This window comes from Haliotis asinina, chromosome 5, assembly GCF_037392515.1.
Source record: "Haliotis asinina isolate JCU_RB_2024 chromosome 5, JCU_Hal_asi_v2, whole genome shotgun sequence".
In the NCBI taxonomy this organism is placed as follows: domain Eukaryota; kingdom Metazoa; phylum Mollusca; class Gastropoda; order Lepetellida; family Haliotidae; genus Haliotis; species Haliotis asinina.
The window spans coordinates 64,184,055-64,256,143 of record NC_090284.1 but is presented as its reverse complement, the minus strand read 5'-3'; the positions used below and the strand labels follow the sequence as shown (position 1 = coordinate 64,256,143).

Below are 72,089 nucleotides of genomic sequence, written 5' to 3'. Positions count from 1 at the left end.
CTGAACTATTTAATGGTGTTCCTGATCCTATCAAATGCTTTTCCGACGCACTAACCACTATAGCCGATGAGTGTATTCCGAAGTCCTCTGTGGTTCCCCACATCCGTACACCATGGTTCAACAACGACTGCAAACAAGCTAGGAAGGCAGGAAAAGGGCGGAGAATTATTCCCGTCGCCATCCTATGGTCCATAATTTCAACAAATTTAAAATCTTAAATGCTAAAGCGCGACGTACCTTTAAACAACATACACGCCAGTCTTGGCAAAATTATGTATCTAGAATCAATTCACGTACGCCAATGAATAAGGTATGGAACATGATCCAGAAAATCAAAGGTAAGGGTTCTAAATCTAGCATTCACCATCTTAAAGACGATAAATCAGATATTGCTAACAAACTTGGTGAAACTTTGGCTAAACATTCTTCCTCTTCAAATTATGTACCCCAATTTCAAAAATATGAAAGACAACAGGAAAACAAAACCATTAATTTCAATTCGGATAATGGAGAATATTACAACGAATTATTTTCTGTTCATGAGCTCCATGCTGCCTTTGGGCAAGCTCATGATACTGCCACAGGTTCTGAAAACATCCATTATCAGCTCCTGAAACACTTACTACAGCCATGTTTGGAAACTCTTCTATTCATATTTGATGAAATCTGGACATCTGGACACTTTCCACCATCATGGCGTGAAGCAATTGTTGTTCCCATACCACAACCGGGTCGGGATAATACTAACCCTCCGAATTACAGACCTATATCCTTAACAAGCTGCGTTTGCAAAACCATGGAACGCATGGTCAATAACAGGCTGACATGGTACTTGGAATCTAATAATTTAATATCTAACATTCAATGTGGATTTTGGAAAAATCGCAGTACCATTGACCATTTAGAGTCATTTGTGAAAAATGTGATTATCAATAATCAATATGCAGTGTCTATCTTTTTTTACCTTGAAAAGGCATACGACACTACATGGAAATATGGCATCTTAAAAGATTTGCATGATTTTGGATTACGAGGCCATTTGCCTAAGTACATATCCGTGTTTTTAACTGACAGGCAATTTCAAGTCCGAGTGGGATCTACCCTGTCTTATCATTATTATCAGGATCAGGGTGTCCCGCAAGGCAGTATTTTATCTGTCACATTGTTCAGCATTAAAATTAATAGTCTCTCTAAGGATTTAAATGATTCCATTGATGGATCTCTTTTTGTGGATGATTTTAACATTTCATGTCGTGGTAAAAATATGAATAATATTGAAAGGCAGTTACAATTCTGTCTAAATAGAATTCATAAATGGTCGTTAGAAAATGGACTTAAATTTTCAAAGTTGAAAACAAACTGTATCCACTTCTGTAGGAAATACAAACATCACAGAGACCTAGACTTATTTTTATATGGCACACCTTTACAGGTTGTAAAGGAAGCTAAATTCCTAGGTGTAATTTTTTATCACCACTTGACCTTTTTACCGCACATAAAGTGTTTGAAAAATAAATGCCTGAAGGCCCTAGACTTGTTGAAAGTTGTTGCGAATACTAAGTGAGGAGGGGATCAGAAAACCCTCCTTCAATTATACAGGGCACTAATCCGTTCCAAACTTGATTATGGCTCCATCGTATATGGTGGAACCTGCAAAAGCAACCTGAAAATACTTGACACAATTCACCATCAAGGTCTGAGACTGTGTCTTGGATCTTTCCCTACTTCTCCTGTTGCCAGTCTTTATGTAAAGGCTGATGAACCATCTTTAAACCAGCACCGCATAAAATTATCGTTACAATATGTCACAAAACTCTATTCTAGTCAGTCTAACGCTGCATATAACTGTGTTGGGTTTTTTTGGTCTTCTTTATGAGGATTTGTACAACAAGATATCTTCTCTTGTCCTGCCCGTAGGGCACAGAATTAAACCATTTAATTCTTCTGCCGGCATCGAGCTGGAAAGTATATCTCCTTCCCGTCTTCTTTCTTCTCCCCCTTGGCAGTTGGTTAGGCCACAAGTTGACCTAACATTAACATCGTTCAAAAAATCAGAAACTAATGAATTAAAATATAAACAAGAATACAATCACTTAAAACATAAATATGACAATTATAAATCCTTATTTACAGATGGGTCCAAGGACGGTGGCGCTGTGGCTTGTGCCACTGTCATTGAATCCAAAACAATATCTTCTAGATTACCGGATAACAGTTCTATTTTCACAGCTGCAGCTAACGCCATATTAACAGCTCTTAAATATATTCAAAGACATCCCAAACGGAAACATAATCTTTTCAGACTCTCTTTCTTGTCTTCAGGCTATTAAAAACTTATCCCGTAAACATCCACTTTTAACAGAAATTATTCAATTGTATAATGATCTTGCTACTGGCCAATGCGATATCGTCTTTTGTTGGTTGCCCGGTCATGTAGGCATTTCTGGTAAGACAATGGCCGATCTTGCTGCCAAGGCAGCACTCAACAAATCTGTGACACCACTTCTTATTCCATATTCAGATTATAAAGCTACCATTAGATCTTGTATCCGTGATCTGATGCAAAAGAAGTGGGACACCCAAGTGAGTATAAATAAACTACATGAAATAAAACTCTACATTGGTTATACCTACTTGTGTTGTCAGTTCAGATTTGAGGAGGTAATCATGCGACGATGTCGTATTGGCCATACACGATATACACATGCATACCTGTTGACAGGTGAGGATCCTCCGTGTTGTATCCCTTGTGATGAGAGAGTCACTGTCAAACACATCTTGCTTGACTGTGTTGAATTCTCGATCACAAGGGATAAATACTTCAATGTCAAAACCGTTAAGGATCTTTTACCACTGTTAGTGTCCATTTAATTATTGGCTTTTTAAAAGAAATTGATTTCTTGATTGAATTTTGATTACTGTGATTATCGGTAGTATAAATTAGCAACTGGTATTGTTAGTGGCTGTATCCTCAAAGGGGGTTAAAGTATCGTAAAATTTTTGTCCTCCTGAGAGGGTACGTAAGTCCCAAAACTTTCCTCAGTGTAATTTTTGCTTACCCGATTTTAAACGTAGTATATTTGTTCTTTTAAAATTTGGCTAAACTTTTGCACAATCGCCAACGGCTGAAAGGATGGTGTAAATCCAGCTAGGGTCCATGCAGGTAACAAAGGCACGGTAAGTCCCCATGGACCCTGGTATGGTGATCTTCCTTCAGTTGTTGGCGGTCTATAGCCTGTTGTTATTATGCATCGTCCTCTAGAGTTAACTTTTTTAGATTTAATTACTAGTTTTACATGCCTGTCTGTGATAGTCTAGTTGTTTTACTGTCCTTCGTTGACAGGATTTTTACCATTCTCTATTATGTATATTATTATTGGTTCTCGTCACGATATGGCTGCAATATTGCCGATGTGACGTTAAACATTTACTCACTCACTCACTCACTCAAATGTCATAAAGGGTTTTCGATTATTTGCGTACAAGTGATACGCGTTGTTCATATACAGGTGTCAGTTGCCAGTATAACCGCGAAGAGGTCCGTAAATCTGTTACAGAATTCAGAGATGAAACCAAACAACCGCCGCCCATTTCCGTTGTTCAAAAGGAGTACACAGAACCAGACAAGAGGTGAGGGACATCCTGGACCGGGCCAAGGCAGATCAACTTCCATCTGAGGACGATCAGCGCCTGGTGATGCGGTACTTGTCTTGTGGGATAATTCAACTTGGACCTGCCCAAAGACCTTCAGTGGCGTCGTGTATGAAGTTGGCTGATTTCAATAAGGCACGGTGTGCTACCGGGAGGTACCAAATGTCTTTCATGAACCACAAGACGTCCATGAGCTTCCTGGTCACCCTAAGCTTGTACAAAGAGGATTACGACATGATGATTACCGCCAATGTGTATGTGGTGACATGCCTGAAGATGCTCTACCGGACAAATCGCCTTTCTTGAGGAGAGTTGACGGCACTGAAGTGGAAAACATGTGTCTCGAGTTGGCCCGCTATCAGAGGACAAGAGGTTTCCTTAAAACCAACTTGGAAAACGAACGTAGGACATTTACGGCCAAGGATGTTCGGAAAGCTTTGGAGACTGAAGTCGCAAGGCAGCATCCCAATGATGGCCAGTGACTGTCTTGCACATGGCCAAAAGACTGTCAATAGGTACTACGCTAAACAGACTCTCTTACAGGCTGCTAGTGAGTGTGCTTTTGTGCAAGGTGTTATCCAACAAGCAGCGGGTACATCAAACCGTGAGGAATCTGCATCGGTGTCAGTTCCAACAGATTCCTCCACCCAACCCCAGCTCCAGCCCCAACCCCAACACCCTGAAGGTAGGGGGAAGGGAAAAGCAAAGGCAAAGGCAAGCTCATAAAGCCCAAAAGGTGAGAAACAAGTAGATCATGGAAAGTAGGGGGAAGGGTGAAAGTGGAACGGAAAGTAGATAAAGCCAAAACCGTAGGATAGTAGGTTATAGCCTGTAATTCCATAACCTAATGTCAGTTTCGACCCATTAGGTTTATACAGCAGTAGTAAAGGGGTTCGCTGTTCGAACTTGCTGTTCTGGGAATGGTCAGGAAAAGAAAAATCGCACTCTTAAAAGAGCAACCTCCACGTGGTGAGTGCTGGTTAACACAAATAGTTCTTAAAAGTTTCGTTGGGGTGGTTCCCTATTTCATTAATATATTTGGTTCAGTTATACAATTCTTCATATATCTAATGTGTTATGTCTTTTTCAGCTATATTTTTCTATATCCGTTCTGCGCTATATAAGTCATTTCAAATGCAATGCATTTGAAACGATGTTTCGTTTATGTGGTTCCACAAAAGCCTAATTCATAATATACTTGTTCAAACACACAATTTTTTATATATCTAATATTGTATATCTTTTTCAGCTATATTTTTCTATATCTATTCTCTATTTTCTAAGCTTTCAAATGCAAAACACGGACATGTCAAGCTGCAAACGTCTGCGTATCATACCGCGTGTCCTGTGCGTCGCCAACACCATCAGCGCGTGATTCGTTGGTTAATCATGTGTACATGCCTGATGCGACTTTTAATATCTTATATTCATTAGAAAGAGCATTTCAGTTCGCTTCTGGCGGTGCTAGGCATGTCCATATGTAACGCCGCATGTTAGTTCCGTCGCAACGGCGCCGGTAGCGGAAGTAGATTTTCGTTCTAATTTCGTTATCCCTCTTTGGATTTTTAATATCTATGATTCATTTGAAAGGTCTTTCCATGGGGTTTCTGGCGAAGCATAACATGCATATCTGCAATGCTGTGGATAGCTGAAAACGTCTGCATATAGTGCCGCTTTTCTATCGAGCTTGACTTCCGCCGACGACTTATGTCGACCCCGCCAATACCTCCTTACAATTTCTCTTTCCTTTTGAAGATTCTTAACATCTACAGTGCATATGAAAGCCCATTGAAATGGGCTTCAAGACGATGTATCACATGAACATGTGCAGTGGCATGTCAAACTGCATACGTCTACGTGTCATGCCGCGTGCCCTGTGCGTCGCCAACACCATCAGCGCATGATTCGTTGGTTAATAGTTTACATGTCTGATGCGACTTCCAATATCTTATATTCATTAGAAAGACGCTACACACGTCCGTATATACCGCCGCTTTTTTGCGTCGGCGGCCTTTCAATGGCGCATTTGCTCACGTGTTGCCTTATTGCGTCTTTTTTTTTTGCTTCTAACTGCAGCACTCTGGTCTGAAGCATACATTTTTTGGTATCATTAGAAAGCTCTTCTGGTGGCGGCAACAATGCTGTAAACAGATTTCATCTATTCTGAAAATTGTAAAGTATATTGCACAATTTGTTCGAAAAAATAGTCGTTTTTTGCTGTACTTTTTTAAAAAAAATACTATGTAACTTCTTTTCTAAAAGTCAGATGTCAAATTAGATGATATTGCCAGAAAGCCCATTTAATGGCGGAGGTACATACGTTGCATTTCGTTGCTCTATCTTTTCACATATAGTAAATCTAAACTTTTTAAAATGTGTACTACCGTCATCCAACGTATTGACGTAGTTTTCTACACAAGGGGAACCGAGCCAGCTTGGCCCCTGCTCGGAAAATGCCTACGTTCCCCGGACACGAACGTAGACGGGACGGGAACGGCGATGCGGAAATTACGACGCTGCCCTCTACGTCTGCCCACGGAGGTTGAAAAGATGGAAGTCCCAAGGTTGTGCATAGGGTGATAGTTCCGAACTCCGCCATGATCAAGCACTTGGTTGACATGGTGGTTAGCGTGGGTAACGTTGCTCATACTATTCATCATTCGTTCTACCGAAGACGTTCGATCTACAAGCGGCCATGGTGTAGCAGAACTGAAACCTATCGAGTCTTGACAGGGGGCTCAATGGCGAGTTTGCGAGAAGCAGAACGAAATGCTGGTGTTGCATAGGAGGCAAGGGGACGATCCCGAGAGGAGAGGCGATGATGGTGAAAGGGTAGCTTGCGCAGGCAAACCCGTTCGAGTCTTGATTCGCCCGTGAGCAAGTGTGGACTCTGCTGACCTTTGCCTAGAGATGAGTGATAGTGCCGGAAGCAGAACGAAATGCTGGTGTTGCATAGCAGGGGAGGGGACGATCCCGAGAGGAGAGGCGATGATGGTGAAAGGGTAGCTGGCGCAGGCAAACCCGTTCGAGTCTTGATTCGCCCGTGAGCAAGTGCATACGCCGGTGATTTTACCTAGAAGCAGGCGATGTCTCAGCCACGAAGCAGGCAAAACGCTGGTGTTGCACAGAGGTTGAGGGGGCGACCCCGCGAGGAGAGGAGATGATGGTCAAACGGTAGCTGACGCAGGCAAACCCGTTCGAGTCTTGATTTGCCCGTGAGCAAGTGTGGACTCTGCTGACCTTTGCCTAGAGATGAGTGATAGTGCCGGAAGCAGAACGAAATGCTGGTGTTGCATAGCAGGGGAGGGGACGATCCCGAGAGGAGAGACGATGGTGGTGAAAGGGTAGCTGGTGCAGACAAACCCGTTCGAGTCTTGACAGGAGGCTCAAAGACTACTTGGTGGTAATTGTTCATGATTTGTCGTGTCAAATCTTTGCGATTCCCTAAGCTGTGGCATATGGGAAATGAACGGTCTATTGCTGTAGTATCTACAGCTACTTACGTGAGGCATCTCCTTGATGGGTGGATGCGACGGCATGACATGCCAGACATGACCTTTTGTTATGCATGTTGATGTAAAGTGTAGTATGTGTTGTTCATCACGTATAGCAGCTCAACAGTACTTGAAGAACCACGACCTCCTTCCTACGTCGACTCTAGTGTGCCTTCACAGCAATCAGACTTTGGAATGAAAGTTGTATCCTTCAAGGTTTCATGATTTGTATTAGATATTTGTGTTAACATATTTGAGGTATCTGTCCATTATGTACGGCAATTGTATGGATATTGAATTCGTGAGCTATCATGGTTATCATGGTGCATGCTAAATTAAAAGAACAAGCTAACACCGTTCCCCTCTAATCCAAACCATTAACCTCAAATCAAAATAACATAAAATTAAAACGTGAAGTCTACGTCCTTCCATCTACACTAAATTACCCAAACCGAATTAACCTAAATGACATAACCTTAAAGCTAAAGGCATCAATACCGAGAATGTTAAAACTACCGGGAATGTTAAAACTAAACCGCTAACCCAAACCTAAATGACATAAATTTAAAGTTAAAACCATTAATACCGCGCTGCGTATAACTGAATAATAAACACTGACAATGAAAGAACGTAAAACTGGAGATAAATGTCAAACTAAAAGTACAAAAGTAACGCCGCCTAAAACACTAACTCCAAACCAAAAACATCAAATTAACGTGAAAAATATACCAACTGAGAGAAGGTGAGACATTCCAGTAGGTTACCTGCCCCTGAGAAGGTAGACACGGCGACGACATCGCGGGAGAGGAAAATACGCTCTTTCTTCTTAGTCAAGTCTTTGTAGTGCCTTTTTCTTGGGCACAACACGTTAAATGAAGAATGGGGATCGACGTGGACAGTTGGAGGTGCAGAATTGGGTGTTTTAAGATGCCCATGGGTCACAGACAAATTGAACATGTTAGCAAGTACATGGCGGAGACAACATGGACCCCAGGTATGGACGTCGCCTACAGGCTGTACGCAGTTGGTGTCACTTTAACTGTCATCATGTTGATGAGTCACAGTATAATGATACATAGTGTGAACCTCAGACATATTTTTTCTCATTTGCTCAGCACAAACAGTTTTAATTATTGTCAAGAAATTTCAAACGTGCGCACGTGTGACAGGAGTTGCACGGATTCTACAATGTTTACATTTGACGCAAGATGGCAGCTTCTGTTGTCGGGTGACATCGAGCCCAACCCGGGACCCGGACCCAGCACAAGGTGGAGGGGATCCCAGCCGGACACCGAGGCGGAGACCAGTATGAGTGAGTCTATGAAAACACTGACTGGTCAATTTGATGCATTGAATAAGACAATAGCGTCCATGAGTGAAATGCTAACGACCCTGAAAAATACAGTGGACCAAAACAGTGCAAAACTTAATAATCAGTTGGAACAAATTCAAAACGAAAATAAAGATCTTAGGAAGATTGTAATGTCTCAGACAAACACTATCACTGCTTTAGAGGCTAAACTTGATAAAAGTGAAAACTACTCCAGAAGAAATAATTTGATTTTGTTTGGAATGGAAATGGAAGGACGGTATGAAGAATCGAGTGAATCTAAAAGAAAAGTTTATTCATTTTTGAAGGATACATTGTGTCTACAAAACGGAGATGATATTCTTTTCGACACTGTTCACAGGTTGGGCCCAAAGCGTGAACAGGGGGAAATCCGCCTATCATGATGAAGTTCGTCTCCAGAGACGACAAACTCAGTGTCCTTACCAAAGCTAAGGCAGAACTGAAAGGTAACACCACTTTCAGAGTATCTGAAGACTTCTCTCCAAAAACGAGACTCAGAAGAAAACAACTCATACCCCACCTTAAACAAGCCAGGGACCAGGGCAAAACAGCCTATATCAAAGGCGAATTTCTAGTTATAGATGATGTTAAGTTCATGCCAGATAGTTCCGGGGCTCTAGTCCGATTTGCCGGAGATATACACGGATTACATTCACCAGGTCATGCTGACCTAAATCACAGTGCTCTATAGCAGAGTGGCCTTGACCCTGTGACTGATATCGACATTGATATTGACATCCGATCAGAAAGCTCGCGCTCCACGTGCACCCCAGATGCATCACATTCTCTGCAACTAATAAGCCTATTGTGTTGGAACGTAAACGGCTTGTATAGTAAAGTCATTCATCCAGACTTTTGTAAATTTATCTCTAAATATGACATCATATGTTCGACCGAAACCTGGGCTAAATGTTCTAATGACTTTAGTAACTTAATCGCCTGTCATTGTGCATTTCAATCAGTTCGCCCCAAGGTAAACAACATCGGTCGGTTCAGCGGTGGTGTCGCTATATTTATACGTGAAAATATTTCATCCTTTTTCCATCGTGTACACGAGGAGTGGGTAGACGCCGTGTTTCTTGTATCTACTCGGTGTATACGGTCAGGCAAAAAGCTTATAATGGGGTGTGTCTACATAACTCCGGAAAAACCCAACAGTAGCGATGGGATTGAGAGATTGGAAAGTTATGTTGCGGTAATAAAAAACGAATTCCCAGACACTGACCTCATTATTTGTGGCGACTTTAATAGCAGAACTGACACTGAACTAGACTATATTGTTGATGATAGTGTGGACTTTTTACCCTTGGACGAAGACACATACGAGGAATTTGATGCTCCACCTGTGTACCCAAATCGTAAAAACAAAGATCTGGTTGTAAATAACTATGGTAGAGAATTACTAGGCTTATGCAAAACGTTTGGATGGTACCTGTTGAATGGCAGATTCTCAGACGAGGGGGACTATACGTATATTGGCCCCACTGGTTGTAGCACACCAGACTACATTGCAGTGTCAGCATCGTTGTACCGTTATGTGGAGGACTTCAAGAGTGTCTCCCGCACGGAGTCAGATCATCTCCCACTCACAACTATAATCTCATCCCTGTTCGATGTTGGCAGGCCAGCCGATGATAAGTATTTTCTTTGTATTAACAGATGTAAATTTAAATGGAATAATGAAAAATCACAATCATATCTTGATAACCTGCAAAATGCTGATACAAGTAATTTGTTCCAGGACTTTATGAACAGTCTACATGTCAACACTGATAAAGCAGTAAACATACTGCAGTGCATTCTGCAAAGCTGTGGGCGAGATATGGAATGTAAACATGCCAAAACCATCGACTCTAATCAACAGCCAGAATGGTTTGATCAACAGTGTCAGACTCTTAAACGTGAAAAGTACAAATTACTTAATATGTTTAGAAAAACAACAACATTTGACCATTTGAATAGATACAAAGACATTAAATCCAAGTTCAAACAGACCTGTCAAACACTACCAACTCAAAACATAAACACCTAACACTACTAATAAAAAGTAAAACAGCGAAATAAACAAAATAGGTGCAAATGGGTAGGTGATGTAACCCTTGACACAAGTGAAATGCTATACTTGCATCAAGGTCTACAAAGTCAGTCGGTCGGCCGAGGCATTGACACTATGTTACCAGGTGAAGGTGACATATTTTCAATGCCAACAAACTGGCCCGAAAAAATTGTTCAGCTGGTGTGATCCGTACTCCGTGTTTGTTTGCCGAGAGTTTGTTGTATTGAAGTTTTTTTATGCTGTATGGAAATGTAGCCTTGGTATTGTCTTTAATTCCAGCTAGATAAAGGATAATATTTGATCTTTGGATTGGAACCAAAGCTTTTTCCTTATTTTATTGTAATGACAGTATATCATTTTCAAATATGTTTGTATCGAACAAAGATATGGATGGTTATCTCCAAAATCATGTCAGTTCCATTCAGTATCTGGATATCCATGTAAACAAGGTGTCTCCATAACGATATTCCTTCTACGTTAAACCTTCAAAATATCTTCATTCTGTGTGGGCGATTGTTAGTGATGCATAATGTCCACTCCAGTCCAAAAATTGCCTGAAACATTAACAATGAAAGCATAACGTAACACACGATGACTATGTTTTGGTCAAAACTATACCTTCAGGTCAGTTGAAATATACTTGTCGAGTGTTATACATGAGTTAGAATGACGTGAAGATTTACGCCACATCGATGGTATTTCGGCCTCAGCAAGTTTTTACATTCAGGATCCATAAGGTTAGATTATGAGTGCAGACAAAGGAGAGTATGCACAAATTACAGATGGCTATTTCAGACTAGCATGTAGCCATCAAACTATTACAATATGAGAACGGGTTGTATGTATTTCACCAGCAACTGAAAGTAGATCACCATACTAGGGACATTGGCCCTGGCCGACCTTAAATCCATTCTTTCATATCTTGCACCGTCCCTTTGGCACATTTAGCTGTGAAATGCAATAACACATGTGTTACGGTTAAGACCGTCTTTGAAATATGTATTTGTACATAGCCCCATTAGAAGGACAAATAGCTTTAAACACCTAAACCCCCTTTAAGTTGCTAAAAGTAGGATACATATTCATGGGTTCATTTGAAATGACCAATGACCATCGTTCAAAATGACCTCAATTCAATTCTTACATGTAGGCATAACAGATAATTGATTTAATGCACATTATATACCGTCATGGCTGCCCAACGTCCTTTGCATTACGTCTCTTATGGAAGCGCTAATCTCGGGCTCATGAAGTGGGAAGTGGGAGTATTGTCTGTTATTTCAGTAAAACATGGGACAAATATTTTTACATACAAGGACACGAGTGAGATTTCTTTTACAATTCAATATCACTATGCATAATTTCGAATCGCCACATCTTTATAAAGGACTTTATTGCCAAAACGCCCGTCAAATCTTCGTGATAGAAATGCTACATATTGCGACGAAGCCTGGAGAACTGGAGTTATTAGCTGTACTAAAAAGGGACCTACTCAGACCCCCCTCATTCAAACAGTTTAACAGTTATGATTGTATAAATCTGTTAAGAGTAAACCAGAAGGAACCGAGATATTGGATAGTTTGATACAGAATGATCACAGAAGTTGTGGACCGTTACAAAGGCCCTTTCACACTTATTTCGAATTGACAGGAGCCAAGGAGAATCAGCCAGAAAACAATATTTGCAAAATTCGAACCGCATTGGGAAGGGAATGTCAAAATAGACATTTTTTCATGTTTTATAAGAATTTGACCGAATGCCGAATCAGTCGTTCAGTGACAGGTGACACGTTTTGTGCGATTCGGCGGTGTTCTGACTGAATTCCAGATGTATTCGAGAGACATTCCACCTGTATTCCATCTTCAGTCGAAATATTCAGATACATTTGAAGCATGTTCCACCTGAAGACTCATTCGAGGCGCATTTGACAGGATTTGAAGGAGGCTTGTCTTTTCTAATCTTCCTCGAATATCTTCAGAATGCTTAGAATGCCGTTCGAATGAAGTTGTTCAAAACATTCGGGCATGTTACAAGAACTGACCCAAATAGTTGAAATACATTCGAGTGCAGTGCAGTTAGAAGTTTTTGAACTCAGTTCGAATTTCTAGGCCACGGTCCCTAGTGTGGTGATCTACCTTCAGGTGTTGGCAATCTATAGCCTGATTTTATGTTGTATTGTCCGAATAGTGATATTAGTTTTAACTTTCCACGCTAGTTTTAATTAAAATTGTGATATCCTAGTTGTTTTACTGTCCTTCGCCGACAGATTTTATAATGTACGTATAGTCCTTTTCTTTGTTAAATGTTCTCGTCACAATATGGCTGAGATATTGCCGATGTGACGTTAAATATTAACTCACTCACTCACTCACTCGAGTGCAGTGCAGTTCGAATTTCTAGGCCACGGTCCCTAGTATGGTGATCTACATTCCGTTAGATCTATAGCCTGTTTTTTATATTGTATTGTCTAAATACTGATATTAGTTTTAACTTTCCACACTAGTTTAAAGTCAAATTGTGATATTCTAGTTGTTTTACTGTCACTCACTCACTCGAATTTCCAGGAATCTCCATATACTTCATGTGCATGACCCCGTGTAAAATTTACTGTTGTGTCACCCTGTATGAGTGAGTGAGCGAGAGAGATAAAATGTTACTTCTCGCCGGCAATGTTACAGCGATATAGCGATGAAAACAAGGTAATTATTCTAAAACTGTCGACAAGGGACAGTAATTTGGTGGGTATATCACAAGTTGGAAATAAAACCAACCTGTCCATAATTAAAATAAGAAGACCGTATATTTAATAGATTCATTCTTGCCAATTAAAACAAGGCTTTAAACCACTAACAACCAAAGTTTGACACCTTATTTTCTGCATGACTTTTACCTTGTATGAATCACAATCACTGACACGTGAACTATGTTGTCTCAAGACGCAAAGACCATGATTAAAAACGTTCATGCGTTTTACAGGAAGATGAAAGGGGTGTTCCCTTGTTATCAATGAAAGAATGTAGGAACAGAACGCTGAAGGCCTTGAACATACCACATACGCCATTGTACAGGGCTGTATCCCCTGAGCTTATATATCGTGGATTAATGTTAATCACACCATCTGAACTTTTATATAACACTGGGGTAACACCATAACTTTCAATATAATACCTTGCAACAGTCGTTCACACCAAGTACCAACATCTGCATCCATGGGTGCCATTCACAAAGACTAAATCTTAATGATAACTTGAGTAGTACCCCTGGTAGTGTAAAAGATGTCATTTCCAAAAATGGAAATATTTAACTGCTGAACCTTTGTTTTTGATTGAATCCTGTAATGGTTGAATTACCTGTAACTTAGTTAATGCAATAATTCCAGCGAAGAAATTGATCCATGTTGCACTTGTAAATACTCAGAATAAACCTTGAATTTCTGAAATATTGGCTATTTTGATACAGTTAATACACTAAGTTGATCAAATAATTATGTTTTCTGGAACCATGTGCAATATAGTATTCTAAAGAACATTGTAAAACTCACACTGAAAAGTCTGTACTGGGTGTCGCATCCTGTACTCAACAGTCTCCTTCCACCATTGTGATAACATGTAACAGCGTTTCCGTCACCAGTGATGCTGATGGACTTACACCTGTCATCCTTTTCAGATATGATCCCAGTGATGGTGTGATATGTTTCGGGTGTTTGTGTCGGGTCATAACAAGATTCAGTATGGGTGAATTTTATGTGTGAACGACAGAGGGTAATACTTACAAATTGAAAGAACAATCCAGATGTATAATATTCCTAATGATCTGTACAGACGGTACCATGTTTGTTATACTTTCTTTAGCACGCCTTCAGATGAGAATCGAAATAACTCATTGGCAGTGAGAGTCTTTCGGCTGGCACTGATACCCCTTCAAGTCATCTAACAACGTGGCATCTGTACAACAGACGGGACCAAAGTGCGGAGTTTGTACTTTTGATTGTGTCCTTAGTTTCCACGGCGATTATACTATTGTATATCAGCTTACGACTATGAAAGTTGCATTATTGATGCTGTGAGCGAATTGTACATGTACCTTGCTTGATTTTATGAACGTAATCAGTTTAGCAAGTGAAAATCAATCAACATTTTGCATCAAGAGTGTTTTGTTTGTTTTGGGTTTTTTTAAAATAAAGACCAATTGTAACTGGAAGTATGTTGATTGTTGTACATTCAGACAACATTTTTTCTAAATACCTAAATGTAAACATGTTCTAACATTCTTCATTAGAGTGACACGATACAACCACATTTACTGTTCTTTTGTGGCTTCCAAACAAGCATGGAAAACACGAGTCATGGACTTTTTCTTTGTACACAGTCGAAAATGTGAGACGATTCCGATTCCTAAATAGACATGATGAAGTGTTTTACTGCCGGAACAGTAAATCTACTTGCGTGCGGCCTTGATTCTAAAATTTAATATATCCATATGAGTTGGTATCTTCATATCGCTGTGTGGCCATCCTTGGATGCATCTTCAGTTAATGATTTGTACTTATATGTTTTTCTCACATGAATGAGTGAGTTTAGCTTTGCGCCGTTTTAGCAATATTCCAGCAACACTGGAACTGGGATTCAAACATTATACCCATGTAGGGAATCTAATCCGGGTTTTCCGCATGATAAGCGAACGCTTTAAATACTAGGCTACCACACTGCCCCGTTTCTTAACTGATTATGCTCATGTCCATAAAATGAGTTGATATCTCGGTTTCCCCTGGCTCTGAAAGTCGTAATTAAATCTTGAACACACCTGTGTCCCTTACAAACTTATGATCCTTTCCCCATTTTTAGTTTACTATAATTTCTAATATATCTAATGCCTTGGCTTCGATTCCTTTACAACCTTAATGGTGTTGCCATCTACAATTAGTTCTGCGTCTTTATAAGATGTCTATTTTTTACAAATTTGTTTTGGACTTTTATAAATTTGAATCAATTTTCCATATTTTTACCCCGACAAGAAACAATTATCCACGAATCGTGGTCCACTAACTGGAATGACCAAACTCAGTTACCTTTTTTAACATTTTATCTTTTCACATTTGGTGGTATGCTTTTTCTGGAATTTCTGACAAATATCTATGACTCACTAAATTATAAGTGGTACAGAAACCGTATTGTATGTCAGTCTAAGACCCAAACTTATCTGTTATTTATCACGTGTTCCATAGTTATGCACACAGAACCTGTTTGAATAACCAACCTATAGTTTGAATGATCGGCATTGAGCAAGTTACAAGCATCACGCAATGAAGACAACATTCACCGAAGCCCAAATGTCATACAAACTATTATAAAGGAACCTCTAATAGGGATTACAGTATATGTTGATACTGATATTGAAAATGACTGATCATTACCATATGACCATCTACCATTCGTTAAAGCTAGCTTCTCCATCGACCTAGACTAAGTAGATACCAGAGGAAATGGGCACTTTGTTCAATATTTCAAATTATATGCTATGCATAAGCCCCTTTCAGGAAGCACAATGGAAACTCCCCTGCAGTTGATAATACCAGCCACAAAGTTTACAGAAATGCAATTAAGGATACACTGCTTAACAATACAAACAATTTACAGTATCGGGAACATCAATTAAAAGTCCGTTTCTGTTACGTTTGTTTGAACATACGGTTTCATTAATAGACTAATGAACCATTTTGAAGATATAATGAGCACAGAATACGTGCAACAATCAAAGTAATTATCACTGCAGCGGAAAACATCATATACTATCATGTCTTCTAAATGCCAGCCTCATTCAGTTTGTTGTTCAAATCTTTCGTAACATTTTTTTTATTTGATTTTATTCATATCTAGATTGCATTTTCGTTTAGCATTTACATTTATATTTGTTTTAGATGTAGGTCTTGAAACCGTGGTAATCCTTCTTGGGGAATTATGAGGAATCCCGAACATGAAATGTTCAATAAACTCTGCTGTTTGATTAGACAAGTAAGTACACTTTTTCTTGTCATATCTGAGACATAGCAAAGTTGTGACATGTCAGTAAACGATAGACCACAGTCTCTTACGATTCCGTCGCTGGTGTTTAGTTTCTGTGAACAGAGGCGGAGACTGGAATGTCTACAACGGAGTCCCTTGTCATCATCAGTTTGTTGCATGTTGTCTTGTATTGCACTCGATTGGTAGCATTCAGTGCATAGGGGTTTATTCTGACCATTTCAGACAGATAGGGTCAAATTTCAGTCATTTCATCAAGTGACTGACCAAAACAGTCATTTCACGAATTGACTGATTACGTTGTCTGACTGTAACATATATACCTTGGAACCTTTCGCCATGACAGACACTTTTCCAGTCACTGGGGAGTTGAGCATGAAACTTACAACCTATGAACATGCTGTTGTCATTTACTTATTGAATTAAAACGTCTCCTGGATTCTCAATGATAACACGCACATGTTGTTATCTGTAAGCACTGTAGTATCCTGGTGTAAACTGATTTGCATTTGCCGATGTAACTTCTTCACGATGATAACATATTGATGGATCAAAGTACTACATGTAATGGCGTTTTGTATGGTCAACAAGGCCAAGATCTAAACACTGGTGATGCCCTGGCTTTGGGAACAGTGCAATTTGATTGGGTCATGTCACTTGAATGAAGAATCAAAACATGTTTACATAAACACAAGCTGATTGCCTTGGAACAACTAGAAGAATATTAAGTTCTATATTCCTAAAACACTTTTGAGTCAAAACACCTATGACCCGTAAGTCATATTCAAATATTGATTTCAAAGAAAATAAGAAAAGGTCGTAATCTATTTTGTTGTGCATGTTAATTCCAGGCAGGGTGTGTGTTATCAGCTTTGATAACCCATGACAAGGGACATATATAAAGTCAGCACGTTGTCCTGTGAACAGATCCCACTATGTATCCTTTCCAACAGGATGTTAGTTTTCAGGAAAGGTCTCACGTAAAACACAACTTTGCAAATTCTGATACCTTTCGGTATGCAGTAACCGAAACAAGTCACCAAAACTGCCAATTCAACCTATGAAGTTGAAAAAAAGCCAGTTCAAACGATTCACCAATTTTCCCCCAGCGCTAGGGGGAAATCTGGTTTCAACAACTATGCTGCGCTGCGCTCTTAATCCATGCGCAGTGAATAGGTTCGCGAAGCTCGAAACAGTATGCCATGAGCGGTAGTCTATTCTTGGTTGTGTTCACAAACAAGTAAATGATCTAGCATGTTAGTAATCTTTAAAAACATGTTGGTTGTGATACGCAGACTCTGCCACAGAAAACTCAATGTCTCGTTTACTGACACCTGTATGTCTCCCTGCCTGTCTGCTAATGACAATATGCAATGCACAATTTCAATCACTGAGTCCGAGAGGTGAAATTAGCACCTCTCGGACTTATAAGCTATAAACAAAGAGCAGGCTAGGCAAATCGGCAAATGAACCAGTGTCCAATGACGAGGCGTCGTTACAAATGAATGCACAGCCATCGGCTCTGGTTCGGTATCGCGGCTGCTTCGTTTCGAGGGAGGTAGACCCAAACACAAAATAATGCACTTTTGATTGCGATTATACGCTTATAAGTTTGTTAATGTGTTTTTTCACAATCACCAATGCATTTTATCTATCATGAAGATGGGATAACTGTGTTTTAAACGTTTGATTTTTCATTTGCATGTGACCTTTAAGGTACTTATAGTATCGTTTGAAAGTGTGTATGGCAATGTACAGTGACCTGTGACCATAACAGGAATGTTACACATTTGGTTGGTTCCGTCATTTGGCTTTTACCTGTTTCTGTTTCTATTCGGATAAACACAAAGAGTTCGTTCGTCACGCCGAAAACTACGGTCTACGGTTGGATTCCTCACATGGGTACAATGTGTGGAACCTGCCCACCCCCCACCCCTCGCCATTGCTGAACTGAAATACCGGTTTCCAGACAGGTGAACAGGTGATATCGGTGGGACAGGATACGTTCACCTTTTCGCGAAATTTGATTGCATCACTATTTGATAATGATTCATCATCAACATCTTATCAGTCTTCTTCTTTTTTATATGTGTTCACACTTGAAACTAATTCACGCACAAGTCATGCATTACATATGGTATTGTTTCATCGTCAACATATATATAATGATAGTGGGCTAATGTTTTCAATTCAGGAAATATAAAAAAATGATTGCTTATGATTATGGGAAACGTTTTGTACCTTTCCTTGCAACCATTGTAGTACATGTGTATTATCTTTTTTAAATATTCAGTGACCCGTGACCAGTGAATAGGCCTTCAGCAACTCATGCTTGCTGTAAAAGGCGACCGTGTTTGTGGTAATAGGCGACTAACGGGATCGGGTGGTCAGGCGCGCTGACTTGGTTGACACATGTCATCGGTTCCCAGTTGCGCAGATCGATGGTCATGCTGTTTATCACTGGATTGTCTTGTCCAGCTTCTATTATTTTGACCGCCACATATAGCTGGAACATTGCTGCGTAAAGCTAGACTCACGCATTTAAATACTCAGTTCCAGCTGTATAGATCCATGCTCATGATATCAGTCACTGGACAGTCTGGTCCCGACTGTTTCCGAGTGAAATATTGCTGAGTGTTTCAAGACGTTATGGTAGGTGTCGTTATCATCATAGAGTCGATACCTGTAAAGCAGTTCGACAATTTGAAGGCTTTTTAAACAACAGCATCCTCAAAAGCTTCGATTTGTTACGCAATAATCTCCAAAACGTTTAACTGGCTATTGATTCATCTAAAGTAACGTTGGTGTTATTGATCTGAATGAACCCAAAACGTTTTAAGGCGTAATGACCAATATTTGGAAATATACAATAAAAATATTAATTGCTTTTTGAAACATCTCCACACAGATAAACAGAGTTACCCTTCTTATTTGAACGATTACAGATAGATCAGTACCGAGGCAACTTATTCATTCTTTCATCGGCATTCTGGAAGTTGTTGATACGCGATTTTAAGGACAACAAATACAATAAGAAGAGACGTTGTTACCCATGAAGTCATATCTTTGTTGATGCATCCTCAAAGTATTGCTTACGTGCGGGCCTAAATTGTATCCGAGCCAAGTTTGTCATGTAACGCCTTTGACACGTGACACGGTATCATTCCGATTTTCCGTATCAGCGCCGTATTATCACAGGTAACATTGGCATTGAACCTGGCGAACTACAAGCAGCACTAGTTCCTCTATCAAACAGTGCATAATTCTCCTAAATGTTACCTTTTCAGTTTGACTCTGTGATGCATACTTTGCCGTTTATGAGGAATATATAATATTCACTCTCACAGTCTCACTCACTCGTACCTAAGATGATTAATAATGAAACCAAACATAAGCATACATGATTTCATTGTTAATCATTATGTTTTTAGCATCCACGGTATGTGTTAATCCTCATGTATCCCATATGTATCCTGTTGTACACATTCACCACTTGATGTGATCTATGCCGAAACGTCGCCATTGTATAATAAAGAACTTGATCCATGAAGACTTGTTATTCCTATATTTTACAACTTCTAGAATGCCTCTCAAACAGTCTTAATGTTACCTCCATTACTAATACTACTATAGATAATAAAAAAGTTTGTTTGTTGCAATCGCTATGAAATACGGTACCACAAAGAATAAATATATCCATCTATATGTTAGTGTTTGTGTGCGTGCGTGCGTGCGTGCGTACGTGCGTGTGAGTGTGTTTCTGTTTGGATGCACTGTACCACAAGGAATCTATATATCGATAAATGCATCTATCCGTCCTCCATGTGTCGGGTGGATTTTTTTTTATTTTGTGATGTCACGTTAAAACGAAAGCAATAAAATGGGAATATTCCCCTAAATTAGTTGGGTTTCTTATATAAAGCACATACATTAGTGGACATAGATAAGCAATGACTACTGCTGACACAAGCTTAAGACTGCCTGTGATACATATTTCTCGTTTCTACCCGTATCAAAGAGTATAGCATACACAGACAGTCTTATGCCATACAGAGTGAGCAACCATATTGCTTGTTCAAGTGACATACTTACCTGGTCTAGGTAGTATGAAGGACAATCCAGGAGGTTTTCCATTGTTGTTACGTAACATACGAACCAAACCATACGGACAAAATCTCTCAATACTTGAGATACTTCAATATGATTGTAAATCCTCTTCGAAAGAATATAGCAGACAAACAATGAAAACAAAGGCGGTATAAACTGTACATTTCCAACCTATGATGGGTTGTATGAAAAGGACATCGACGTGGACGTCACCATACGTGGGACCATGGTGTTGGACAAAGGTTAAGACAAAGTCACCTTTGCAACTCGTATGCAGAAGTGCATACAAGTGGACTTGTAATTCCAGTGATAGTGATATACAATTCATGGGACTGAATAATGGTGTGTGAAATTCTGAACATTGTGGCAGCATCGAACAACCAAATAGGCTCTGTTGGATCATTTTAATATATCTGCTGACACTAAGCTGAACTGTTTTGAAGACCACGATTCAGATTCAGAAGAAAATGTAACGTTGATTCACTATAGTAGTTTCTTCATCTGCTGCTCCCTCATCAAACCAATGTACGATATGCCTCTAACTTTAATCATTATACACTTATTTTTGCCCAAGTGTTGTCTCATACAACGTTTTCACGTTTGCAAGAAGAGCCTATTCTTAAACTTCATGAAATCATGTATGTATTTTGTGAATGAGTGGATGTGTGGATGTGTGGATGCTCTGCGTTGGAAAATAGTCCAGCATAATGTCGACGGGTTGAACAAACACGGTAATTTCTAGACAATTCAGAAAATCTCTAAATATTGAAAGTGCAATTATAAATAATGACCTCACATATCGCCGCCATACTGCTATCTCAAATGGACAATGGGTAAATGAAGACATCAAAACGGCGTCCGTTAGGGGTGTCTGGAACCAGCAGCATATGCATGCTCTCTGGTTCCACCAACATGGTAACTTGTAAGACTTGCACTTCTTGGAAATAATAATATTTATTTACTGTCCAAAACGACTTGTGGTATATGTACTTCTGCTTCACCCTAACAAACACTGTAAAATTATTGTCCTGTTGTGGGATACGTATGTCCAAAGCCTTCAAAGTGAATTTAAACATATCATTCTTTCTAGCCGTAAGATATGTGCTATTTTCATATCTGGCTAAATTCTCTAAACTTGGTGAGAGCTGATGGGATGACTTAAATAAAGCTAAGGTCCACACAGGTAGCAAAAGTACTGTACGTCCCCATGGTCCCAGGTATGGTGATCTCCCTCCAGTTGTTAGAAATATCTAGCCTGTTTCTATATTGAATAGTTCAGTGTTACTTACCAGTTTAACTTGAAATCTCTGATCAACTTATTGGCCTTTGCTGAAATCTTTTATAATTTACCTTTATTTATTGTAAAATCATAACTTGTCTGTGCTGACGATATGGCTGAGATATTGCCGATGTGACGTTAAATATTAACTCACTCACTCAGTATCCAGATGTTCGGAAACAGGTGCATCCCAGAAGCCTACGGTAATTACGGGGTTGAGGGGAGGTAGTCTGACATTTGAAAACACATCCGTAGTGTGGATGGGTGTCGCGACTTGTAAACACAGACAAGTTCGTATTCAACACAGACTCATGTATCTGAGTGTGGTAACCATGTTACAGTGTACCATGGTACCTAGCCCAAAGTCAACGTAGACACATCGGTGTGTGGATAAAGTGAACGAATAAGGGTTTTCTCAGCTTTTACCAATGTAGCAGCATTGTCATCGCAGGGTACAACACAAACTGGCTTCACTCATTGTTAATCTTTCAATGCATGAGATCTCATTTAAACACTATGCTACGCAAACATTTGTTGTTTTTATATCTATGCATATATGCAAACAACCGTTATCAACCTTAAATAGCAACCAGTCTGGTTCCACGGGTTATTCTAACAACTACGGTGTGGATATGGAACTTATCATGCAACACAAGATCAGCATACTCGGGACACTTATCACCGGGCTACACTTTCATGTCTAAGATGCATACTCGAGACACTTATCACCGGGGTACACTTTCTTGTCTAAGATGCATACTCGAGACACTTATCACCGGGGTACACTTTCATGTCTAAGATGCATACTCGGGACACTTATCACCGGGCTACACTTTCATGTCTAAGATGCATACTCGAGACACTTATCACCGGGCTACACTTTCATGTCTAAGATGCATACTCGAGACACTTATCACCGGGGTACACTTTCTTGTCTAAGATGCATACTCGAGACACTTATCACCGGGCTACACTTTCATGTCTAAGATGCATACTCGAGACACTTATCACCGGGGTACACTTTCTTGTCTAAGATGCATACTCGAGACACTTATCACCGGGCTACACTTTCATGTCTAAGATGCATACTCGAAACACTTATCACCGGGGTACACTTTCTTGTCTAAGATGCATACTCGGGACACTTATCACCGGGATACACTTTCATGTCTAAGATGCATACTCGAGACACTTATCACCGGGCTACACTTTCATGTCTAAGATGCATACTCGGGACACTTATCACCGGGGTACACTTTCTTGTCTAAGATGCATACTCGGGACACTTATCACCGGGCTACACTTTCTTGTCTAAGATGCATACTCGAGACACTTATCACCGGGGTACACTTTCTTGTCTAAGATGCATACTCGGGACACTTATCACCGGGCTACACTTTCATGTCTAAGATGCATACTCGGGACACTTATCACCGGGGTACACTTTCTTGTCTAAGATGCATACTCGGGACACTTATCACCGGGCTACACTTTCATGTCTAAGATGCATACTCGAGACACTTATCACCGGGCTACACTTTCATGTCTAAGATGCATACTCGAGACACTTATCACCGGGGTACACTTTCTTGTCTAAGATGCATACTCGGGACACTTATCACCGGGCTACACTTTCATGTCTAAGATGCATACTCGAGACACTTATCACCGGGATACACTTTCATGTCTAAGATGCATACTCGAAACACTTATCACCGGGGTACACTTTCTTGTCTAAGATGCATACTCGGGACACTTATCACCGGGATACACTTTCATGTCTAAGATGCATACTCGAGACACTTATCACCGGGCTACACTTTCATGTCTAAGATGCATACTCGGGACACTTATCACCGGGATACACTTTCATGTCTAAGATGCATACTCGAGACACTTATCACCGGGGTACACTTTCTTGTCTAAGATGCATACTCGGGACACTTATCACCGGGCTACACTTTCATGTCTAAGATGCATACTCGAGACACTTATCACCGGGGTACACTTTCATGTCTAAGATGCATACTCGAGACACTTATCACCGGGGTACACTTTCTTGTCTAAGATGCATACTCGAGACACTTATCACCGGGGTACACTTTCATGTCTAAGATGCATACTCGGGACACTTATCACCGGGCTACACTTTCATGTCTAAGGTGCATACTCGAGACACTTATCACCGGGGTACACTTTCTTGTCTAAGATGCATACTCGGGACACTTATCACCGGGATACACTTTCATGTCTAAGATGCATACTCGAGACACTTATCACCGGGCTACACTTTCATGTCTAAGATGCATACTCGGGACACTTATCACCGGGCTACACTTTCATGTCTAAGATGCATACTCGAGACACTTATCACCGGGCTACACTTTCATGTCTAAGATGCATACTCGAGACACTTATCACCGGGGTACACTTTCTTGTCTAAGATGCATACTCGGGACACTTATCACCGGGCTACACTTTCATGTCTAAGATGCATACTCGAGACACTTATCACCGGGGTACACTTTCATGTCTAAGATGCATACTCGAGACACTTATCACCGGGGTACACTTTCTTGTCTAAGATGCATACTCGAGACACTTATCACCGGGGTACACTTTCATGTCTAAGATGCATACTCGGGACACTTATCACCGGGCTACACTTTCATGTCTAAGGTGCATACTCGAGACACTTATCACCGGGCTACACTTTCATGTCTAAGATGCATACTCGAGACACTTATCACCGGGGTACACTTTCTTGTCTAAGATGCATACTCGAGACACTTATCACCGGGGTACACTTTCATGTCTAAGATGCATACTCGGGACACTTATCACCGGGCTACACTTTCATGTCTAAGATGCATACTCGAGACACTTATCACCGGGATACACTTTCATGTCTAAGATGCATACTCGAAACACTTATCACCGGGGTACACTTTCTTGTCTAAGATGCATACTCGGGACACTTATCACCGGGATACACTTTCATGTCTAAGATGCATACTCGAGACACTTATCACCGGGCTACACTTTCATGTCTAAGATGCATACTCGGGACACTTATCACCGGGCTACACTTTCATGTCTAAGATGCATACTCGAGACACTTATCACCGGGGTACACTTTCTTGTCTAAGATGCATACTCGAGACACTTATCACCGGGGTACACTTTCATGTCTAAGATGCATACTCGGGACACTTATCACCGGGCTACACTTTCATGTCTAAGATGCATACTCGAGACACTTATCACCGGGATACACTTTCATGTCTAAGATGCATACTCGAAACACTTATCACCGGGGTACACTTTCTTGTCTAAGATGCATACTCGGGACACTTATCACCGGGATACACTTTCATGTCTAAGATGCATACTCGAGACACTTATCACCGGGCTACACTTTCATGTCTAAGATGCATACTCGGGACACTTATCACCGGGCTACACTTTCATGTCTAAGATGCATACTCGAGACACTTATCACCGGGCTACACTTTCATGTCTAAGATGCATACTCGAGACACTTATCACCGGGGTACACTTTCTTGTCTAAGATGCATACTCGGGACACTTATCACCGGGCTACACTTTCATGTCTAAGATGCATACTCGAGACACTTATCACCGGGGTACACTTTCATGTCTAAGATGCATACTCGAGACACTTATCACCGGGGTACACTTTCTTGTCTAAGATGCATACTCGAGACACTTATCACCGGGGTACACTTTCATGTCTAAGATGCATACTCGGGACACTTATCACCGGGCTACACTTTCATGTCTAAGGTGCATACTCGAGACACTTATCACCGGGCTACACTTTCATGTCTAAGATGCATACTCGAGACACTTATCACCGGGGTACACTTTCTTGTCTAAGATGCATACTCGAGACACTTATCACCGGGCTACACTTTCATGTCTAAGATGCATACTCGAGACACTTATCACCGGGCTACACTTTCATGTCTAAGATGCATACTCGAGACACTTATCACCGGGGTACACTTTCATGTCTAAGATGCATACTCGAGACACTTATCACCGGGGTACACTTTCTTGTCTAAGATGCATACTGGGGACACTTATCACCGGGCTACACTTTCATGTCTAAGATGCATACTCGAGACACTTATCACCGGGCTACACTTTCATGTCTAAGATGCATACTCGAGACACTTATCACCGGGGTACACTTTCATGTCTAAGATGCATACTGGGGACACTTATCACCGGGCTACACTTTCATGTCTAAGATGCATACTCGAGACACTTATCACCGGGGTACACTTTCTTGTCTAAGATGCATACTCGAGACACTTATCACCGGGCTACACTTTCATGTCTAAGATGCATACTCGAGACACTTATCACCGGGCTACACTTTCATGTCTAAGATGCATACTCGAGACACTTATCACCGGGGTACACTTTCATGTCTAAGATGCATACTCGGGACACTTATCACCGGGCTACACTTTCATGTCTAAGATGCATACTGGGGACACTTATCACCGGGCTACACTTTCATGTCTGTTCCTCCTTTACTGTTTGCTTCAACAAGGAACAAAGAATCAGCTACATGTAGTTGTACAATATGAGACATTGATGATGGCATGGTTAGGTCAATCAGAATGCACTGGTTCCATGAAGGGCCAGAACTGATAACGGTACTTTTCTGAAGGTCACACAAATCTGCGGAGACCCGGAGACACACAAAGCAAACGTGGATGAAAGTTACGGCAGTTCAAAATTTATAATTGTTGGTGCGGACAATCAAAATTCTGCTGTTAGGTTTGTCAACTGCCACACAGTGTGGGTCAGACACAAATCAGGTTCAATTTTAAGCAATACTTTGATATATTTTCACAAACATTTTATGCTACTTGAGATGCCTCAAACAAAGTGAACAAACTGTAATCTTTATGATTTCGATTTGCCTGTTAGATGTTTCAGAAAACAATTCATTTTTGCATTTTAATCAATATCCTCTAAACGTTGTTCGTCCATTTTTAATGTATTCAATAACATCTAGAACAACATCAGTTACTTTTAATTAATATTTATATGTCAGAGAATATTGCGTACAAACAAAGTGTTTTGAGGGTTTTATTGTTCGGATGTTTTGAAGGATTTTTATTTCGAGACAGACATTAAAAAGTTTTGATCAAATGGTTTTCTGGGAGCTAATAGCTACAACAAAACGTCCACAAAGAGACATTGATCTTGAACATTTCACTTGCTGTTTAATGCCCCACTCAGAATTATTACATATATATTGAGCATCGATTTACGTAAACAGGATTAAATGCTTAGAACAGCATAATTTGGATATCATAATTGTTGCAAATATAGCGAAAAGCTTGCAATAATAATACGAAGTCCATTGTATGACACTGACCTTATCATAAACATAAATCACAATCACTCAGTAGCAATATTAAATAGTGATGACACAAGGCAGTCTCTTGAAGGTAAGCTTATTCTGCTCAATCAGAATCACCCATCACAAACACCTGGACAGTTTTCAAGTGAATAAACTCGGGGACATGATGTATGTCAAAGACATTGGACATCTGTTTGGCTACTTTAATGTCAAATTAGGAAATAGCTTCCATTTGTCTAAAAGTTCTCAGTACTTTGGTTAAGATGTTGAGATCGTAACCATGATCAACCATCTGAACAAGAGTGGTACAATTTCTTAATTCTACCATAAAACTTTCAAAATGCAGACTCCGAAGGATACAGCTTTTGAAAAAATGTTGGATAAAAAGAGGGAGCTGATGGATGAAATCCTTCTATGTAAAACTAAAAATGAAAGAAATTATGCAACATATACTGGTTTTATTACGTGTTCAATGTGATACATAAGTAGAAAGAATATGTCCATGTAATCTTGCTGAACGACATCAGGCCATCAGTTCAATCGAAAGGAACTAAACACAACCCATTCCATGGAAATATAGGTCATGATGAAATGTCACATAGATGTGTTATGAATTGGAAATAAGTCAAACGTCTCACTGACTGTTTCCTCAATAAAGTTCAGTAAACAGTTTCCTTCATGCCACGCTCTTTGTCACAATATCTCGCTCCAAATGATCACCATGTTAACTACTTTTACCCATGGATTCTTAAGGCAATGATTCAAGTTACCAATTCAAACGTTGTTCAAAATCAAGTTGCAATTCAAATTTGTGAAAGACTAAGGAAGTGTTTGAGAATTCAATGGTACATGTTCACCTTGTCTCAGATATCTTATATGCAGCCTTTGAACCACGTACATGCCTTCAATCAAACTTGCATCAAAACTGAATACCTAATGAATGATAGGTCATCAGTTTCATATAAATGCGACAGTAGCACATTTACTGCCTGGTTCAAATGTCAGGTTTCTTTTACAATAAATTGTGCACGTGTACGTGCTCGACAGGTTTTAAGAACACATATATTCCATTTCAGTATTAAACGTTCTCGTCACGAAATGGCTGAAATATTGCCGATGTGACGTTAAATATTAACTCACTCACTTACTCACTCTGACCTTGATCCTTCCAGGATCGAACAGTTATTCAACAGATATGCGATATCAAAGCCAGCCTCTTCATGTCTTTCTGGCAAACACGCATGATGAGACCACACTTAACAATATCCATATGAGTCTAAGTCTGGGTCTGAAAATTTGTTCGTTGTGTCATACTGCAGATGCCATTCCAGACCATTTTGGCCCCGAAGCAAGACAACTAATCACTGAATCTATTCAAAAGTCCCACATTATGGGAATAATTCTGATCCTGAACACTTCAACAATCGAACAGTTATCCAACGGTTGTGCCATATCAAATCAATCCAGTATGTTCCATTGCAGTTCTACTCGGCAATCAGAAAAATGTCTACTCGGACAGCGCTGTAGTTCAGTGTGTGAGGCCAGGACAGCTGAGTGGGGTCCGACGTCTTGTACTGAACTGATGGAGGTTGTGGCTGCCCTGTGGGGTTGTAGCCGGCACATGTGGTGAACCACCACCCAGACTGGTGGATATTTGCGCAGTTGTCACCGCTGTCGTTGTCGTTGTCGACATCGTAAGTAGAAAATTTAGCTCCCAGAAACGGAGAGAGGCCGTCAATCGCTCTATTATGGTTGGCACCGGGTGTAACGCCGGACTTAAACGAGAATTTATAACCGTCTGCTTCACTGCTCACCTGAAAGTAAACATTTCATAGCTATGTCAACTCACTTAAAGGAAATCTCTTAAAGTGCATGTAAACCACATTAATAAAAGATTTCATCTTTCCATTTCTATCGAGCAATGTTCCATTTATGGACACATCCTCCTGATGTAGTCAGATTTGTGACAGTGGCGTGTCTCATGGAAGTGACGCTCTTAATCCAGTTTTGGTCATACACTGTGCCGTACAAATAGTGTTAATTTAAGGACTTTATGGATTCTCATGTGTTTACAGTTGCTTATCTTTCCGTTTCCGCTGAAATACCTTTTCCCATACACAATATATCATCACAAACAGGTGGGGTAGCCTAGTGGTTAAAGCGTTTGTCCGTCACTCCGCAGACCTGAGTTCGATACCCCGCGTGGGTATAAAGTCCATTGCTGGTGTTGGGAACTGTGTTCGAGGCAATACATAAAGCCTGTGAACTTACAATCACTAAAGACTGTTGAACAGTTTCGTTAGATGCATAGATACTTTTTCATGTAAGGTGAAACTCAGATAAAACCTATTCGGTTTAATAATGTTTACTTTTGTTGTAAGATGTTGTTTTGCAGTATCTGGTTATGTACTCAATAGTTTGACAATGCATAGGCAGAAAAATTAAAGTTGCCTTTCCAGTATGTTAAGTTTAGGCATTATGGAAATCCTGATGAAGCTGGTCATATCAGTTCCACAAAAGTGTTTTCATCTGCAAAGAAACATTATGCTGCTGTTACACAATTTGGTTCGCGCCATATTTATACCAGACATTTTAGATAATTGTCGGTCATCGGTAGTGAGAGTATGGTCACATGAATGAGCTTTAGATCCATTGGCTGAGTGATATTTGATGGTGAGTGCATTCACAACTATCCACACCAAACAAACAAACCCTGACATCGTGTTATATGCATGTTCACTTAAAATAAATAATCAAACCGGGGTTATTCCACTTTGGAGATACCACCTGTTTTCTCCGCTGCGTCAATTTTTGCAGCTGCTGTCCTATCGTGGGACAAGTAACTAGACAGGCGAGTATTGAAATGGTATATGCCTTTATAAGCATCCTCAAGCACCACCTTGATATACTGAGGTGTTCTGTCCGGCGACACATGTGTGCTTAAGTACTAGTACATATTCTTGTGATCGGAGGTTCAACATGGTGACTTAAGGTCATCGTAATTGCTGACTGGCACTTTGCAAATACAGTAAAAATGAAAACCGTTCCGCCAGGAAAAGAAAATTCCTAACAGTATTCATGATCCCTAAGAAAACCGTTCATACATTTGTGCATATAAACGAGTTTAAATCAAAAGTTCGAAAAGAGCATTTGTTAATTTGTGACTGTATGAGGGACAATGCACATTACAGTTTGGTCTGGAATAACAAGTAAAACCCACAAATCAGAGGGGAATATATCCAAATTAGTGTCTGATTAGAACCTTCCTTTAAATACCTGAAACTCCTTGTAGCCATAACTCCTCATTACAACTTGCCCATCTTCTTCAAAATAAATATATGTCTTCAGCCTTTGTGGGCGGTTGTTGGTCACATAATGGATCGTGTCCAATCCAGTCCAAAAATTGCCTGAAACATTAACAGTGGAAATGTAATCTTGATACATGTTGAATATCACCAGAATGTCATTTGATCGCACACACACCAGTATAAAATGTATATATCGCGTATGCCACCAGTTTTTGGCGACCCATTCAGTATTTCAGCCTATCAAAACTAATATAGATTATGCTTTCCATAATGCATATCAAGGTTAAACTAGAAAATACCGGAAAAATAACTAGAACATCAAAAATTGAGATTCAATATACTGCATCACTGAGATCCATTGTATTACCTTCAGTAGAGTAAATGCTGTATTATATTGAAGATAATGCTATGTACAAACGGCCTATAGTTTGACAGCAGCTGAAAGTAGATCACAAAACTACCTTTGAATCTTACGGTTATTGTCCCACGCGTATGGGCCCTGGCTGGATTTACAGCATACCTTCAGGTGCAAGCGATGTTTCTTTCTTATATGGGTATTTATAGAGCCCTATAGTCCATCTCATATATATGCCCAAAGCGCTTTCTGTTTTCCCACTACCATTGGATGCCAGTCTCAACAAGGCATAGTTGGGTTGGGTGTTTTTCAACCTCAACTCCCCGGGGATCATACAGCTCGTGCAGCTACTAGGCGCTTCATGTTAATGTGACTTTCCCATCCTTTCGAGTTAGTCTATTGACAGCTGTGCTGCCTGGGACACATAGTCAAAGCACTCTGTCCAAGTTTTACAACACGTTGATGTACTCGAGACAAGGTGTTTGCATGTATTCACCATCACGGATTCGAGGATTGTTTTAGTGCTCAGGGTTGTGTACTGTACAGGGGTTGTGACAATACTGGAAGATGCACACAACGTTGATTCCAAAATTTTCATACCCGATCACAGGGGGCTTGATCTCGGCCCCTTAAACATACTGGATCACTATCCTGGTTCGTCCCACGTTTAGCTATGAATCATTATAACACATATGCTACGATTAGGAATGTCATAATATAACATTATAATTATGAATATAAATGTGATGAATATGCAAAAAAACCCGAAGTACTGGATACATAAAATGGAATCACTGAAGTAAAATGTTTTGACACGTGTAGGTCATTTTAACGCACGCGCGCACGCACGCTCAACCCTTCAGTAACAAGGACAGCCACAGTTTCTCCGTTGATTTTCCTTGATCTCATATATGGAGTACTTTATGCTGAACCCATTTTTATGAACATAACAGATAGTGCATTTACCACTTTTACTGAAGTCCCCAAATCCATGTTTGTAGTCTTCCCATGGACGTGTAAAGTTCACGTAGGGACTGTCAAATCGTTGATTAAGGATCCGTGTCCATCCAGGTGACCAGCCATACATATTACAAACAACCTTAAAGGCTCGGGGAGCATTGTGGGGCTGGATATGAAACACATCAGATTCTGCCGACCTTTGGTAATGATCTGTTGAGGCACCCTCAGTGCAATCTGTATTGAAATGAAAGAAAGGACAAGTAGGAAATAAGATTATTCAATTATGAACTATGCACATTCAACCGAGTTAAACCTACCGAAAAATAGATCACTAATGACAAATATTTATCCTGTGGACAATTAACAAAATGGCATAACTTTTACTCTCCATACTTGCAGCCTTGTGAGATTTTCAAATGTCAAAACAAATACGAATAGTATTATTTTGCTATGATTTACACAGTACCTTCCATGAGTCGTTCACACCATGCACCAATATAGCCACCGTAGCATCGACAGCCATAGGTGTCATTCAGAAAGAATCCGTGGTAATGACAACTTGAATGGTACCCCTGGTGCATAATAAATTCCATTGACAAAACACAACTGAACCATGTTTAACTTTCAAAAAACCTTAAACATGTGAAATATCGGTTACTAAAACTGGTAAATTCACTAATATGATCTAATAATTTGCTGTGGTGTCATCCGATCACAAATCCGGCTACGGGTTTGGGATTTAGATACTCAGATGGAAATGTCTAGATTGGTTGTCTCATAGTTAATTCAGTAATTTGACCAAATAATTTTCCATATTATGTTTTCTAATTCCAAAACCAATCACGAGCATTGATATTGAGCTCGAGGTACTCACATTGAAATGTCTGTACTGGGTGTTGCATCCTGTACTCAACAGTCTCCTTCCACTATTGTGATAACATGTGACAGTGTTCCCGTCAGGTTTAATGCTGATGGACTTACATCTGTTATCCCTTGCGCAGTCGATTCCACATAGCAGCACGCTGATGCCGGCGATGGTCTGGAATGTTTCTTCGGGTGTTTGTGTCGGGTCGTAACAAGATTCAATACTAGTGAATTTCATGTGTGAACGACAGAGGGGAATAATTCCAAATAACAGAAAAATCCAAATGTACAATATTCCAGCCATGCTGAATGAATGAAATGATACGTATTGGACTTTGCGCAATGCAGCTCACGAATGAGAATAACTTACTGGAACCGGCACCAACAAACCAAATAACGTAGCGTCAGTATAAAGACGGGACCAAAGTGCAGTGTGTGTATCCTGTTTCCACAATTCCGAAAGTGACATTATTGATGTTGTAAAGGCATTGTCACTGGTTGCCATAGCTGATACCTAACCCCTTGACTGGTATCAATATGTACGGCACACCAAATTGTATCTCCTTCTTGATCTTGAAATCAATGTTTGCATTCTATCACCATGTTTGAGAGTTGTTATGACGTACAAATCAATGAAGCTATTGGATCAAAAGTGTTTCTGGAATAATTTAAATCGCGTGTGGAAATATGTTGATCGTTCTACCTTCTTCGGGTGACACGAACCAACGGTTTCCATATTTCACTTCCCGTTCATGGTAATCAAACAAGTACACCCCTACCTAACACGTCCACTTTCTCTAAACGTCTTGATCAACCCTTTACAACCCGAACAAACCGTTGAACGCCATTATCTTCCATCTATAGCATTTCACTTGTGCGCAGTCTTGATTTCGAAACCATTGAAGTTATATTCTTCAGTATCTACGACAAACCTATTTTACTGGTTGCTTATTGGTGAATGAACGGACGGAAGGAATGGTGCTCATCGTATCGGTCACTAGGTCTTCTGGTTCAGACTCGATTAGTTACAAACCGCTGACATATGACTCGAATATGGCTTGGGGCAAACGACACATATAACAAATCTCGTTTCAACGTTTCAATAATTGGAACAATTGTATTCCGTATTAGGTAGATTAGACATTTGTGACTTTTATGTTTGAAATTCGTATCCTATTTTTACAACTACGGAGCGACCATCTAAATGTCAGTAACCGTAATTGCCGGATATATCATTTGTAATCTCTTCCATGGGAACCAGAATGATAACGATGTTCTCTGCAGTGGCTGTGTTGCTGGTGTCAGCGCTATGTCCGGTAAGTAAACCTTTCTTCTGCTTAAGTCAAAGGGTTACACTGACATGTACAAAAGCATTAGAATGACGTTCGAAATAGTATGGTTCATGCACTGTCAGGGAGACTTTCAAACCAGTGGACCTGAATGATCCAGTTTTGGAAACAAATTAAGTGCCCGACTATCCTGAGACGTACGTGCACATCTGTTAAATGTCACACTGTCCACCATGCAGGCATGTTATGTCCCCCGAGCGTCACAAACGGGTTCTAACTAAATGTCAAATTCCCCTACTGTCCCCCATAGGAAGACTTATGGTGTGTTAAGTGCCCCATTGTCACACATGGAGATCTACCATATATTAAGTGCCCCACTGTTCTTCACGGATATTTACCACATGTTCCTTTCCCCCATTGTCACACACGGAGATCTACTCTGATACGATACCTCTTTTCGAGTAAACGGGATTTTAATGTATAGGAAATAATGTAGTTCCTGAATGTTTAGGGGCTAATTTCTCATTACATGTCATGTTCTGTCTCTTCAAGGTGGATTTTGTAACAAAGTAAATAGTTGCTATACACATGCAGATCTACCATATTTTAGGTTCTCCCACGGTCACACACGGAGATCTACCGTATGTTAAGTTCTCCCATTGTTACACACGGTGATCTACCGTATGTTAAGTTCTCCCACGATCACACACGGAGATCTACCGTATGTTATATTAAGTTCTCCCATTGTTACATCCAACTGTCACACGGAGATCTACCATATTTTAGGTTCTCCCACGGTCACACACGGAGATCTACCGTATGTTAATTTCGTCCATTGTTACACACGGAGATCTACCATATGTTAAGTTCTCCCATTGCTACACACGGAGATCTACCATATGTTATGTTAAGTTCTCCCATTGTTACACACGGAGATCTACCGTATGTTAAGTTCTCCCACGGTCACACACGGAGATCTACCGTATGTTATATTAAGTTCTCCCATTGTTACATACGGAGATCTACCGTATGTTAATTTCTTCCATTGTTACACACGGAGATCTACCGTATGTTAAGTTCTCCCATTGTCACACACGGAGATCTACCGTATGTTAAGTTCTCCCACGGTCACACACGGAGATCTACCATATGTTATGTTAAGTTCTCCCATTGTTACATACGGAGATCTACCGTATGTTAACTTCTTCCATTGTTACACACGGAGATCTACCGTATGTTAAGTTCTCCCATTGTTACACACGGAGATCTACCGTATGTAAAGTTCTCCCACGGTCACACACGGAGATCTACCGTATGTTATGTTAAGTTCTCCCATTGTTGCACACTGAGATCTACTGTATGTTAAGTTCTCACACGGTCACACACGGAGATCTACCATATGTTAATTTCGTCCATTGTTACACACGGAGATCTACCGTATGTTAAGTTCTCCCATTGCTACACACGGAGATCTACCGTATGTTATGTTAAGTTCTCCCATTGTTACACACGGAGATCTACCATATGTTAATTTCTCCCATTGTTACACACGGAGATCTACCATATGTTAATTTCGTCCATTGTTACACACTGAGATCAACTGTTTTGTTAAGTTCTCCCATTGTTACACACGGAGATCTACCATATGTTAATTTCTCCCATTGTTACACACGGAGATCTACCATATGTTAAGTTTTCCCACGGTCACACACGGAGATCTACCGTATGTTATATTAAGTTCTCCCATTGTTACATACGAAGATCTACCATATGTTAATTTCTCCCATTGTTACACACGGAGATCTACCATATGTTAACTTCGTCCATTGTTACACACGGAGATCAACTGTTTTGTTAAGTTCTCCCATTGTTACACACGGAGATCTACCATATGTTAATTTCTCCCATTGTTACACACGGAGATCTACCATATGTTAAGTTCTCCCACGGTCACACACGGAGATCTACCGTATGTTATGTTAAGTTCTCCCATTGTTGCACACTGAGATCTACCGTATGTTAAGTTCTCACACGGTCACACACGGAGATCTACCATATGTTAATTTCGTCCATTGTTACACACGGAGATCTACCGTATGTTAAGTTCTCCCATTGTTACACACGGAGATCTACCGTATGTTATGTTAAGTTCTCCCATTGTTACACACGGAGATCTACCATATGTTAAGTTCTCCCATTGTTACACACGGAGATCTACCATATGTTAATTTCTCCCATTGTTACACACGGAGATCTACCATATGTTAAGTTCTCCCACGGTCACACACGGAGATCTACCGTATGTTATATTAAGTTCTCCCATTGTTACATACGGAGATCTACCGCATGTTAAGTTCTCCCACGGTCACACACGGAGATCTACCATATGTTAAGTTCTCCCAAGGTCACACACGGAGATCTACTGTATGTTAAGTTATCCCACTGTTACACACGGAGATCTACCATATGTTAAGTTCTCCCACGGTCACACACGGAGATCTACCATATGTTAAGTTCTCCCAAGGTCACACACGGAGATCTACCGTATGTTAAGTTCTCCCATTGTTACATACGGAGATCTACCGCATGTTAAGTTCTCCCACGGTCACACACGGAGATCTACCGTATGTTATATTAAGTTCTCCCATTGTTACATACGGAGATCTACCGCATGTTAAGTTCTCCCACGGTCACACACGGAGATCTACCATATGTTAAGTTCTTCCATAGTCACACACGGAGATCTACTGTATGTTAAGTTATCCCACTGTTACACACGGAGATCTACCATATGTTAAGTTCCCCCACTGCCGCTACTATCCCACACGTACACGGAGATCTATCATGTGATATTCTATATGTTGATATAGTGAGCGAATGTGTTCATTATTTTTCTCCGCTTTTGATATCACAGCGGGATGAATCGAACCCGGAAATCTGGCGTGAGAAGTGAACACTTGAACCACAAGACTATCTTCCCTGCCCTCCTAGCCTTTGTCAGTTATCACTTTCAAATGTGATAATTTACTCTGAAACGGTATCAACCCGTGAAGGTCCCGGGGAAGAATAGGCCTTATGGCAACCCATGCTTGCCATAAATGGCGACTGCGCTAGTCGTAAGAGGCGACTAAAGGGATCGGGTGGTCAGGCATGCTGATGTAGTTGATAACATGTCATCAGTTCATCAGTGCGCAGAACGATGCTCATGTTGTTGGTCACTGGATCGTCTGGTCCAGACTCGATTATTTACAGATAGCTGAAATATTGCTGGTTACTCTGATACGGTATCTCAACGTTAACATGTTTTATCAAGTAAACGGGATTTTAATGTATAGGAAATGGTGTATTGACTGAATATTTAGGGGGTTTTTTTCATCGTATGCCATGTTCGGTCTCTTCAAGGCGGATTGCGGATTCAAGTGCGAATGACAAGGTAAACAGTTACTGGTTATTTTTGGTTATTGTCAGAACACATGGTGTCATCTGAACGCTGTGGTGGTGTGTTTAAGTTATACGTGTCTTGCGTAGAGTGAAACACAAGGAGAGTTGTATCTCCAAATGTTATCTTGACAGGATCCACACTATGTGCTAACACTATTGGTCCGTCATTGGAGTAATAATCACTTTAATTGTAAATCAAATTATGTTTTTGTTTTTTTTCAGGTTGTTACAACCAGCCCAACCAGATTGAAAACCTCGAGTATCTCCGCCGTGGAAGAGGGTGGCTTTGTCAAATATTCAATCCAGTACGAGAGTCCTTCGCAGGCGGAAGCTGTGTGGAAATACGGAGATAAGATTTGTATGTGAGCCAAACGAATGCAAGAATAAACGAACGAACGAGTGTTTGGGTTATAGTATGCATGACAAACCCTCCCATTCAAAATGTCAATAATGTGATTAGGCTATCTCCCTTCCATAACCAATTTGGCATGTACTTTTGTGACCTGAACATTGTGAACTATGATGGTCTAACTCATTAACATGAGAGACAAATTGATCCAGTTAACAGCGAACACTACATTCGAATGCATTAAATCCTCAGATTTCAAGAATATACGCGGATGGGCACAGGGAGTCCTTGTCATTTTGAGACACAGTATATTTCCATGCAAGAACACTATGAACGTGGGTTCGAATCTAGGTTCGCCTAGGTTTATGTGAGACCCCATGACATGACTGGAACATTGTACAAAGCGGCCTTCAGTTGAACTTTCCCACTGGATGAAGGAAGTTTTCAACTCCACCCCACCCACGTACACAGGCTTTTATGTATGTAGAGAATCCCAACAACCATCGCAGACAATTCACTCATTCACCCAAAATGTCCCTATGGTTCCTAGTACATGTGTATGGTGATCTTACTTCAGAAATATATAGTATTGCTTCATACTGTGATCTATAGTATTGCTTTTGATCTTATTACTAGTTTTAAATACGAGTCTGTGGTAATCTAGTTATTTTACTGTCTTTCATTGACGGGTTTTTGCTATTTACTATTAATTATTATGTATGACATTAAATGTTCTCGTCACGACATAACTTCTAACACAGTTTAACAGTGTTAACTGATTGTCCTGCAAGAGGACAAACCAGACATAATATGCATGAAGCATTGGCAAGGAAGGACTTATTGGTTTTTTAAAAACAATCTAAGCCAGACCGGAACACTGAGTAAGTGGTTTAGTGCGTGAATATTACTTAACGCTGCATAAGCACTTTTATATCAAACTGCTTCAAACAGAATAAATAATCGAGATTAACGCCTTGGTTAATTTTTCCAGATGATACGGCCACGGACACGTTCCGTGAAGGTCAAGGACGGTCAGAGCTGGTAGTAAGGAACCCTGTCTATGGACTGATCGTAGCTCTGCATCTGAGAGGCTCCCTGACGGAGTATTACTATGTGTTTGGTGAAATAAACGGAGAACTGGCCGTGTCTGACACATCCATTCGATTTTCACCCGATCCCATTTCCTACACCCCGGGTGAGCCATTCGATATTTCCGTAGAGGCCGAGATAGAGGACCCAGACCTCTACAGTGTACCATACCTTGGTTGGTATTTTGTTGGAATCAACAGTTCCTCTGAAGACGCCCCTATCCAGGTAGTGTCTGCGTATGACGCTCTAGGTCGACGGATTGAGAGGACATTCAACATTGATGCAGGCGTCACAACCGTTGCGTCGTCCCGTCTCTCTCTGTCATCAGAGGAAGGACTGGTGTTTTTGTACACTACGTTTCACAGCAGGAGTTATCTGCCCACACTTGGCATGACACGTGTCGCCTACCTCAAACACAACGATCACGTGGCACCATTCCCTTCAGACTTTGTTGGTGCCTACACCCTGTCAGACGTATTTGAGGGGAAGAAAATATGTGACAAGCGATATACGTGCTCTATCGACTGCAACGGCGTGGGACCGGACATCGTGAATGTGGAACTACGGAAGGGTAGACATGGGCCATTGTTAGACCCAGCTGTGACCTCCAGTAGCGAGTACGTACAATGGAAAGAGTTCCAAATATTTCCGGTAACTCCGGCCGATCAAGGAACTTACTTCTGTATCGCTACCGGCCGCAACGGTCGGACGGCAGAGAAGCAAATCAATGTGGAAGTCAAATGAAAATGATGACCGCCATTTGTCTCTCTGCAAGTGGTCACCACTTATTGCTTATGCTCTTGTTACCAGCGTATGATGAAATCATGAAACCTTTGAAATAAACTTCACTAGACGTCATTTCGTATTATAGTTTGTACACACAGTGAGTGAGTGAGTGAGCCAGGGAATTTAGCGTCGCATCGACAAAATTTCCTCTACAGTGTGACGCACACAGGGTGGAAATTTATATCTGAGTCTGTGGATGCAATGACACGGTTGATCAAATCATATAACACGCCGTGACTCTCAACACGGAATTGTGTCCTCTAACTCAGCCAGCATTCTCTAATATCTGTAAGAATCTCATACTGGAACTCATGAAGATTCTTGGTTCATCAGTCACCTGTCCGGGCGATAGTTTCACCAATGTCGACGTGGAAGACCGCTGAGGGAGAGTGACTGAGAGAATAAGTGACTGTCTGTTTTTAGTTTTGAATACGCCAGAGCAGTGTAACATAGTTACTTAGAACATTTCAGTGAACCACTTGTGTCATCTCTTATGATCAGTGGCAGCAACCAATCGGTAAAAACATCAAGTGTAACCGGAAGTGTCATTAGAGTTACTGTACATAATGGCCTTGATCATTCGAGCAGCTCCGGGATTTGACAGTTACTATAACGCTCCCTAAATACTTATAAAAGAAAACACTAAACATGCATAAGACATGTTACATCTGGACATGTAACACTGTATTGGTATCTTCTTTGATTGACTGAAAAGAATATTTGACTAAATGGCCTGTAGGCTTTAGTAGGTTTAGACGTGAAATTGCATACACTGCAGCACAAAACTGAAAATACCGAAATACGTCACTCGGCATGGTCCGCTGGGTCTGTCCGAACCCTGATAACGTGTCGTGTGTATCCATTGTAATTTATGTAAGATATTAATAAATCACCATTAATTGTCAGTGCTGTGTACGTTACAGAAGCTTTCTCAGGAAGATAATCGAATAGAATGGAAAGTAGTTAATGCCGGTAAACCATCATGTTCAGAGAACTTCAAGCTCAAGCCACCTGTGTGAAACTCCAAAATCTTTCTTTGGATCACGTTGTTGGCTGCCATTGACTGTTAACTAAATCAGGTTCTGCTGTCTCGTTCTATGACATCACTGACTATTGGTCGTGGTAATTCTGTGACGCTGGTTTGTCTGGGCCAGATGCGACTATTTGCTGACTGCCATTGTATATCTGCAAGGTTGCTGATCATGTAAACATTTTTTCAGGATGTGTCGGTTCTACCTCAAAAGATGCATTGGTACACGCATTAAAGGGCATTTTTAAAGTACAGCTTTATTCAAACACAGACATTTACTGTGATGACCTTTTGTTCACCCAAGGATATGCGATGTTGTTACAGCATCCTAATTGGTCGCTGGTAACCGGATGGACATCAGCGTGCCATTTCAATGAATCAGACTGTCAAATTAAACCTGTTGTTGGGAGTGTTTTGCAGGTCACATGAGTGACAAACTTGATGTGTTTGACAAATAACTGTGAACTTTAGTGGCTGTAACTGAGTAAATAATTGCGATTGTTAAAACCAGGTGATAAATAAGTGTACAAGGATGTTTAGTTTCAGAATGGAGGGGTGAAGAAGGTTTTACAGATCTCGCAGGAACATTCCATTAATGACCTCTGTTGCCATCAAACCTCTTGTACAAACTCTCATCATCAGCCGAATCGAGTACTGTAACTCTCTTCTTCAACAACCTCCCACCAAGAGTCCATCACGTCTGCAAAGACTACAAAATAAATTATTCAGTAGCAGTACGAATTACGCGCACTGACCAAATCACTCCAGTTCTTAGATTTCTGCACTGGTTGCCAGTTCAACAGGGAATATTGCACCTCAAACTCACCTGTGTGAATCAGAGCACAGGGGTGCACCCCCTTACGCTCCCATATCGACAAATCCGCTGTAGAAAAGGAAAAAAAAATTAAATCATCCCCTTTGTATAAAATATACTGACACCATTCAGCGTAACGCTAAAGAAAACATTTTTCATTTATGAACGGAGTCCATCGTTACATTCGAATGCATTAAATCCTCAGATTTCAAGAATATACGCGGATGGGCACAGGGAGTCCTTGTCATTTTGAGACACAGTATATTTCTATGCAAGAACACAATGAACGTGGGTTCGAATCTAGGTTCGCCTAGGTTTATGTGAGACCCCATGACATGACTGGAACATTGTACAAAGCGGCCTTCAGTTGAACTTTCCCACTGGATGAAGGAAGTTTTCAACTCCACCCCACCCACGTACACAGGCTTTTATGTATGTAGAGAATCCCAACAACCATCGCAGACAATTCACTCATTCACCCAAAATGTCCCTATGGTTCCTAGTACATGTGTATGGTGATCTTACTTCAGAAATATATAGTATTGCTTCATACTGTGATCTATAGTATTGCTTTTGATCTTATTACTAGTTTTAAATACGAGTCTGTGGTAATCTAGTTATTTTACTGTCTTTCATTGACGGGTTTTTGCTATTTACTATTAATTATTATGTATGACATTAAATGTTCTCGTCACGACATAACTTCTAACACAGTTTAACAGTGTTAACTGATTGTCCTGCAAGAGGACAAACCAGACATAATATGCATGAAGCATTGGCAAGGAAGGACTTATTGGTTTTTTAAAAACAATCTAAGCCAGACCGGAACACTGAGTAAGTGGTTTAGTGCGTGAATATTACTTAACGCTGCATAAGCACTTTTATATCAAACTGCTTCAAACAGAATAAATAATCGAGATTAACGCCTTGGTTAATTTTTCCAGATGATACGGCCACGGACACGTTCCGTGAAGGTCAAGGACGGTCAGAGCTGGTAGTAAGGAACCCTGTCTATGGACTGATCGTAGCTCTGCATCTGAGAGGCTCCCTGACGGAGTATTACTATGTGTTTGGTGAAATAAACGGAGAACTGGCCGTGTCTGACACATCCATTCGATTTTCACCCGATCCCATTTCCTACACCCCGGGTGAGCCATTCGATATTTCCGTAGAGGCCGAGATAGAGGACCCAGACCTCTACAGTGTACCATACCTTGGTTGGTATTTTGTTGGAATCAACAGTTCCTCTGAAGACGCCCCTATCCAGGTAGTGTCTGCGTATGACGCTCTAGGTCGACGGATTGAGAGGACATTCAACATTGATGCAGGCGTCACAACCGTTGCGTCGTCCCGTCTCTCTCTGTCATCAGAGGAAGGACTGGTGTTTTTGTACACTACGTTTCACAGCAGGAGTTATCTGCCCACACTTGGCATGACACGTGTCGCCTACCTCAAACACAACGATCACGTGGCACCATTCCCTTCAGACTTTGTTGGTGCCTACACCCTGTCAGACGTATTTGAGGGGAAGAAAATATGTGACAAGCGATATACGTGCTCTATCGACTGCAACGGCGTGGGACCGGACATCGTGAATGTGGAACTACGGAAGGGTAGACATGGGCCATTGTTAGACCCAGCTGTGACCTCCAGTAGCGAGTACGTACAATGGAAAGAGTTCCAAATATTTCCGGTAACTCCGGCCGATCAAGGAACTTACTTCTGTATCGCTACCGGCCGCAACGGTCGGACGGCAGAGAAGCAAATCAATGTGGAAGTCAAATGAAAATGATGACCGCCATTTGTCTCTCTGCAAGTGGTCACCACTTATTGCTTATGCTCTTGTTACCAGCGTATGATGAAATCATGAAACCTTTGAAATAAACTTCACTAGACGTCATTTCGTATTATAGTTTGTACACACAGTGAGTGAGTGAGTGAGCCAGGGAATTTAGCGTCGCATCGACAAAATTTCCTCTACAGTGTGACGCACACAGGGTGGAAATTTATATCTGAGTCTGTGGATGCAATGACACGGTTGATCAAATCATATAACACGCCGTGACTCTCAACACGGAATTGTGTCCTCTAACTCAGCCAGCATTCTCTAATATCTGTAAGAATCTCATACTGGAACTCATGAAGATTCTTGGTTCATCAGTCACCTGTCCGGGCGATAGTTTCACCAATGTCGACGTGGAAGACCGCTGAGGGAGAGTGACTGAGAGAATAAGTGACTGAGTCTGTTTTTAGTTTTGAATACGCCAGAGCAGTGTAACATAGTTACTTAGAACATTTCAGTGAACCACTTGTGTCATCTCTTATGATCAGTGGCAGCAACCAATCGGTAAAAACATCAAGTGTAACCGGAAGTGTCATTAGAGTTACTGTACATAATGGCCTTGATCATTCGAGCAGCTCCGGGATTTGACAGTTACTATAACGCTCCCTAAATACTTATAAAAGAAAACACTAAACATGCATAAGACATGTTACATCTGGACATGTAACACTGTATTGGTATCTTCTTTGATTGACTGAAAAGAATATTTGACTAAATGGCCTGTAGGCTTTAGTAGGTTTAGACGTGAAATTGCATACACTGCAGCACAAAACTGAAAATACCGAAATACGTCACTCGGCATGGTCCGCTGGGTCTGTCCGAACCCTGATAACGTGTCGTGTGTATCCATTGTAATTTATGTAAGATATTAATAAATCACCATTAATTGTCAGTGCTGTGTACGTTACAGAAGCTTTCTCAGGAAGATAATCGAATAGAATGGAAAGTAGTTAATGCCGGTAAACCATCATGTTCAGAGAACTTCAAGCTCAAGCCACCTGTGTGAAACTCCAAAATCTTTCTTTGGATCACGTTGTTGGCTGCCATTGACTGTTAACTAAATCAGGTTCTGCTGTCTCGTTCTATGACATCACTGACTATTGGTCGTGGTAATTCTGTGACGCTGGTTTGTCTGGGCCAGATGCGACTATTTGCTGACTGCCATTGTATATCTGCAAGGTTGCTGATCATGTAAACATTTTTTCAGGATGTGTCGGTTCTACCTCAAAAGATGCATTGGTACACGCATTAAAGGGCATTTTTAAAGTACAGCTTTATTCAAACACAGACATTTACTGTGATGACCTTTTGTTCACCCAAGGATATGCGATGTTGTTACAGCATCCTAATTGGTCGCTGGTAACCGGATGGACATCAGCGTGCCATTTCAATGAATCAGACTGTCAAATTAAACCTGTTGTTGGGAGTGTTTTGCAGGTCACATGAGTAACAAACTTGATGTGTTTGACAAATAACTGTGAACTTTAGTGGCTGTAACTGAGTAAATAATTGCGATTGTTAAAACCAGGTGATAAATAAGTGTACAAGGATGTTTAGTTTCAGAATGGAGGGGTGAAGAAGGTTTTACAGATCTCGCAGGAACATTCCATTAATGACCTCTGTTGCCATCAAACCTCTTGTACAAACTCTCATCATCAGCCGAATCGAGTACTGTAACTCTCTTCTTCAACAACCTCCCACCAAGAGTCCATCACGTCTGCAAAGACTACAAAATAAATTATTCAGTAGCAGTACGAATTACACGCACTGACCAAATCACTCCAGTTCTTAGATTTCTGCACTGGTTGCCAGTTCAACAGGGAATATTGCACCTCAAACTCACCTGTGTGAATCAGAGCACAGGGGTGCACCCCCTTACGCTCCCATATCGACAAATCCGCTGTAGAAAAGGAAAAAAAAATTAAATCATCCCCTTTGTATAAAATATACTGACACCATTCAGCGTAACGCTAAAGAAAACATTTTTCATTTATGAACGGTGTCCATCGTTAGATCAGTAACATTATGCATTTGAATTATACTTGTTTTCCTTGTGGCACTAGTACTGATCCGCCAATGTAAGGTCATGGCTACACTGCGTGACGCCATGCCAAGGTGACGTCATAACAATCTGTTTAACTGTAATCACTTTTTCCTGAAGATAAAAAACATAAAATAGATAGATAGATAGATAGATAGATAGATAGATAGATAGATAGATAGATAGATAGATAGATAGATAGATAGATAGATAGACAGACAGATAGATAGATAGATAGATAGATAGATAGATAGATAGATAGATAGATAGACAGAAGTCTAACTGTTCAATAACACAAGGTCCAGGCCTGATCTTCCACAAGATACTCTATCACCCTTGTACCTTGACTGATCCATCATTAGTTACCTTCCCACGTTTTCAATGGAGAGTTTGTCGAGTCCAAATGTCATGCCAATATCATTAGAAAAGGGCCCGACAAGAAGAACCAACTCGGTATCTCCTTTGGCAAGGAGGTCAGTGTTATCAATGTACAGGCGATGAGCACTTGGTGTTGGATATCTGTGCTGAGGAGGTCAGGGATAATACCCCTCCACTTTATTGAGCAGAAAACTCAAAGGATGTAAAAACAAATAAAACAACAAAGCACTGAAGGAGTCCCCCTGAAATAATCCCATTCTGATTGGAATAGATTCCGAAGTCTGCATCTGTCATTACTGATACATCTCAAGTTCAACCGAACAGCAACTTATCAAAGAGTAAATCAAGAAGTCGCTCATGGAGGTCAATACACTGAAGAGACTTCAGAATCCATTCTAGAGGGACATATGCTTCTTTGTAGTCAATACAGAACATGTGGAGGTTGTGGTCATATGTTTTAATCTGTTCCAAAAACATTTTTATTTTTGTGTTTGTTTGTGTTTGTTTGTTTGTTTTTCTTTAATTATTTATTTTGTGGTTTTTTGTTTTGTTTTTTGCATTTAATTTTTTTTTTTTGGGGGGGGGGGGGTGTGGTTGTTGGGTTTTTTGTGGGTTTTTTTTGTTTTGTTTTGTTTTCTTGGGGTTTTTGGAGGTTTTCTTGCTAATATTTGTATAGCACCGAAATCCAGTTAAAGCGCTTAACGGCGTTTTGTTGTGTTCCTTCGATCATTGGATATCCATCACAACGGCACATCGTATTTTCAATCTCAACTCCCTGTTGATCATACAACACTTGATGCCTACTAGGCGCTCAGAGTTGATGTGACTTTTCTTTCCTTACCAGTGGCCATTCACAGCTGGGTGGACTGAGTTTATTGCATGCACGCTGCTGTACCAGCATCTAGGTGTTTGCACGTGTTCGAGGGGCCACCATTTGGTCATCACAGGGTTGTGTACTGTACACTAGGGGTTGTGAAACACTGGCAGAGTCTGCACACAAAGTTGACTCCGAGGTTTTCACATCCGGTCACAGGTGGGCTCGAACCCGCCGCCTCCAAGTTCTCTGGATCACTAGCATAGCGGCTTAGACAACTCGCCCATCGTGCCGGATATCCATCTCGCAACCTCACACCCATTTAAAATGTTTTTAACAAGCCCATCCTCAAACGCATTTGTCAATAATCTCCCGTAAGTGTACAAGGATATTGACTGATATCTTTGTTGTCGTTGATGCTATTGATCTGAATGGGCCGTAAAAGGTTCGAAGGAATACCAAATATTCGGCAATATTAACATAATTATTTTTAAAACCTCTTAACACGGGTTCACACAGGCACACACTGCTGCAATCCTATTTGACCTGTTACACGTAGATCCGTTCTTGTTTGTTTGTTAAAAGTTTGATTCCCATTCTAGAATCTGGTGAGTCAATAACGAGGACACTTTATGGATATGCATTGAACAAGAATGTGTTATCGATAAAGTCGTAGCCTCGTTATTGCACCCTCAAGAGGCTCATGCGAACAAATGCACTCAGCGTGCACACTGCCAAAGCATTGCTTTATACCGGGCCTCAATTGTATCTGACCCAGGTTGGATCAGAATATCTGTGACATTTGATATTTCCATGTCATTCCGATTTTCTGCAGGGCATGACATTCTCAATCTTAATGAAACTGATACATGTTTGTTTTCCGTGTTCTTGTGTCTCAGCAGTTCTTGGTATAACCTTTAGAAAATATCATTGCTATTTATGTTCCTCAAGGCAAACAGTACATTTAGGATGTTTGGATCATTCCTAATGTACTTTTTAATGTTTGTACTCCAGACTGCTTTGATTCAGTCTACGGTATTTTCTTTGCTGAAGAATGTATAATTATTCTAACAATCCTTCACTCGCTCATACTTAATGTACCTGATGTAACCTCTCATAATATGTTCAGTTTCTTTTTGACTGATTAAAGTGAAAAGACATCTTTAACAAAACGTGAACAAAACAAAAACACAAAGAACGTCTGTCTGTCTATCCATTGGTCTCTGTATGTCCTTTTTCTGCATGTGTGGATTGCCACTAATTACCCTGTTGTATTTCTACAAAACTGCTTAATGTGAATAAAGTGTGTTCCTTCGTCATTCTCTATATCGTTATAAATTAATGTATCACAGAGGATCTGGTTGATGGCAAGGAGCCTGGAACAGCGTTACTTTGCCCAACACACAACTTACGCCCTTACTTTCACGTTACTAGACTGGTGGTAGAATCGGCCTGATTCTATCTATCGAATGTTCAAGTCAAGCCCTGTGCATGGTAAATATGTTTGCACATATTACTGTGAATATTTGGTCTTGTTTTCTTTTCGGATACCAATGTACAACTTATTGCTTAATTAGTTTGCCTTGAGTCGCATGCCAGAGGGTGATGGCTAAAGGGTCAGTCTGGCATAGATGACCTTCAGGTTCTATTGTCATCAGGTAACTGCCTACGGCTTAACCAGCCTGACTTTTTTACACTGTTTGACTATCGTATCTTCCTGTGTCCTTTTTGGCTGGAGTATTACATACTTGCAGCCCTGGTGGTTTAGCTGGTTTCCACTACAACTGGGACCTTGTTCAACTCCATGGTCGGTGGGGAGCAGGGGTGTTGAATAATTCTTAACATCATGTCTGCCATTTGGTTCACGTTCTAAAACGAAACAGAGGCTTATTGATAATGATGCTGCAACATCTTCTGATGACGAAACATCCAACACTAGTAATTCTTGGCTACGCTCTCTGGTTGTTCGTGGAATCGCGGGTGCAGCCCCTCGAGATCAATCCATTTAGTATTTCAAAATCAACTGTAGGCATTTATGGAACTGTTAAAAATGTTACTTGTCTCAGGTCTGGTAACCTGCTCGTAGAATCTGTAAGGAGGCAACAATCTGAAAACCGTCATTTTGCCAATACTGAGATCGTTGTATCAATCCACAAGACGCTCAGTTCATGTCGAGGCAATGTACAAGATTGCGCAAGGTGCCTCGCACATATGTCTGAAAAGGAAAGTAGATGAAATGAAATCACAATGTGTACGGTCGGTTAAACGTTTCACCAGTTTGAACATTTTGGTCATGGCGCGAGGTCACCCAAATTTGCACCTGTTACCGTACAACTCATGATGGAACGGACTGCAATGATAACATTAGGTGTGCAAACTGTACGGTTGAACACATGTCCTCTTCAAAATCATGCTCCTGTTTTGTGAGACTGTCTAAAATTCTAAAAGTGAAACACACAAATGACTGAAGCAAAGAAACAGTTCGATCAGGAATTATCTGCTTCCTCTTCTTACAGTATCCTACTCTGATGCAGTTACCTCTTCTCCAGTCAAAGTTGATTCTGAGTGTCAAACAGCTATTAGCTGGACCTCTGATGATCAGAAATTTTTATTCCATGTCAGTACAGAGTACATCAGTATGTCACCAGCAGCGTCTCAAACCCACAGACCCAATTCCACGTTCAAATACAATTGCTACTGAAACTCATCCTGAATCTGTGAAGAAACTTATGTCAAACAAAGAACAGAAACAACAAAGAAGACAAGAAACAAAGGGCCATAAACAGATTGAGGTGCCCTTGCTATCAAAAGTGCCTGTAGAGGTTCATAACACTTTTGAACCTTTAGATATGGAGACAAGCCTTTACAGCCATCTCAGACTAAAGGGAGTTCGTCTCGTTCACGCTCTTTCAACTCAGCTTCCATGAGTAACTCTCATAAAGTTCTGCAGTGGAATTGCAGAGGTCTTAGGACCAATTTTAACGATCTTCAGTTATTATCTCACGATTTCAAACCGTCGTTGTTTTTGCCTAAAACTTACAAATTTGAAATTCGCCAGTACAATTCATATCATTCGTTTTCACCTCCATGTGATAAAGCCACCGGTGGTGCTTCTATTTGGCGAGGCAGGGTGTCGTTCATAACCCTGTCCCTTTTCAAAGCAATCTTAAGGCTGTCGCTGTGCGGCTTTCTCTTCAAGTAACATTTACACTTTATTCACTGTCGACTCTTCAGCAATCTGACCTTCACGATCTGTTCTACCAGCTTCCTAAACCCTGTATCATCATGGGTGATCTTAACCGACATAATCTAGGCCTTTGTGTCGTAGTAACGGCACTAATGATAAAGGGAAAATACTTGACTTCTTATCTAATAACAATGTATGCATATTTTATGATGGATCAGCCACTCATTTACATCCTGGTATGGGAACGTAGTCTGTACATGATTTGTCACTCTCAGATCCAGATATATGTACTGACATTGAATGGTCAGTCCATGATGACCTTTGTGGAAGTAACCATTGTTGAACAATTCTCTCAGCTATAAATTCGACTGATGACCCACCTGCAACAAGGTGAAATTTTACTAAGACCACCTGACCAACCTCCGCGTGGTGGGTGCTGGGTAATGCTAAGAGCACGCCAATTCCCCGTCTGGACCAGGGTCAGCAAGGTCCATAGCACCCCATTGCTGGTCGCAAGGAGCGACCGAATTGGGCAGCCTGTTTGCCGTGGGTTGCGTCCCGTGTTGGTGGATCCTGGTGGTTGAGGGCAATATAGCCTGCAACCGTGTTCCTGTTGCCTAACACACCACTTTGGCCCTGACCTCACCTAGACGGGTGGTAGAACTGGCCCGGTTCTATCAATCGGCTGGTCACGCTATGCCCTGAGCATGGACATGTTCATGTTGACAATATATATTCCTTAAATTGTATTTTGACACTGGTTATTGAGGGCATTCTATTGTACGCATAATTGCCTAGAGTAATAATGCCTGAAGGCGGTGGCTCATGGGCTAATCTGGTGATATTGACCCCTGAATTCTATGTTTCTTGCGAAATGTGTCATGGGCCGAACCAGCCTGACATATCTTCTTTTGGATATCATGACTATTCATGTCTTTGTTCACTGGAGTATAACACCTCTGTAGTCCTGGTGGTACAGGCTGGCCTCCACTGTAACGTCGTCCTTGTTGACACACGATGGCGGGTGGGGAGCAGAGTTGTCGAATGTGTTTATCCCATCATGTCTCTCCACATTCACTCTGGTTCTGCAAAAGCTAACAAACGTCGACATGTTGCTTCTGATGATGAAATATCGACTGAAAAATCTGATTCTTGGCCTAGGTTTATCGTTGTTGCTTCTGCTGACGGTACCCCATTGACACGCAACCCATTTGCTATCTCCACGGGTATTGAAAGTGTCTGCGGAGAAGTGAAAAATGCCTTCGAAATGGTTCATTGTTAGTTGAATGTGCTAACTCGGAGGCCGCAATCTGTCAATCTGCTCGGTCTTAAGCGGTTTGTTAATACACAGGTTGTTGTCTCAGTGCACAGAACATTGAACTCAAGTAGAGGAATTGTTCGAGATCGGGCGAAGTGTCTTTCCCTTATGAGTGAGGAGGAAATTGTAGCTGAACTACTGTGGAGCGTTTTACCAAAAAGCAAGACAACAATATAATACAAACAAATACCTACCTGTCTACATTTAACTGTCCGACCATTCTAAAGTCTATTAAAGCTGGTTACTTCAACCTTGCGGTGGACGTATACGTGCCTAATCCACTCAGATGTTACAAATGTCAAAGATTTGGGCATGGTGCTAAGTCTTGTCATTCAAAGAGTTCTGATTGCTACCGTTGCGGTGACACTCTGAATGTACAAATGAATCATTCAGATGTGTCAACTGTGGCGGGGAGCATGCAGCCTCATCTAAATCGTCCTGTCTTTGAACAAGAGTCAAAAATACTGAAAATTAAACATACAAACAAAGAAAATTTAAAGCCACTTTCAAGACACCATTTATTTATTTTGTTTAAACACAGCTGCAGTTGCCGTTGAATAGTATGCATATTTTTACCACAACAAGAAATATTACAATCATCCACAAACAACGATCCATCAATTGAACCGTTTAAAACTTTTGATAAACTATTTATCTTTATACTAAAACGTGTGACAGACAAAATACTCCCAGTGGAACACCCTGATCCTTATTGTAATGATCAGACAGGGTAGAATCCACGTGGACTGTGAAACTGTCTGTTATTTAAAAAGTTGGCTATGAATTCAGTCAAACGACGTCGCAAACCGAAATCATGTAAATCTCTCAAAATGTCATATTTCGAGGTTGTGTCATATGCTTTTCCAAGATAAATAAAGACACAGCGTGTTGTTTATTAATCAGCGCGTTTTTGCAAATGATTCCAAACGCACTAAGTGATCGACAGTACTTCTGTTTTTACGTAAACCATATTGTATATCTGTTATGAGGTTATTTGTTTCCACGCATCAAACAAGTCGATTATTTATCATGCGTTCTATGGTCATGCAAACACAGCTAGGTAATGAAATTGGTCGATAATTTGATGGATCCGTATGATCACGTCCAGGTTTAGGTATTGGTACTACTATAGCATCACGCCATGAGGAAAGAAATTTTCCTGAAGTCCAAATATCATAACAAATACACAGGAGCGTCTGTAAACATGATTCTGGTAAATGCTTCAGAAGTTGATAATGCAGTATCAGTAGCAGTATCGTGAGCTCGATCAAGAGCAATATGGAGTTCATGAATAGAAAAAAAGTTTCATTATATTCTTCCCCATTATCAGGAGTGAAATTAATTGTTCTTTTTTCTTGTTGATTTTGATACTGCTGGAATTTAGGTAAATAATTAGAAGAGGAAGAGTGCTAAGCGAGGGTTTCACCCAGTTTATTCGCAATATCTGATTTATCAGTAAGCAATTGATCTCCATGTTTCAGATGATGGACACTAGATTTTGTACCTATACCTTTGATTTTCTGGACCATGTTCCACACCTTGGGCATGGGTGTCCGAGAATTTATTTTGGATACACAATTTTGCCAAGGTTGGCGTTTGTTCTGTTTAAAAGTACGCCGCGCTTTAGCATTTAAAATTTTAAATTTATTTAAATTATGCACCATAGGATGGCAACGGAAATAATGTCCTGCTTTTTTCCTTGCCCTCCTAGCTTGTTTGCATTAATCGTTGCACCATGGTTTCGAATACGTGGAACTGCAGAGGAATATGGTATACACTCATCAGAAATGGAATTCAATTCATCAGAAAAGCATTTAATAGCATCAGGAAGGTCAATAAAACGTTCAGGTGTAAGTTTTGCAGCACACAGTGTTTCATATAAAGCCCAGTCAGCCTTTCTAAAATTCTGCCTTGATGATGGTGGAACATCAGATGGAGTTACAGATTTTAGTATAGTAGGAAAATCGTCACTTCCACAAAGGTCATCGTGGACTGACCATTCAAATTCATTTAGCAATTCTGAATTTGTTAGGGAGAAGTCGAGAGCAGAATAGGTGCCTGTACTAGGGTGTAAGTATGTGCTGGAACCCTCATTATAAATGCATAAATCATTGTCAGAACAAACGTCCTCCAACAATTTATCTTTAGTGTTTGTAGTTACACCACCCCAGAGTCGGTTGTGCCCATTTAAATGTCCCATTATGACACAGGACTTCAGGAGTTGGTCATATAAAGCTTGAAGATCAGTTTTTGTGAAACGTCGAAGACGGCGAAATATAGAGAGAGCATAGTGTAAACGCTACGTGTAAAGTAATTCTCACTGCAACAGCCTGCATATTAGTAATAAGTGGAACAGGGCTATGAATAACGTTTCGTCTGACTAGAATTGATGATCCGCCAATGGCCCTATCACCCAAAGGGGAAAAACAATGATATGCGATAATGATAAAAAGGCGAAGGTCAAATGTATCTGTTTGTTTTAAGTATGTCATGTCTGTTGGAGACATATCGCTGAAGGTGTAAGATCTTGGACTAATATCTGCAATTCATGTAAATTAGTCCTCAGTCCTCTGCAGTTCCACTGTACAATATTATTGGAATATACTATCTTTTGGGGAGGAGTTATTGGGGATCTACCCCGCAGTCTTTTGGAGGGCGACAAGCTATGTGCCCTAGAATGGACGTTTTCAGAAACGTCCATGTCTTCAAGAGGCCCATATTTTTTGAACAATTGAATTTTATTTTGTGACCCTTTAGGAGCTCTGCCACTTTGGTATTTTGAAGCATCAGGCTTAGGCTAAGGTTTACTTTCAACAGTTTGTTGACAATCAGCTGTGAGTGTGACTGAGATGATGATGATTTGTGATCAGAAGAAGACTTTGATGTATTAGGAAGTGATTCCTCAGTCTGGGATGATATAGCAGGGTACAAAAGCTGTGGAGAGTCGCCATTGACCAAAGTCAAGGTAGTTTGGCAGCCTTTGGATGATATTGTTATTTTAGAGCTGTTCAAAGGTGTTTACTACTGTAGCATAACTTTCTGCAAGTTCAGATCTCTTCACCGTTTTTTTTGGTTGTTTTTTTTTTTTTTTTTTGGTTTCAGAAAAAGAAGCTCTTTCCAAATTGGACACTGTTTCGAAGAAGATGAATGGTCGCCTGAGCAGTTGGTGCATTTTTGTAAAATCGCTGTCACAATCTTCTGTTCTGTGTGTCTTCTCACACACAACAGACAATGTACAGGTAGATACACCGTGTCCGTATTTCTGGCATCTAAAACACCTGAGCGGGTTGGGAATGTAGGTGTCAACTTGAATGTTAAAGTAGCCTGCCTTCACTGATTTGGGTGCAGTTAAACATGAAAACGTAAACAGATAGTTTTGATGATTCATTGTTTTTCTGAGTTGAAAAGCACTTGACATAGAGCACACCTTGATCCTTCAATTCTGATGCTATATCAAGGTCCGACATATCATCAAACAATCCATCACGATCTCTTACGATACCTTTACTCGTGTTCAAGGTTTTATGAGCAGAAACCTTAGCGTTACCCAGCACCCACCACCCACCACCCACCACCCACCACGAGGAGGTGACTTTTCATGGGAGCCTTTGATTAATGTGTTGTAGATAGATGTATTTTAATGATTGGTAGTATAAATTAGCAACTGGTATTGTTAGTGGCTGTATCCTCAAACGGGGTTAAAGTACCGTAAAATTATTGTCCTCCTGAGAGGGTACGTAAGTCACAAAAGTTTTCTAGGTTTAATTTTTACTTACCCGATTTTAAAAATAATCAATTTGTTCTTTTAAAAATTTGGCTAAACTTTCGTACAATCGCCAGCGGCTGAAGGGATGATGTAAATCCAGCTAGGGTCCATGCAGGCAGCAAAGGTACTGTAAGTCCCCATGGACCCTGGTATGGTGATCTACCTTCAGTTGTTGGCGGTCTATAGCCCGTTTTTATATTGTATCGTCCTTTAGAGTTAAATTGTTTTAGATGCAATTACTAGTTTTACATGTCTGTCTGTGATAGTCTAGTTGTTTTACTGTCCTTTGTTCACAGGTTCTTTATCATTCTCTATCATGGATATTATCAATGGTTCTCGTTCTATTGACGATGTGACGCTAAACATTAACTCACTCACCATTACATCGGACACTGTGCACGTAAAACTTGAAATACGATGTTTTTATCAATACTCCGGATCCGATCCAGGTATTCTCTGATAAACTGAAGAATATAGCTAATGAAACTATACCTCTGCAATTCCACACATTCTTAAACCATTGTTTAACAATGAATGTAAACAGGACAGAAAGAGTAGGAAGAAGGCCGAGAATTTTTTTTTTCTGCCGCATCCTACAGTCCATAATTTAGACAAAGTTAAAACTTAAAATGCCAAGGTTCGACGTGAGTAGTGCACAGCGTCTCTCTGGCGTCTTTCGATTGTTCTCGGTCACGTGACCCCGATTGTGACGTCATTCGATTGTTCTAGGATGACATCATGAGTTGGTGTGTACGGGGTGTGACGTCATTCGATTGTTCTAGGATGACGTCATGAGTTGGTGTGTACGAGGTGTGACGTGGTCGTTAGCAACGGGGGTGTTGCTAGGCAACGGTGGTTTTTTGTTCGCGATCTCGCGGGATCTCGCGTGATCACGCGAGAAGGAAGCGTGTTTCAAGATGGCGACAGACGGACGGCACGGGACGGGACGAGGGAAGGGAAGGGAAGGGAAGGGAAGGGAAGGGAAGGGAAGGGAAGGAGAGGGGAGAGGGGGGGGGAGGGAAGAGTGAGTGGAACGACGGCGATGGGATGGGATGCATCGTGTTTCAAGCAGTCTTTAGGGAGCAGGTGGGTGGCCCTGAAAAGGGCCGTGAGGTGTGGATGCTTCACAGTCAGCATCGGCAGATGAGTTGGAGTCCTCGGAAAACATATTTGCCGGGACAAATGTCATCGTGGAGGGATTGCGTTCCTTTGGGGACACCCCCACCACAATAGAGACATACGTAAAACTTGGCTGTGGGGACGACATCGAATCAGTCGGATGGACGGGCTTTCAGACAGGTAGGGCACATGATGAATCGCCATTGGTCTGCTAATTCTTGTAATGGCACCATTTCCGTGTTGGCTGTTTTCTTGGCTGTAGTGCCTGTTCTCGCGGTGGTTGGTGGTGGTCGCGCTGGCGTGTCAGCTCCCGTCGTTTTGTCGTCGTCGTCGCCACCGTCTTCAATCTTGATGGTCGGTTCCAGTGGTGGTGAGGGTGTGGTGGTGGTGGTGGGAATGGGAATGAGGGGCGCTGTCCCTTCTTTCTCTTCTTCTTCCTTCTTCGGGCTGCACCGGAGACACTGTTTTCGTCCACAGTTTCTTCGGTAAGGGGTTGGTCGATCCATTTTCACTTTACGTGTATCCATATCTTCGTCACACACACAAGGAGTCGACGATATGTGAGGGTGACTAGTCATGGCCACGTTTATATAGCCTCGACGACGTCACAGCCATGACGTCATGCTTGCGCGTGAGATCGTAATGTCATCATGGCGCGTGAGGTCGTGACGTCATGGTCGTGAGGTGTTGTCTTGTGATTGGTTGAGTTCTGTTATATAAGATGAGGAGGAAGACGACAGCGGACAACCATGGAAGAAAACTGGGATCTAGAACTGATCTCCGTGGAGACACCCCCACCATCGCCAGCGCCCATCCCTCCACCACCACCGGCTTTTCCATCATGGCGACACTTGCCAGCTTGGCAGTGTCGCCAATGTCAGGGAGGGTTGCCAGTGTATTGCAAGGGCACGGATGACTACAGCGGGACTTTTCAATGCGTGTATTGCGGCACGGTGTTGAAAGATACTTATCATCGTCGCCTGACTCACGGGGTCAAGTGCCCCGTGAAAACCAAGATAACCATTCACCCGTGTCAGTGCATGATGCCGCCCCTGTGGTCGTTGTGATCACCAAAACGAAAAAAAAACCGGTCCTTTTCAGGACCATCCAACTTTCTCTAAAGAATGCTTTCATGCTATGACAATCATAACAAGACATGTGTGTTGGGGTTTTTTTCAACGTTTTATTTCCCCCGCTAACAAGAACCATGGTTACAAAAGAGTCAGGATTAGGGGCGTCCCTGATCTTTTGTTTACAAACGGTAGGAACTCGAACATGAAGAGAACATCATAACATCAGAACCATAAGAACAACATGTTTGACAAGGCTGTGGATCCTGGACGTCGTTGTTGTTGTCTGGTAGGCGTGTGAGTTGAAACCAGCGTTTCACACGTTCTTCATTGACGAGGGTGTTGAAGGGATCAAACTGTTCCATCACGTTGTCGAAAGTCCATCCACGGGCACGATGAGCCAGGACAAACAGGCAGTACATTCCGCAAGAGCTAGAGAACCAGGGTTGAAGTGAATTCACATTCCACCGCTGTGCGAGTCATCCACTGTAGGCCATGACATGCCGAACGTCCGGATGCAGTTGGTAGGGATCACTTATAGAATACCTTGGTCCATAGCAGTGGGTAGGGACGCCATAACTGTCAAAGTACTCAAAGTAACCCGGTGCTGGACGATACACGTACACCCAGTGTTGTCCCGGGAGATGACTGGGGTCCGTGTTGACGACGTAAGCTTTAGGATAAGGTCCGTGTCGTTCACTTAGCACGGTGATGGCAAAGTGATCTCGGGCAAAAGTCCCTTGGTAAAGGGGTCGCAGCAGGGGGTCCTGTTGGACGTAGACGTTCAAGTCCTTGGTCGTCAGTCCATCCATCCTTAGACCATCAGAGCGTTGCGGAACCGATCAATTTCCAACACGCTTTCGTATTCCTCGTAGCAGACGAGGGTGACCGGATGCGGTAAGGGTTCTGCAAACTGGAGTTCGAGTCCCAACTTGCCTGTGTGTCGTGGGTAGTTATGACCTTCGTCTGCTCCCAGATCTGCCATCAAATCCACCACCCACAGTGTGAATCCGTTCCTGAACTCGTCTAGGGTGAGGTTGCAGGGATGTTCTTGCCACAGGTGTCCCGTGTTGCGAAACAGGTTCGTGTACAACTGTTTGAGCGAACCACTGTTGTTCTGAAAGTCACTTTTGATTTCTGTACCATGCACTTCCTGGCCATTGAGTTTCAGTTTGAGACTGGTCACGTTGTTGTGTTTGAAATGGAAGGGGTTCTTTTCCTTGCTACCGGCAAAAGCATCGTTGTCCACCAGTCCCAACACCACGCGTTTGGGCAGTTGTCCTCCCACCAGTTGATCTTTGTGGAAATCGCGCCCTCCTCCTGGAATGTCATGAGCTGTGACTTGGACTCGGGTCAAAGGATATTTGGCCGTGACTCCTGGTGACATGTGTTTCACGTGCTGTTCCCGTATGGCAGGATCGATGTTGACTTGGCGTACGTAAAACTCGGCTTTGGTCAGTTCAAATCGACATTCCACATCTCCAGCACTCATCAAGTAGAAATCACTCGGGCTCCGAATCAGTTCTAGTTTCATGGGGACGCCATCCACCAGGTACCGGTCTTGGAGAAACAGGTCACAGTGGAGACGCCCTGTCAGTTCCACTTCTCGGGTGGGTAAAATGACCCGCCGTCGTGCGACGAGTCCTGCATTGACATTCTGAGCGACGGCATTGAAGTCATCCATTTTTCCAGCTTCATCGGTGTACCATCCTGGGCACTGGAGATGCGTCCCTTTGGCTGCCTTCCCATAACTCAGTAACGTTTCCAAATAGGCTCGGTAGGGATAGGTTCCCATGGAGGGGGTGATTTCCAACTGGTTGTGTCCCACTTGCACACGCACTTCTCGAAAGAGGGAATGCATCATGTTGTTCACCGTGGACATGACGAGTCGGTCATCCCCATCATGAGTGGCATCTGTGCCATCGGTATTCTTGATTTTGAGGCAGATGCGAAGGTAACACTGATTCAAATCGATGTACGCATTCACAGGGTTGGCAATGTTAAACTGGAGGGGACCCGCCACCGAAGGGGGTGCCAGAGGACTGTATCGAATCCACTGACCCTCTTGAACTGACGTCACCACAGGAGGAACCGAAAAGAGATCCAACTGTGACTTGGCACATTCACAAGCATCCCGGCGCATCATCTTGACAGGTCTGCCCAACAGGTCTGTCCAACAGGTCTGCCCAACAGGTCTTGACATGTTCGTGTCTGGTGTTGAACTGACCCTTGTTCATGGGAATGATCCTTTTTTATGTCAAGTCCAATGTCACAAAGTTCCATGACGACTCAAAACAAAGCTTGGCGTTTTTGTTGTTTCTTCTTCTTCTTCTTCTTCTTTATGGCACCAGATGACGGATTTCGTTTTCTTTTGTGTGCCGGTGATGACTGTGACTGCAAGGTGGTCAGTAAGGCCTGTTTTCCATGATGTTTCAAACTGTCCCGTACACTACGACGTCCAGAACGAATATCTTGCACTAAGCCTGGCAGCATCTTCACACCGGTTTTGAGAGCCGATTTTCCCACCGTCTTCAGCATGGAGAGGGCTGAACGGCCCAAGCTTCCCAAGATGTTTCAGAGACCTCTCCCGCGTTGATGAATGCGACCTCAGTACGCGGCTAAACCTCGTCCTTGTTGTTGTAGGCCACCCAAGCCGGTGCTGCACCGGTGTCGGATACACTGATGTCCTACCATGTCAGTACGTGCCCAGACGACGGGGACGGAAATGGAGTGTCACGATGGTCTTCCCACTCTGGAATGGCACGGGTCGTCCTATGTCATCCATTAAATAGATTTGAATGGCATCCGTGGTTCCCTGACGCAATCCCATGTAGCGTACATGCTGGGGAGTTTTCATCACGACGCTGTCTTCCATCATTCGACGAGATACGGGAACATACATCAGTAAGGGAGCCATGGTATCCCCGACGATTTGATCTTCTATCACATCCGAGTAGACGTAAACCGTATCAAAGCCAGCTAGATGGTCGGCTTCCTGTTCCCCCACCACAAGAGGACGGTCAAACACACTCACTTGGACAGGGTAAGTGGAGACTTGACTTATTTCCTCTGCTTCGTCGACCATGGGGAGTTGCATGAATCTGAGCATGCGTACCAAGGAAACAGGCAACACCAGTTGAGTGGTGTAGGCAGACCTAATGGCATCGTGGTCTGGTTGGGTGGATGTTTTGCAGGAAGAACCCGAGATGGCCCTGCACATGTCTTTCGGTGTGGGAGCATAAAAGTTGACGTGCGTTGGGCCGCGCATTTCAAATCGGAGTTCTTCTTTGGGGTAGTTCACGGTGACGGTGTAACGACCTCTGGCATCCGACTGGTACACATTAGCTGTATGCTTTTCCAACAATCGTGCACAGGCATGCTGAAGCAGGATGTTCAGTCTCTGGACCAGTTCTCGAGCGGAATACACGCCTTCGGGAATGATCACCTTTTCGCTGACGGCTCGTATGATGCCTGGGTCCTCTTCGATCACGGTCGCATCCGGTGCTCCTGAACTGTAAATCCTGGTCAAGCGTTGCAAGTTCACGCGAAGCACAAACCAGTTGAAGGGGTACGACACGTTGTACCACGTCATGGGAAAATGAAGTTCACTGACGCCCACTTCCAACTCTTGACGATTCACTTGAATGGGAAAGGGGAGTTTGACTTCGTAATGGTTCACCTTGTTGTCGGGATGAACATCCATGGACGCATCGCTGGGTAAGGTGACGTAAAAGTCCCGCTTGGAGGAAAACAAGGACATGGCCATCCTTGCGCTTAGGGAACCAGACTGGACACGGAGGGAGTCGAAGATGCGGTAGCGGCAGCAGGAGCAGAAGAAGAAGAAGTCAACGATGACGGCGACGATGATACCAACGTGGGTTGTGGGAGCAAGTATCCCAACGAACTGGCCAACAACGCTGTCCACAACTGTTTCTCACCGTGGTCCAATGCCAACTGAACCATGCTCATGACGACCACGCCATATATCAGCAACACTTGGGAGAAAAACACCACTTCACTGCGTGGCAAGTCCATGCCAAAACAACACCAACGTGAGGAGGAGGAGGAAGCCTTGTTGTTGTTCTCCTTGCACCTGAGCCTGGGTTCGCTCTGCATGATTGGGCAGGGAGTATGACCCAAATGACGGTGACAGAGGGATGCCACCCTTATTTAAAAGACCAAATGAGCCGCAGGGATCCATGAATCGAAGCTGGCCGGGTAACCTGACCACCTCACTAACACTTCGTCCTTCTTTTGACGCCGTCGACGTTTCAAGAATTGATCGACTTTGTACACGTCATCCGTTTTCTGAATGGGTTGTAGTTCCTCGGGGTAAAAGGTGCCTTGGAGCACTTCTCCATGATCATCTTTCACTCGGTAGACAGGAGGCACACGCCTTTTCACGACGCGATCCACGGTGAACAATTCGCTGGTCCAGTTGGGAAGATACCCTTTGTCAAAGGTCCCTTTGGTCTTGTTCAAGCGAACACGGGTCCCAGGTAACAAGAGAGAACGCTGGTGTTGATGGTGCTTCTGCTTCTGCTGACGTTGCTTCTGCCGTTCCTTCTGACGCTCCATGTTTTCCAACACCCGAATTTCGTCGTAAGGGTTGTGGGGATGCACATCCACGGGTCGCTGTCCGATTGTGCGATGAATGCGATGATTGTATCCATGCATCAGCTGGGGTAAAGCCTTGAGGTAGTGACGTGTTCCATGTTGGGTGAAATAACGCCACACACGGTTTTTCAACGTTCTTTGAAAACGTTCCACCACCGAGGCTTTGGTTTCTGGGTTTTGGCTGGTGTAGAAATGAATGTCCTGTTTCTTGAGGAAGGCTTGGAAAGGTTTATTGACAAATTCGGTCCCTTTGTCCGTCTGCAACATGGAGGGCACACGTCCTTCAGCTTGTTTCAGGATTCGTTGAAAGGCTTCGATCAACGTGGTGCCGGTCTTGGACTTCATGGGTTGCACCCAAGCCATTTTGGAGAAGACATCGATGACACACAGCAGATACCGGTAACCTTGGTTCTCTTTCTGATAGGCGAGGAGGTCGCTCAAATCGGCTTGCCACAATTCGTCCACGCCACTCACACGGTAATGATCCCTGGAAAAGGATCGTCGGGCAGGTTTGTGCAAGGTGTACGTGTCCTGGGTTTTCAACCATTGTCGAACCTGATGTTGCGTGAGTGGGGGTTTCCCCTTCTGGGTCCTCCCCTTCTGGGGTTTCCCCTTCTGGGATTTCCCCTTCTGGGGTTTCCCTTTCTGGGGTTTCCCTTTCTGTTTGACTGCTGCTTGCCACAAACCACGCCACCCTCCATAGCCTGCTGGATGTTTGGGATCGTAATAAGTATGGTGAAGCCATCGTGCCCAGGCAGGCGACAAAGAGGAGGAGGAGGAGGAGGACTTGCTGCTGTTGTTGTTGTTTCTCTTGGGACGTCTCATGCTAACACTGTTGTAGATGTCACCCTCTGCTCTCTTTTATGATTAAAAGTCAATCCATTGACGCACTCGGTTCAGAGGGGAAGAGGGAGTCTCTGTCTTCTTCTTCTTCTTCTTGACGCCAGCAAGATTCGATTGAGGTGGTGTTAAAAACAAGGCTTCTCCTCCTGGACGTTTGACAGGGGTGTCAGGTGGTGTTGCCTGTCGTGTGCCAGGTTGCTGGGTGGTGGATGCTGATCCTTTTGTTTTCATCATCCAGGACCAACGGAGAGGGTTGCCAATCAGTTCATGAGGGACGTTGCTGGAAGCGAGATACTGAGCCAGAACGTTCCAACCCCGTGGAGATCTGCTTTGGTACGTTGTCGCACCAGATCATTGATGAGATCCACCATGTGAGTCCCAGGCATGGGTTCCCCTTCCACCACGAATTGACTGTTTTCATTCCAACCCAAGTCAGGATGGGCTTGTATCCGTGCCATCAACTGTTTGGCCTTGGCTTGCAGCGTTTTAGGAATCGTTTGCACCACGTCATTCAGAATGAGGTCAGAGGAGGAGGAGGAGGAGGAGTGTTCTGAAACAAAAGAATCAAAGAACAACATGAGTCAGTGACTCTGTAACCGGCTTCGCGCTCTCCATGCTTAGGATGACAGCTCTCTTAGTCTTAAGACTTGTAGACCTAAGACTTCTAGGCGACCTCTACACAGGCCAGAGTGTAACTCAGTAAGTAAACCGTACTTACGGGGAGCAGCTAGGAGGGGAGGAGTCCCTCCTTTCCCGAGGGGTGTTGTTCCTTCCTGACTGGTGTTGGCAGGGATTCCATTCCATGGTTGCATGTGGCTGGTGCGTCGTGCTGTTGTTGTTGTTGCTGCAGCTGCTGCTGCTTTGTCTTGAAACGCCAACATCTGTTGCAACAAGGTGTTATACTGCTGCTCTCTGTCCCTGAAGGGAATCGTGTCATCACGCACGAGGGTATCCATATCGTGAAGCGTGTGTAACCGTTTCTGTTCCAACAGGTTGGACTTGAGCAAATGACGTTGTCGTTTTTCGTCTTGCAGACTTTGCCATACCTCTTCGGGGACCATCACCATTTTCCGTGCATGCTTCATCATGGTGCAGAGACAACTAACCCCAATCCGAGAGGATCCCTGTATTTATGATCATCGCCCCAACAGACCAGACACCAAAGGACCTACCACCGAGGCCAAGGCAGACAAGAGACCCAATCCCCTGCCTTTCTGTTGTAACAGTTTGCGTTTCTTGGCCACAGACACTTTCTTTTTCATCAACGTATGCATGAGGGGTCCATGCTTTTGTAAACGATGGCGTTGCTGTGCTGTCATGGGAATGTTACCTCCATACAAATTCACCACACATTCGCAGATGGCTTGAATCAGTTCAGACGGAGCATGTTTCAAAATAGCCTGTTGCATGGCTGGTGTTGCTGTAGGACTACACACATGACAGAGCGCTTCTTTGTGACGTTTCAAACGGGCAGACATGATGTTCCTGCTGCTGCTGCTGCTACCATGGAACTGACGAGGATAAGGATGGGATACCTCTATTTATTTAGGGTAGCGTTGGTGGTGGAAGTGGGAGTAATGCCGTTGTCTTCTTGTTCTTCTTCTTTTTCTTCTGGCTTCGTAACACCATGCGGGTCAAGGCTGCCCCTGGGTCTGTTTTCTTGTTGTTGCCCTTCTTGGTCTGTTTCCTGGAGTGACGACGCCCCTGAGGTTTCCTTTGAGGCTGCCTTTGAGGTGGCCTTTGAGGCTGCCTTTGAGGTTTCCCTTGAGGTTTCCTTTGGCGACGAGTTGGATGTTGTCGCTTCTGTTGTCCCTCCTGCAGGTAGGACTGCCAGTTCAACAAAATGCGTGTCAACACACCTGCCAACGTTCCACTGCCACTGCGTTTCATCAAGTAATTCAGACATTCATCCACAGGCAAACGTGGATTAGTGATCTTGGTCAAGACGTCTTGGTGTCTCAACAGCCAGGTCTTGTGTTGCGTTTTCAAAGGAACACGCCCTGCTCGCATATTTCTCACGGCGATGGCAAACCATTGCAACAGCCGATGACGTCCTTTGATAGCCACACTCTCTGCCAAAGGCAAGCATTTCACAAGGCGGATGGGTTTGACTCTTCTGCGTGTCGTCGGTTTGGAGCGTGTCGGTTTGGTGGAACTAGGAGCACGAGGTCGTTGAATCATGGCCGGAGACGTCAAGGGTTGAAAGGGTTGAATCATGGTAGGAGACGACGACGACGAGAACGAAGGGGTGACATCAAAAGAAGAAGAAGGAGGCGACAAGGTGACGGCAGGTGAAGCACGATGCGTATAGACAGGGACAAACGTGTTTGCTGCTGCCGCCATGGTGGGAGTGGCGGGGTACAACTCTTTTAAGGAAGGTCTTCTGGGTTTGGCAGAGGAGGAGGAGGAGGAGGAAGCAGGAGGAAGAGGTGTCCTGAGACTTTCGTACAACCGTTGTACACCCGAGCGATGACGTTCGGTGGGATCACGTCCCAAGGTGGTGGGGAGGGTTTTATGAGCGGGTTTAAACAAGCCTGTGGCAACAACAGCACGTTTGCGGGGCTGGGTCTGTTTTCGTCTGTTTCCCATGGCAGGTCAGACTCAACTGATGGGTCAGGTCGACAGTCAGCGCTATTTATCACTTGGGAACGTAAAGGGTGGTGGGGTTGCGAAAGAGATGGGTACGCACACGATGCTCTTTGGCCGTGGTGGGTTTCAAGTCCAGAAACAGATAGGAATAAGGAGCCAAGGTGGCATCCTCGTAGGCTTCTCGAAGGAAAGCCGTCTGTCCTGGAAAGATTTGTCGAGCCAAGTGATCCATTTGAGAGGCGTCCCTCGGGTTTTTAAACAGCACGAGATAGTGAGCATTTAAACTAATGGTGCGATGATGAGGCGTCGAGGCAAAGAGGTTTTGCGTCAGGTACAACACGGACGTGTTGCGATGGTGACTTTTCTTGGTAAACCATCGCAACACGTCTGCCTCTTCCTCTTTGCTATGATCGCCCAGCAAATCGTCAATGATCAACCAGTGGGGTGCAGGCAAATGATCTAAATGATCGATGAACCTTGAAGATATATACAACACATTCAAACCATTCACGTTGAATTTTATTGGAACAACACCAACAACTTGTGAACCACAACAACAACAACAACAACAGATCACCACCAGTTCAAATGGTCGTGGGGATTACATGTCGAACAACGTAGAAAGTCCATTTGTCCAGGATGAAAATGATTTTCATCGTTAAACATGGGAATGTCTGGATAGTCCTCGGGAGGCATCATCTCTGATGCAGTCATCTCGGGTGAAGTCGTCTCTGGAGCCATCACGGATGTCATCATGGGATCTGTCGTCATCAGGCCTGAATGAGCAGACGTGTCGGCGGAAGTCTCCCCTGACACTGTTGTTGTTGTCTGCTTTGCATCAGTCATGGGGACAGTCGACGGTGTCATCTCTGGTTAACTTGAGGAGAGGTTAACTTGTCGGGGCTGACATCAACAGTTTGCTGATCATTGTTCCACAGCACATCAGACGTCATCTGTTTCTTGACACTCTGTGGGTCTGCTGCCTTGGTGGTGGTGGTGGTGGTGGTGGTAGGGGCTTCCTTCTTCTTCGTCTTCTTCGTGATAGGGGTACCATTGGGAGGGGTACCTTTGGGAAGGGTACCCTTGGGAGGGGTACCTTTGGGAAGGGTACTCTTGAGACAAGTACTCTTGGGAGAGACACTCTTGGCAGAGGGACCCTTGTGAGAGATACTCTTGGACACCTTCTTAGGGGATGTCTTGACGGGAACCTTCTCCTCCAACTTCTGTTTCTTTTGTTTTGGAGGAGCCGTGGCAGGGGTATCCATAGGATTAACCAGGGTCTTCTTGGTGGGTGTTTTCTTCTTCTTCTTGCTGACCACCACCACCACCTCCTCCTCCTTCTGTGTCTTCCTCGTCATTGTGGTGGCAGGGGTTGTCCCTGGTGGTGGTATCACCACCCATTTAGGAGGGACGGCCTTGGGTGTCTTGACTTTTGTCTCTTTGGAGGATTCCGACTTACGAACGGTATAAGTGACACAGATGAGGTCCTCATGGATGATGAGTACGTCCTTCACATGATAACGTTCATCCTGGAGAAGAGCAAAGTACCTCGATGTGGTCCATGTTGGAAGAAGGGAGCAGTGGACAATCTCTAGTACCTGTAACATGGGATGGTAAAAAATATTAACATCAACGTTTCGACGGTTGCATTGTGCAAGCATGATGCCCTCGGACCTACAAATGCTCTGTGCGGTCGCGTACTTTGTTGAGTTAAGTAAGTGAAAAACCATACTTACTGTGCTGACGTGGAGATGCTGCCATGCTGACTGAACTGGTACGACTGAAGACGTCTCGATGGATCCCGAGTTTTTTATACAGCAGCTGCACGTGCTATGACGTCACGCATTGACGTCACTCATTGACGTCACGCATGGCGTCACGAGCCTGTTGCTTCTGCACCGCCTCTTGCACCGCTTGTCTGATCTGTTCTAAGAAGTGTCTCTCTTCCAGATACGTGGCGATCACAAACAGCAACGTGAACAACATGATGATGAATGACAAGTCTCACACACAAACTCTTCTTTATATATGCACATACATACGATGACGTCATGACCTTGGATGACATCACTCGGTCGTCTCTGTCACTGTGACTGCTTCTGCATCGCTTCTCTGACCTGTTCTAAGAAGTGACTCCGTGACTCCGTCCCTCCATAAGATCAGCCTTCTACGATCATCCCAAACATCCTGCAGAGTCAGTTGTCGTCTGTCACTGGGTGGAGCCTCTCTGGGAGTCTCTGTGGGAGTCTCTCTGGGAGTCTCTGTGGGAGTCTCTACTCCCAACACTCTCATGGCGTCTGTCTCGTCACATTCCTTCAACGCTTTGCAAAAGAGGGTGTAAGCTTGGGGTCCTCGGCGGGGTAGAACATCTAATAAAGCTCTGATCCGATTGTAAGAGGTTTGTGGTACCTCCATGATGTCAGCCTTCATGAAGAGGGTAAGGAGTAACTCCACCAATTTGTCGACCACAGCTTCGATATCTTTGATGGCTACGACGAGACTGAAGCGATTGGTCCTGAGCTTATCACGGTGAACAGACTGCATCCTTTTGTGTTTTTTGGCTTGGGGGTGCCGAAACATACCGAAAACCAAGAGGTGAGTGTGTGTGTGCTCTCTCTCTGACGACTAAAGTCAGAATGAGGAGTTGCGTTGAGGAGGTCTTTATGACGCGTGACGTCAGGACACGTGACGTCAGGACACGTGACTTTATTACACGTGACAACAGAGTTTGACCAATGAGGTGTTAGGAGGGTGTGCGACCATGGACTCCACCAGGTCTGTGCTTAACAAGATCATCATAAATAAGGGTGACCATGGACTCCACCAGGTCTAACCCTGAAGACAAATGACACGACACATGAATATTCATACATCACATGATGTTTTTATGACTCTTGATAAACATACAAACAAACAAACCATGTATACAGTATCATCAGTTTTCTTGTTCATGACATGATCAGCCATAAGGTAGTGTTTCGACGGGCATGCCTTCGGAATCGTAAATCACGCGTCGCTTGGTGTACACCATGCGGTACACTTTGCTGGTGTCCTTGGACAGCAAGGTGTTGTTCTGGCAGAGTCCTGTCCGTATGATCCGACGTGGATAGGGCACAGTGATGCTGACCGATCCCTCTTACAGATGAGATTCCTCATGCTGTCAAAGTGAACGTATTGACTTGCCCTGTGATTCAGAGTAAATCCTCGGACTTTGCTGACAGCTACTACACTGCCGTCGGGTTGAGGATGTCGTAGCTTGTAGGTGTCGTTCTTAGGTCCTGCCGAGGCAAAGATCTGAATGCTATTGCCCCCTCCCAGCTCGTCGGTGAGTTCTCCCAAGGTGTCTCCCAGGGGAGGGTTGTACTGTAGGGGACGATGAATGTAAATGATACTGTCTGTATCAAAGTACAGGACGCGGCGATCCAAAGGTTTCAGGTAGGAGTAGAGTTTGAGACGGGCTTGTGCTGTGACCCAGGCTGCAATGACCACGTTGTGAGCAGGATGTAGGTCGCGAAATTCTGGGCGAGGTTCATACGTCACACAGAGGAGGTCTTCGTTGATAATGTTGACATCCTTTACTTGGCACCGTTCATCCCGAAGGAGGGCAAAGTACCTTTGTGGAGAACTGATGTACTCTGTCCTGTCGAACCCGATACGTTGGCCAAACTTGCCCCAGTGGTTGTTTAGGCAGGCTTTCGCGAGAGCACGTAGTCCAGGGTTTTTGCGAATGTGAGCACGATCCAACGTGACTCCTTCTTTTTGCTGAATCTCCCTGATGTACTCCTCGGGGTCTGTACAACCTTCAGGGTATCCGCTGGCCTCTTGTTTGATCTGGAAGAAATTGTTTACATACTTGGCAAACAATCCTCCCTCTTGTGTGTCAGGGTCGTAGGTGGTGAGACTGTCAAAATGCCAAGCCTCGTAGATGTCAAGGACTTGATAGCCACACTCTTGAACGGCATACTGTAACTCCTTGCTGATGTAGGTGCCCACCCATGCTCGATCTTCGTCACCGTGGGGACAGGAGCCAACAAACTCTTCTTCAGCACAAGTGCGACACAGAGGAAACAGCAGCTTGCCATGGACGCGGTAAGGAAGCACGGGATGGTAGAGGTCTGTGGGTGGCAAGACCCGACACTGAATGAGTCCATGTAGGTCAAACAAGTCTGACACGGGAGAATGATCCTTGATCTCGGGTACGTGCCATACTTGCAGATGTAAGGGTAGAGAGAACACACGTCCACATATTTGATCTCTTCCTCTTCCTTCGCTTCATAGTAGAGTTTGGTGGCATTGGTGCGTCCGCCAAAGAAAGCCTCTCTGGGATCCAATGGGTCAGGCATGTAAGCATGAGGTCCTTGCAGGGTGGTCAGGAACGCTCTCAGATCCTCGGTGTCTTTCTGTTCTTTCAAGAAATCACATTCCCACTGGGTCACTACTTGGTCGATGTCAGGATGCTGTCGTAACACACCGAGCCGGTACATGGTGTGATGGAATCGTTCCCAAGGGGTTGTGCCCAGGGTGGCATGGGGTTCACATCGGCCTGTCTTGTAACATCGAGTACATCCATGCCAGAAACAACCCAGGTATTCGTACACGGTACGTGTGTTGGCATCGTAACCGTCCACCGTGTAGCGGCTACCATCACCACCATCAAAGCCAGCTTCCCCACCATTACGAGCATGTTGTATGTGGAGGCCAGGGTGTTGATGCATGATCCAGTTCAACCAGTGCAGACACTGAAGAGAGTAACGACGCTGTGGACGATAACCTTGAGGAGGTATGATGGCAATGGTACGTGGTTCCAAAAACAGCTTTCTGAAAGTGAGCATGCAAGCCATGGGGAGAGTCACTGCTTCGTAGAAAGAGTCCACGTCATTCTGCTGAATGAAGATGTGACGAAAGGCAGCACAACCTCGACGTAAAATATCCACATCACTCTGACAGTAGGCCAACAGTTCCTCGTCCAGATCAAAGGCGACCCCTTCAGCCACTCGTGCATCGTACCAGGTCAAGAAAGCTTGACGTTCTGCAGGAAACATGCTGTCAGGATCATAAGTGGAGGCGGGAGGATAAGGACCCACATTACCTTGGTTATGGTCGGTGTTGAAAAAGTGTGGAAAGTATCCTTTCTTGAGTTCCGTCAATCCAAACGTTTTTGGAAACTGTTTGAGAGCCATGGTGAGGAAATTGAGGGAATCCTTGAAGACGAGACGCCCCACAGTCATCTGCAAGATGTGATTCCCTCGTAGCGTGACCTGCGGTGCTTTCACGAGATGGCGGTGGAAGTACTGTTGGAGTAAGTGTCCATCATACCCACGGTAATTGTGAGCCATGACCAACACTTCGTCATCGTCAATGGCAACGTTTTCTTCTTGTTCTTCGTCATCGCCTTCTTCTTGTTCCACATCAACTGGGGAGGATGGTTTGGTGCGTTTCGAGGGTGGACAGTTTGATGATGGTGCCTTCCGTTTCTTTACGGTTTTCTTTTCCGCCAGACTGAGCAACCAGTCGCCCATGTCCTTCAAGGTGGTCGCCCCTCGAAACACTTTGACACGGCTAGGTCCTTCTCCTTCTTTACGCCAGGGACACTTTTCGCAAAGTTCGCTCGAGGCCTCGGAAATACATTTGCCACATCCCAGATGGATGACACACAAGTTGGGAACGTGCGCACCTTGATCTTGGGTGCATTCAAAGTCGTAAAAGATAAACTGACGCTGTTGCCGTTCTTTGTCTTCATTCCTTTTTTCACCATCATCGTTGCATTTGGGTGGTTCGATGGGTGTCATGTAGCACTGATGGTTGGGTTTCAAAGGCTCTTTGCAGATTTTGCAATTACGATTCGTGCCACACTTGTGATTGGCCATCCCCTGGATGTGTCGAACATTGACTCTGGCATAGCAGTGATGACAGGTGTGGATGGTGGAGCAGGTGCTGGGATGCTTGGGGGAAGCTGCTTGATGGCGCTGAAAACAGGTGGGGTTTCAAAACCATCCTCCACATTGAAGGCAGGAGAGTCCTTCGTTGACCACGTCACCACAGTACCCAGCATGTAGGCACCAATGGCAGCAAAATTCCCGAGTGCAGCGATGATTTTCTGGGTGATCGTATCCTTGGTCACAGGTGTCGCAGTAATACGAATAACCTGTAAAAGCGGCCATGGAGGTGATGACATCGTAGTGGTGATGGTGATGATACAAGTGCAGGATCTTGGTCGGTTGAGGCACCTCGCTCTTGTACAGGAGCCGATTCATGACATCCTGAGAGTAAATTTTGAGTTGGTAGTCAGGCGGCAAACGTTGACTGAACAAGTCCCATGTGGCATGCCCTGTACACGGTCCTTCGGGAATCCCAAGTTGTCAAAATAAGGCCTTGGCGACTTCCAGCTGAGCGGGTCTACGATGATCGCGGATGTATTTCCATTGCTGGGTCCATTCCTTCGTCACGGGATCAGGTTGGTGGACATGATGCATGGCCACGACGAGGGCGCGAGCAAAACAGAGTGGATCGTTTTCATTCTTGATTTGGACAATGCATTGTTTGTTTTCCAGGAAAACGTTCAAACCAACAATGTTTTTGAGACGTCCGTGTCCCTCGCCAATACGATCAGGATCATCTACGTGCAGTAAGAAAATGTCCATCTTGTCGTCGATGTTCAAGTCATGGTTACTCTGTTGCACGTTTTCCACCTTGGCCATGATGTGTTCCCCCTGGAGGTTCTCCATACGTCGAAACGTGATTCGAATGGGTGTATCCAAGGCAGGGTGTTCTTAATTCAGTCCCACTCGATCCCCATCATGGCCATTCACTTCGTTTCTGAGATCTTGCAAGACGGCATCAAATTGCTCCCTGAG

General features: G+C 42.9%; 6 protein-coding genes across 6 annotated transcripts; 2 read left to right on the top strand and 4 right to left on the bottom strand.

The window, feature by feature from the left end:
* Nucleotides 1-28,771: 28,771 nt before the first annotated feature.
* On the bottom strand, nucleotides 28,772-32,045 carry LOC137285050 (ficolin-1-like). The gene is made up of 3 exons (XM_067817240.1): nucleotides 31,995-32,045; nucleotides 30,642-30,772; nucleotides 28,772-29,179 (listed from the first exon to the last, which is right to left on the bottom strand). Exons 2-3 carry the CDS (start codon nucleotides 30,669-30,671, stop codon nucleotides 28,850-28,852), a joined length of 360 nt encoding a protein of 119 aa, XP_067673341.1. The 5' UTR covers nucleotides 30,672-30,772; nucleotides 31,995-32,045; the 3' UTR covers nucleotides 28,772-28,849.
* Nucleotides 32,046-34,099: 2,054 nt separating this feature from the next.
* LOC137283755 (uncharacterized) lies at nucleotides 34,100-39,878 on the top strand. Its single transcript, XM_067815424.1, has 3 exons — nucleotides 34,100-34,168; nucleotides 37,805-37,940; nucleotides 38,923-39,878. The coding sequence occupies exons 1-3, from the start codon at nucleotides 34,103-34,105 to the stop codon at nucleotides 39,762-39,764; spliced, it is 1,044 nt and encodes a 347-aa protein (XP_067671525.1). The 5' UTR covers nucleotides 34,100-34,102; the 3' UTR covers nucleotides 39,765-39,878.
* A 1,553-nt stretch (nucleotides 39,879-41,431) lies between these two features.
* On the top strand, nucleotides 41,432-43,550 carry LOC137283969 (uncharacterized). The gene is made up of 2 exons (XM_067815638.1): nucleotides 41,432-41,487; nucleotides 42,569-43,550. The coding sequence occupies exons 1-2, from the start codon at nucleotides 41,432-41,434 to the stop codon at nucleotides 43,434-43,436; spliced, it is 924 nt and encodes a 307-aa protein (XP_067671739.1). The 3' UTR covers nucleotides 43,437-43,550.
* A 14,450-nt stretch (nucleotides 43,551-58,000) lies between these two features.
* LOC137283968 (uncharacterized protein F54H12.2-like) lies at nucleotides 58,001-59,389 on the bottom strand. The gene has a single exon (XM_067815637.1). The coding sequence runs from the start codon at nucleotides 59,387-59,389 to the stop codon at nucleotides 58,001-58,003; it is 1,389 nt and encodes a 462-aa protein (XP_067671738.1).
* Nucleotides 59,390-66,098: 6,709 nt separating this feature from the next.
* On the bottom strand, nucleotides 66,099-67,221 carry LOC137283967 (transcription initiation factor TFIID subunit 11-like). Its single transcript, XM_067815636.1, has 2 exons — nucleotides 67,120-67,221; nucleotides 66,099-66,833 (listed from the first exon to the last, which is right to left on the bottom strand). Exons 1-2 carry the CDS (start codon nucleotides 67,219-67,221, stop codon nucleotides 66,099-66,101), a joined length of 837 nt encoding a protein of 278 aa, XP_067671737.1.
* Nucleotides 67,222-67,978: 757 nt separating this feature from the next.
* Nucleotides 67,979-71,024, bottom strand: LOC137283966 (uncharacterized). Its single transcript, XM_067815634.1, has 3 exons — nucleotides 69,474-71,024; nucleotides 68,376-69,372; nucleotides 67,979-68,070 (listed from the first exon to the last, which is right to left on the bottom strand). Exons 1-3 carry the CDS (start codon nucleotides 71,022-71,024, stop codon nucleotides 67,979-67,981), a joined length of 2,640 nt encoding a protein of 879 aa, XP_067671735.1.
* Between the last annotated feature and the right edge of the window lie 1,065 nt (nucleotides 71,025-72,089).

Bases quoted from the DNA above. Each gene is read 5' to 3' on its own strand.
- LOC137285050 (XM_067817240.1), bottom strand. From the start codon at position 30,671: ATGAGGAGTTATGGCTACAAGGAGTTTCAG. The intron at 29,180-30,641 runs GTATTTAAAGGA...GTTTACTTTCAG, and splicing joins ATGGCTACAAGGAGTTTCAG to GTGAGCAGTGAAGCAGACGG.
- LOC137283755 (XM_067815424.1), top strand. From the start codon at position 34,103: ATGGGAACCAGAATGATAACGATGTTCTCTGCAGTGGCTGTGTTGCTG. The intron at 34,169-37,804 runs GTAAGTAAACCT...GTTTTTTTTCAG, and splicing joins TGGTGTCAGCGCTATGTCCG to GTTGTTACAACCAGCCCAAC. The intron at 37,941-38,922 runs GTATGTGAGCCA...TAATTTTTCCAG, and splicing joins GAAATACGGAGATAAGATTT to ATGATACGGCCACGGACACG.
- LOC137283968 (XM_067815637.1), bottom strand. From the start codon at position 59,389: ATGTCAAGACCTGTTGGGCAGACCTGTTGGACAGACCTGTTGGGCAGA.
- LOC137283966 (XM_067815634.1), bottom strand. From the start codon at position 71,024: ATGACACCCATCGAACCACCCAAATGCAACGATGATGGTGAAAAAAGG. The intron at 69,373-69,473 runs GTGTGTTCTCTC...GGACTCATTCAG, and splicing joins AAGAGATCAAATATGTGGAC to TGTCGGGTCTTGCCACCCAC. The intron at 68,071-68,375 runs GTAAGAGGGATC...ATTTGTCTTCAG, and splicing joins CAGCATGAGGAATCTCATCT to GGTTAGACCTGGTGGAGTCC.
- LOC137283969 (XM_067815638.1), top strand. From the start codon at position 41,432: ATGACCTCTGTTGCCATCAAACCTCTTGTACAAACTCTCATCATCAGC. The intron at 41,488-42,568 runs GTACTGTAACTC...TAAATAATCGAG, and splicing joins CTCATCATCAGCCGAATCGA to ATTAACGCCTTGGTTAATTT.
- LOC137283967 (XM_067815636.1), bottom strand. From the start codon at position 67,221: ATGTTGTTCACGTTGCTGTTTGTGATCGCCACGTATCTGGAAGAGAGA. The intron at 66,834-67,119 runs GCTCGTGACGCC...CCCATGTTACAG, and splicing joins AGGCGGTGCAGAAGCAACAG to GTACTAGAGATTGTCCACTG.